General features: G+C 39.9%; 4 protein-coding genes and 3 pseudogenes across 4 annotated transcripts; 2 read left to right on the top strand and 5 right to left on the bottom strand.

Moving 5' to 3' along the window:
* Positions 1-4128: 4128 nt before the first annotated feature.
* Positions 4129-5073, bottom strand: LOC106831717 (olfactory receptor 52B4-like; annotated as a pseudogene).
* Positions 5074-19042: 13969 nt separating this feature from the next.
* Positions 19043-19987, top strand: LOC106831620 (olfactory receptor 52B4-like). The gene has a single exon (XM_014841921.3). The coding sequence runs from the start codon at positions 19043-19045 to the stop codon at positions 19985-19987; it is 945 nt and encodes a 314-aa protein (XP_014697407.3).
* A 12718-nt stretch (positions 19988-32705) lies between these two features.
* LOC106831718 (olfactory receptor 52B4-like) lies at positions 32706-33646 on the top strand (annotated as a pseudogene).
* Positions 33647-37146: 3500 nt separating this feature from the next.
* Positions 37147-38091, bottom strand: LOC106831719 (olfactory receptor 52B4-like). Its single transcript, XM_014842125.1, has one exon. The coding sequence runs from the start codon at positions 38089-38091 to the stop codon at positions 37147-37149; it is 945 nt and encodes a 314-aa protein (XP_014697611.1).
* A 5607-nt stretch (positions 38092-43698) lies between these two features.
* On the bottom strand, positions 43699-44278 carry LOC139041253 (RNA polymerase II subunit A C-terminal domain phosphatase SSU72 like protein 3-like; annotated as a pseudogene).
* A 7736-nt stretch (positions 44279-52014) lies between these two features.
* LOC106831721 (olfactory receptor 52B4-like) lies at positions 52015-53198 on the bottom strand. Its single transcript, XM_014842126.3, has 2 exons — positions 52685-53198; positions 52015-52445 (listed from the first exon to the last, which is right to left on the bottom strand). Exons 1-2 carry the CDS (start codon positions 53196-53198, stop codon positions 52015-52017), a joined length of 945 nt encoding a protein of 314 aa, XP_014697612.3.
* Positions 53199-62041: 8843 nt separating this feature from the next.
* Positions 62042-62626, bottom strand: LOC123279030 (RNA polymerase II subunit A C-terminal domain phosphatase SSU72 like protein 3-like). The gene has a single exon (XM_070491540.1). It carries the CDS (start codon positions 62624-62626, stop codon positions 62042-62044), a length of 585 nt encoding a protein of 194 aa, XP_070347641.1.
* Positions 62627-72089: the final 9463 nt, after the last annotated feature.

The raw sequence follows: 72089 nt of genomic DNA, 5'->3' as shown, positions 1-72089 counted from the left end.
TAAGGTTTAACATAAGGGCAAATAATTCCTCACACATCATTCTTCTTTTTCAAAATGTTTTAGATATTTTAGATCCTTTGCTTTTCCTTATAAATTTTAGAATAAGTGCGTCTATGTCTACAAAAATCCTTGCTGGGATTTTGATAGGAATTTCATTAAATATACAGATCAATTTTGGAAAAATTGGTATCTGACATCTTTGCTATGTTGAGTTTTCCAGTTCATGAACCTGGTATACCTCTCCATTTATTTAAGTCTCCTTTGATTTATTTCATCAGCGTTTTCTGATTTTCAGCATACAGATCCTATACATACTTTGCTAGCTTTTCACCTAAATACTTTTTTCTTTTGGGGTAATTAAAAATGGTACTTCTCATGTCTGAGCAGGCAAGCAAAACTAAAGAAAAAATGAACAAATGGGACTACATCAAACTAAAAACCTTCTGCACAGCAAAGGAAACCATCGACAAAACAAAAAGACCACCTAATAATTGGAAGAAGATATTTGCAAACCGTATATCTGATAAGGGGTTAATATCCAAAATATACAAAGAACTCATACATCTCAACCATAAAAAAACTAACAACCCAATTAAGAAATGGGCAAAAGATTGGAACAGACATTTCTCCAAAGAAGATTTGGACAAGAGGTACATGAAACGATGTTCAACATCATTAACTATCAGGGAAATGCAAATCAAAACTACAATGAGATATCACCTGACTCCCATCAGAATGGCTATAATTAACAAGACAGGAAACAATAAGTATTGGAGAGGATGTGGAGAGAAGGGAACCCTCATACACTGCTGGTGGGAATGCAAACTGGTCCAGCCAACTGTGGAGTTTCCTGAGAAAATTAAGAATAGATCTACCATATGTGATCCAGCTATTCCACTGCTGGGTGTTTATCCAAAGAATATAAAACACGAATGTGTAAAGATACATGCACCCCTGTGTTCATTGCAGCATTATTCACAATGGCCAAGACTTGGAAGCAACCTAGGTGCCCATCAAGGGACGAATGGATAAAGACGATGTGGTATATATACACAATGGAATACTATTCAGCCATAAGAAATTATGAAATCCGGCCATTTGTGACAACATGGATGGACCTTGAGGGTATTACGCTGAGTGAAATAAGTCAGAGGGAGAAAGTCAAATACCATATGATCTCATTAATAAGTAGAAGATAAAAACAATGACAAACACATAGCAACAGACATTGGATTGGTGGCTACCAGAGGAGAAGGGGGAAGGGAGGGGGGTGAAAGGGGTGATTAGGCACATGTGTGTGGTGATGGATTGTAATTAGCCTTTGAATGGTGAACATGATGTCATCTACACAGAATTGGAAATATATGACGATGTACACCTGAAATTTATATAATGTTATAAACCAATGTTACCAAAATTTAAAAATTTTTTTTAAATAAACTAAAAAAAAAACCGACTGAGAACAAAAGGGCCTTCCAGGATCTTAATTAAAATTTCTAAAGACTTCTGTTCTAGGAATAAGAGCATAAAAGACAAAGACTGAGTCTGACTGAAACCTGGCCTCGACTCAAGCTAAGTCCTCATTAGAGTGAGTGGTCCACTGCTTGCCTTATCTGTGTAACAGAAGACAGAGAAAACACTTGTGACAGAAGATAACATTATCTGCAGCCTCTATGGGTGTTTTGTTAGAATATCAAGCATAAGATTTAAAAACTACTAGACATAGAAAGAGGAAAAACTTGACAATCAGTGATCAAGGAAAAAGCTAAAAAGAAACGCAGACTGATAGATGACTCGGTAACTGGAGTTATCAGACAAGGAACTATAGAATTTTAATAAATATTTTCTTTAAGAGAGCAAAATATGGTGAAATTACTTAAGAGTATGAAGAATTTATCGAGAGAATTAGAATCTGGAAAACATTTAAATGAATATTATAGAACTGAAAAACATGCTTATCTGAGAATAAGCTTTAATGAATGAGCAGATTTTACACAGCAGAACAGGGTTAGTGAACTGGAAGATAGATTGACAGAAATAATAGAAACTGAAGTAGGAAGAAAAAAGTAATGGCAAAAATAATAATAAATGAGAATAAGACACATAATAGATACACTCAAAATTTCTAAATATATTGAGGAGAGAGAAAGTGGGGCAGATATAATCTTCAGGGAGATAATGGCTGAAAATTTTCCCAAACTGATGAAAAGTATAAACTCACATATTCAAGAAGCTCAGAAAATCCCAAGAAGGATACATGCAAAGCAAACCATACATGGTAACAAATATTCTGAAAAAAAAATAAATAAATAAAATCTTAAATGTTTCAAGAAATAAAAGCACAATACATTCAAAAGAGCAACAATAAAATTTTTAGGTGAGTTTTCAATACAAAAGGAGAAAGATGGTACTAGAAGAAAATTTTTCAAGTTCTGAAAAAAAAAAATCCCTGCCAATTAAAAATTCTATACCCATGAGTAATTCTTTTAAAATGAAGACAAAATTTAAACATCTTCAGATAAGCAAAACTTGAAATAATTCATCTCTTACATTCTTACAATAAAAGAAATATTAATCAATGGTGTTTGATAATACTTCTTTTTTGTTTTTGTTCTTTGTTGAGGAAGATTAGCCCTGAGCTAACATCTGCTGCCAATCCTCCTCTTTTTGCTGAGGAAGACTGGCCCTGAGCTAACATCCATGCCCATCCTCCTCTACTTTATATGTGGGATGGATGCCTACCACAGCATGGCTTGCCAAGCGGTGCCACGTCTGCATCCTGGATCCAAACCAGCAAACCCCAGGCTGCTGAAGCAGAACGTGCAAACTTAACCGCTGTGCCACCAGGCCAGCCCCTGATAATACTTCATTTCATGTTTGTTTCTATAGACAGAATGTTAATATTTTGTTAATATAATGGTGTGGCATATTTCAAAAGCAGTAAATAAACATTTAAAAATATTAGATCTTACAGCATTAAGTGGTAAATACAACAGAAATAGCAAATACACTTTTGTGGAGGATTATAAAATAGCAAAGTTGAACAGCCACCATATCTCTTTTTCAAAAACTTTCACTTAGCCTTTTTGGTGTAAATCATGTTCAATGAATAAATTTAGACAATTCAGACTAAAATTACTACAAAAATCACCTGTATCTTATGATTCATCTATATTCACCATTCATATGATTTTCACATAGATTGATGCATATTTGTGTAGGAAAATATACTTTAATGAATAACATTTAACTTTCTGATCTGGAACATACTTCTCTATCCTACAAACATATTTAGAGCATAGCTCAACTACCAAAGACATAGACCTACAACGTGGGTTAATTTCTCACGGCTCTATTGTATTGCACATAATGCACGTGCTGTCGTTAACTTAGGGAGTGTTACTTTTTAGAAATCGTTTCTTATACTTCACCATAATTTTTGGGTAATAATTGTTTAATATATTATTATTGTGTATATAATGCATCTTAGCCAAGCAGTGGGCTATTGTTAAATATTTATTTCCAAACAATTAACAGTAGGAATAAAAACGTCATGAACATATAATAAATTTTCACTCCATTTTGTGTTCCAGAAAACAGAAGTAAAATATATACATATAATTTATGCTAAAATTATAAGATACAGATGATTTTATTGTAATAATTTGTGTGAGAGGTAAAAATTTGAATATGCAGAGGACATTGAAAAGAATGGAAGAAGATACGTGCATAAGAGAAATAATACATGTACAGCTCTTCAAAGTTTAAAACACATCAGGAAAGGAAATTTCAGCAACTATCCAGGAAGTGCTGCTGTCTCCAGTTCATACTATTCCAATAGCCAGTCTAAGATTGTAGAGGTGCAAGTGATTTAAAGAGGTGAACTGATCTAGTTCCTAATGCTATGAACGAAAAAACTAAGCATCCAAAGACACTGAAATTAATGACTGATTAGAGGTTTTGGAAGAAACATGAACAAAATTGTCCCAATGCTGTTGCTCTAGAGACACTAATACATGGATTCATTTAACTAGTTTCTCGGCTGTACATTCCCATATCCTGATGCTAAATCTCACCTCATGCATGGAGAGAATTATCAAGAAAAGTACAATGTTTCCATCATCACATTCATTTCTGCCTTATGAAGAACATATGAACCACATGATCCCGGATCTGTTTGGTCTTGATTCCATAAATGATGGGATTCAGCATAGGTGGAACAAGAATATAGACATTGGCCAGCAGGACATGGATATGGGGTGAGATGTGATGTCCAAATCGCTGAGTGAGGACTGAGAAGATGCCAGGTGCATAAAAGAGGATGATGACACAGACATGGGAGCCACATGTGTTGAGAGCTTTGTGGCGAGCATCTCAGGAAGGGATGTGGAAGACAGCATGGAGAATGAGCACATAAGAAATAAAAATTAGTGCAACATCTATGACCAAGGTTGACATTAGAACAAAAAACCCATACCAGATGTTTACTTGTATGTCATCACAAGAAACATGGGCCAAAACAATGTGCTTACAAGCAGTGTTTGGGAGGATGTTACTTTTACAGAAAGTCAATCTTTTCAGAAGAAATACTATGGGGAAAATTGTACCGTAACTTCTCAGAAAGATAGTCACACCAATTTTACCTATAAGTGCATATGTAAGGATAGTGGTGTATCTCAGTGGGTAGCATATGGCAATGTAGCGGTCAAATGCCATCACCAGCAAGACCCCTGACTCAAAGATGAAAGTGGAAGAGAGGAAGAATACCTGAGTAATGCAGCGATCAAGGGAGATCTCCCCAGCATGGAACCAGAAGATGGCCAAAGCTTGTGGTACTGTGCACGTGGAGAGGACAACGTCTGCTCCAGCCAGCATGCAAAGGAAGAGGTACATGGGTTCGTGGAGGCTGCTTTTCATGAGGATAATGCAGATGAGCAGGCTATTCCCAAGCAGCGCGATGACATAGGAAATGAAGAAGGGGATGGAAATCCACATGTGCTGGTCCTCTAGTCCGGGGATGCCCAGCAGGTGGAAGACTGTGTGGCTAACGCCAGTATGGTTTAAGATAGTCATACCTGGCAAGACCACTTGGGACTCCACCATCTGTGAGCAGAGACAAGAAAAATATAGATTACATTCGAAGGTTTTCTTTGGTATCATCAGCACTTTTGGCACCTACCTGATCCCATTCAGTTCAGAGGATTCCAGGAGCTATGTTATATGTATTGACGAACAAGACTTAGTTTGTTCTCTAAATGATATCTTAATCACAAAACAAGATAGACATTTATATAGCTAAAGAAAATTAAATTATTACATCAATATCTTAGTTGTACAAAATAAAACCAATACAGTAACACAAGAGAAGTGATGCATTCTGTATTTGTGAAGTTTTTGAGAATGAGTACATATCCGAAGTTACCCTTACAGATAGTGTAACATGTCAATAGATGGAAGAAGTGGCAAAGAGAATTCTTCTTATGGGAGGCACAGAATAGAGCTAAGAAGCTCAGGAGTTAAGGTCTGGTCCACAGGTGAACTTGCATGTACTAGAGAGGTTGATTGTCTAACCCAAGGTCACTCTAAGAAACTTCTCAAACGCCTCATGAAGGTTTTCACAGCCTTGATCCAGATGCCTTCTGCATCCTGAAGAAGTCATCTCAATCTTTCTGCTTTGTTCTTCTAAGAGAATTACCCCTATTTGGAGCACTTCTCACCTCGTGCATGACACATCTCCCCTTAAGTTACTCTTTTGCCTGCTTCCATAAGGAGTCTAATGTCAGAGTATTTATTTCACAGATAGGAGCATATCTGACTACCTGTCAATGATCCCCCAATTGATTGTGAACTTTCCGTGGTCTGAGTAGTGCCTTTTTCCTTTGTGCATTTCCAGAACCTAGCACACTGAAGTACAGTGTAAGTCCTCAAAATGTTCAAGAAAACAACCCAATGACAAATATTAAATGAGTGTGGTAATGGGCAATGAAGTCATGAATAAATACCTTGGATGTTTAATAGTCAAGATCTGAGGCCAATATGGAACATTATCTGTAGGGACTCAGGGCTCTTTGGCACATTAAGAGCTAAAGAGCTCCTCAACCCCAGAGGTTCCTCACTCTCCCTCCATGATAGCACTTTCCACTCTACTAGGACATTCCATAATTGTAATCTGGTCCAGTGGTGTGCTGGTAAACTGGCTCATCAAAAAATATATATGTGTAGGGGCTGGCCCAGTGGCCGAGTGGTTAAGTTCGCACGCTGCGCTGCAGGCGGCCCAGTGTTTCGTCAGTTCGAATCCTGGGCACGGACATGGCACTGCTCATCAAACCACACTGAGGCAGCATCCCACATGCCACAACTAGAAGGACCCACAACGAAGAATATACCACTATGTACCGGGGGGCTTTGGGGAGAAAAAGGAAAAAAAATAAAATCTTTAAAATATATATATATATGTGTGTGTGTATATATATGCACACATATATATAAACACACACACACAAATTCAAATGAATAAAATAAAACAAAGTCTGATTTGTAGCATTTGCCAATTTCCGTGATGTATGTACTCCCACCATGGACCATTTTAAGCAACCAATATGTGTCGCAATATGCGCTATTGACTCTCATGAATCCGTGTAAATGGCTCCAGGACACAACTGCTCTATTCTCTCCAACTGGATCTATTTGACTCTAAAAGAGATCTTAACATTTTCAGCCACCTATTTTAGGTCCTATAACATATAGTCAGGAGTAGGTCTTCCCCGCTGAAATTTCCCCTCACCACAAAAAAAATTTCACTCACCAGCTTCAAACGGAGTTCTCAAGGACTAAAATGGGATTAGTTGCAATAGGATCTCAGAGTGATAGGGGCCAGGGAGCTGAGATTTTACACATCTGCCTGAAGCCCTAAGGGACAACTATGACCCCAGGCAGTGCAGACATAGAGCTGTCCTTTCAACAACACCCTTTCTGACCCATACATTTGGGTACTGTCATTATGTCCCTCCCACTCTGCCCACACCACTCCTTCCTCCACAACACCATTCCTGGATTATGTGGGCACATGTGCTTTCTTTTAATTAATTGATTCTTAGTATTACTGCACAAATATTCCTGTTTCCATTTTAGTGGGAATTAGCAAGTATTAATTCCATTTTTAGTCAGTATGAGCAATTTGAAATTAACATATAAATTACTTTTAAGCACTGATTATAACAAATATATTCCTTCAAAGTTTAGACAAACTGGAAATTAAATATATACCGTATGTTTAAAGTCATTTAAACTTTAGAATTTGTAATAATAATGTTTTAAATATTTACACAAGAATACTTTAATATCCTTTTTTAATCTATTTACACTACCCATGTTTTTCACCATCAACTACGAAAAACACTCTGTACTCTCTTTTCCTTTGCCTACCAAATAGTCTACATTTAATTTTCAGTTATCTTATTTAGCAAAGCTCCTCTTGTTGATAAAATTATCTCCTCCTTTTCATATCATGTTCACATCTTTTTATTTTTATTTAGTTTGTCCGAGTAAATATTACATACATATTTGTAAAGAAGAAACAGCTTCATGTCTAACAATCATCTTTGTGTTTGTGTATGATAAGAAATACACAGAATTCTAATTGAAATTATGTAAGAAGCTGATTCAAAAAAAAAACTACTCCTGCTTAAATTAGAAAGGAGCTCAATAAAAATTCTTACTTGTTTGTTTTTTGTTCTTGTTGATGATTATGATGAGTTGTACTTCTGCTGTATGAATATATCCATTCTCATTGGTGGAGGCTGTGATGATTAATGTTATCCACTAGTAAACTTGCCTAGGCCACAGTACCCAGACGTTTGGTCGAACACTCGTCTGGATGTTGCTGTGAAGATATTTTTAGATGAGATTAACATTTAAATCAGATTTTCAACTTGAGTAAAGCAAGATTACTCTTCATAATGTGGGTGGGCCTCATCCAATCAGTTGATGGCCTTAAGAGACAACAGAGTGAGCTCCCTCCAAAAAGTGGGAATTTTTCCTCCAGACTGTCTTTGGACTAGAGCTGCAACATTAGTTCTTCCCTGGGTCTCCATCCTGAAGCCTACCCTGCAGATTTAGGACTTGCCAGCCTCCACAAGTGTGTGAGCCAATTCCTTAAAATAAATAAACACACAAACATACACACACACACACACACACACATCCTATTGGTTCTGTTTCTCTGGAGAACCTTGACTAACACAGAGGTCAAGTGTATTTTTGTGGATATGTGTTTCAACTTCATCTGGGAAAATATCTGGGATTTGAACTGCTTGGTCATGCAGAAGATATATATCTTATTTCATAAGAAATTGCCAAAACTTCTTTCAAAGTGGGTGTACCATTTTACACTCTCACCAACATGGTATGAGAATTCTAGTTGCTACACATCCTCATCAACATTTATCTATCTTTATAATTTTAGCAATTGTGGTAGGACGCTAATGGTATTTCCTTTATGTTTTCATTCGTATTTCCTTAATGATCAATAAATATTAAGCACATTTTTTGCGCACTTGCTGTCCTTCTATATATCTTATTTAGTGAAGTGTCTTTTCTAACGTGTTGCCCAGTTTCTAACGCATTTCTTCTATTTTTATTATTGAGTTATAGGAGGTTTTATATAACCTGGATACCAGTCCTCTGTCAGATATATGTCAATGAATATATTCTCTTGGACTATAGCTTGCCTTTTCAATTATCTTTTGATGAGAGAAGCTTTTATTTTAATGAAGTCTGACTCACAAATGAGTTTTATATTTATGGTTATTGCTTTTTGTAACCTAGTAAGAAATCTTTCTCTACCCTCATGTCACAGAAATATTCTCCTGTTTCCTTCTAAAAGCTTTATGGTTTAAATCTTTACATTTAGATCTATGGTCATCTTTGGATTAATTTCTATGAACAGTATGAGGTAAGAGTAAAGATATATTTGTTTCTATATAGATATACAATTTTCCTAGAACCACTTTTTAACATGACTCTTCTTTACCCATCCAATTGTTTTGTCAACTGTGTTGAAAGATCAAATGTCCCTATAAGTAAGTTTCCATTTCTGGGATCTCTATTCTATTCCATTGACATATTTTTCTATTTCTATGCCAGTACCACAGTACTGAAGCTTTACAGTAAATATTAAAGTAGAGTAAGTTCTTCAGCTTTTTGTTCCTCTTTTCCAGATTGTTTTAGATATTCTAAGTCCTTTGCATTTCTATATGAAGTTTAGAATCAACCTGTAAGTTTCTGTTTAAAAACCTTGCTAGGAATATGATTGAGGTTCTAATGAACCTATAGATCATTTTGGGTAGAATTAAGTCAACAATATTGAGTCTTCCAATCCATGAAGATGGTATACCTCTCTCTTTTTGTTTTTTCCTGAGGAAGATTCACCCTGAGCTAACATCTGTTGTCAATCTTCCTCTTTTCGCTTGAGGAAGAGTAGCCCTGAGCTAACATCTGTGCCAGTCTTCCTCCATTTTACATGTGGGTCATCGCCACAGCATGAATGATGAGTGGTGTAGGTCCATGGCAGAGATCTAAACCCAGGAACCCAGGTCACTGAACCGGAGTCTGCCGGACTTAACCTCTATGCCACAGGGCCGGCCCAATATCTCATCTTTTATTTAGGTCTGCTTTAATTTTTCCCAGCAATATTTTTTAGTTTTCTGTGTGGAGATCCTGCATTTATTTTGTTAAACTTGTTCTTAAGTATTTACGGGGGCATTGATCCTATAGTCAATGAAATAATTCTTAATTTATTTTCTGGTTATTTGATGCTCATATATAAAAATAAATATATGTATATAATTTATTTATGTATTTTAAACTTGCATTCTATGACATTGCTAAATTCAACTACTAATCCTAGCAGTTGTTATGTCGATTCCTTAGGATTTTCACATACATATAAATCATCTGCAAATCAATACAGTTCTATTTCTTCCTTAGCAACTTGAATAACTTTTACTTATTTTTCTTCCATGATTGTAATAATGTTGAATAAAATTAGTGAGAGTGGGTATACTTGCCTTGTTCCCGATTTTAGAGAAAATTGTTTCATTTCACATTTAAATATAATGTTACTGGCTCATTTCACATGGATGCTATTTACCAAGTTTATCAAGTTGAGGATGTTTCCTTCTATTCCTAGTTGCTGAGAGTTTTTATTTTGAGTAAATCCTGAATTTTGACAAATGCTTTCTTCATATTGTGCAACTTCATAGAAAATATGGAAACCTCTGTAGCCTCATTCCTTTCATCACCCCATCTCTTTGCTATAGTTGTTATATGTATTATATATGTTCATACATTATAAACCCCACAGGATAGTGTTATAATTTTTGCTCTAAATAGTCATGTGTATTTAAAGAAATCAAGATGAAAATACATTTTTATATTTAATACAATATTTACAATTTCTGATACACTTTTCTTTCTCAGGAACCAAGTTTCCATCTGGTATCAATGGTACTATTTGTTTTCAGCCTGAAGACCTTCCTTTAGTATCTCTAGGGCTCATTGATGGATTGGACTATACTGAAAAACTGAAGAAGAGGGGGAATCAAGGACAATCTCAGATTACAGGTTCAAATAACTAAGTGGATGGACATTTATTAAAATGAGGAAGACTGGAAAAAAAAACTCCAGGAGAAAAACCAAGAGTTTCAGTAATATTCCCCTCAAGGACTTCGTAAGCACATAGGATTTAAGGTCTGGGATTTTCTTTGTGATTAGATTTTTAATAACAGATTTAATTTCTCTAAAGGAATGGACTATTCAGATTTTCTACTTCTTGTGCCAGTTTTGGTAAATTTTATATTTTAAGGAATTTTATTATCTTACCTAAACTGTCAAATACATTAGTCTAAAGTAACTGAGAATGTACTTTTACATTTTTAATATCTCCAGTGTCTGTTGTGATGTCTCTTATTCCAATCCTGATATTGGTAATTTATGTTTGTTCTTTTTTGTTGTTGTTTGATCTGTGTTGGAGTATATCAAGTGTATTAACCTTTTGAAAGTGCCAACTTCTGCCTTTGGTTATTTTCTCTAAAATATTTTAGTTTTAATTGTACTGATTTTTTATCTTTATTATTTCATTTCTTCTAGATTTTTTAAGTTGATTTGTTAATCCTTTCCCAGCTTCCTGAGGTGGAATTACAGACAATTGGTTTTCTACTTTTTACTCTCTTCTACTATACACAATTAAAGCCTATAAATTTCTCTCTAAGCACTTCTTTAGCTGCATCCTGCAGATTTTGATATTTTGTTTTCTCATTTTAATATAGTTCAAAATGTTCCTAATTTCCATGTGACTTCTTAACCCAATGTTATTTGAAGTATATTTTTATAAAGTTGTGGATTTTTAAATTATCTTTGTGTAATTGGTTTCTGTTTCAGTTTTGCTAATGGCAGACCAGATGCTCTGAGTGATTTCAATTCTTTGAAATTTGGTAAAGATTCCTTTATAACTTAACCCATGGCCAATTTTGGTAACTGTTCCATGTGCATATGAAAAGATTGTGTATTCTCTTGTTATTGAATGCAGTGTTCTATAAATATCAAATAAGTCCATTTTTTAAATTACGTTGACTACCCTCTATGTCCTATCAGTCTTATTAGTCTTTGTCTCTGTTTTCCATCAATTGGGAGATGTGTCAAAGTCTCCCACTATCATATTGGAATTGATTAATTTTCCTTTTACTACCGTCAATTTTTACTTTATGTATTTTGAAGCTATGCTACTTGACATATACAGATTTAGAATATTCATGTCTTTCTAGTGAACTTATGCCTTAATTATTATGAAATATCCCTCTATATCTCTAGTTATGATTCTTACCCTAAAGTCCACTCTCTCTCTTTTTTTGTTTTTGTATGTGTGTGTGAGAGGAAGATTGTCCCTGAGCTAACATCTGTGCCAGTCTTTCTCTATTTTGTATGTGGGACATTGCTACAGCATGGTGTGATAAGAGATGCATAGGTCCACACCTGGGATCTGAACCTGCAAACCCCAGGCCAACCAGAGCATGAGAACTTGACCACTACATGACCAGCTGCCCCCTCCACTCTCTTTTTTCTTAGTATAGCAATATGGGCTTTATTTCAGTTGGTATTTGCATGATACATGTTTTTCCATCTTTTCACTTCTAACTTTTCCATGTCTCTATACTTAAGATATTTCTTTGTAAGCAGTGTATAGGTTTTATCTGTTATCCAATCTGAATAAATACAGTTCAATTTATTTATTATTTTCTTTTATATTTTATGAGTTTTATGTCATATTTAAGAAATCTTTTGCCAAACCTGAGATTACTAAGATCTTCTCCTCTAGACGATTTCCTCTAGAATTTTTATAGTTTTAACTCCTACATGTTGGTCTATGATTCTTTGGAGTTAAATTTTTGTATATGGTGTGAGATAGGGATTAAGATCTGTTTTTGATTTTTCTGGTCATATGATGATCCAAATGTTCAAGCACCATCTGTCAAAATGAATGCTATTCCCATTGCATTGCCTTGTCACTTTTGCCAAAAATAGATCCTCTACTCAGCAAAGAGGACAGAGTAGAGGACTCCAAGGATCTGTTGTTTGGCAGAAACACCAAAAAGAATCAACAAAAACTGACAGAATCAACTTTCTGAGAACTCTGGAAAATACTCAAAAGTTTCCATCATCTAAGCAAATGTTGTCAATAAAAAGATGACTTAAACATGGTAGGAGAAGTTTGCAGTATTTTAACTTACCCTTGCTCAATCCCTCTCTCCTCAACTTAGTGGCAATCTTGAAGAAAGGAAACTAGCATTCCTTGTGTGGGTCTCTGCTTCTGGAGGGAGTAGGGTAGACCTTGTTCCCAAGGAACTCTATTTGTCTTTTTTGACCTGAGTGTTGCCTAAAAGACTGACACAAGGTGCTCTCACTTGTTTTGTCTAACTCTGAATTCTCTGGGGCATAAAAGCAGCTATATGGAGAATGTTTCTCAAAAACATTGAAAGGCAATGACCTGGGGCGTTTGCTGCCATTACCACCTGGGACAAAAGACTACAGTTGGTGCAAACAATAGATGCACCAAGAGATTGGTGAGGAAATCTGGAGAGAGATACTTTGGAGAATAAGGGCTTTGAAAAGCTCCTACTCATAATGGAGACTCTAGAAAGCCTCACTCAAGCCTAGGGCAGGATGCATGCTCAAAGAACACAAAACATACAAAAAATTGTTTGTATTTATATATGCTAGCAATAAAAATTGAAATTAAGAAAACAGTTTCATCTACAATACCGTCAAAAATTAACGCTAATGAATAAACTTAATCAAGGAGATGTTAAGACTTGTTCACTGAAAACCACAAAACATTGCTGAGAGAAATTCAAGAAGGCGAGGAAGAATCCTGTGACGTTTCATTGGAATTAGAGCCATCAGTATGAATTAATCATTCAGGGAGAGGGGAAAAAAAGCTTTTCTTCTTCCTGACTCTGATAAATGAAAGAACCTAGAAGCAATGACACCAAAATAGCAATGAACACACCTAGCACTCAAACTTGTTTTCTAAATCCTATTCACCATTAAATTATTTAAGGGATCTTAGAGACTAGTTTATTCCAAGGCTGAGGTGGAATATTATTAGATTTTTCTGGAACGTCTTGTGCTAAAATATAAGGAGGTGCTCAAAAAAATGATAGGGAAATAGCAAAGGTTGCAAGAGCCAGCTTGATGTAGCTCTCACTAGTCAAATCTTGGAGAATTTGAGTATAAAAATGAGTAATGATGGCACTAAATTATACAAATTATTGAATAAAAAAGAAACCATGAGTCCACACTAATACTGAAAAAACAAATAAACAGTAAACAGGAAGCCTATTCTTTACAGTAGAATATCAACTAGTAAATGTAACAGGAAATACCAAGTTGGAAAACCACCGTGTTGCAACCAACAAAATAAAAATTGATTCTGGCAAGAATCATCAATGAATGCTAAAACCCCTAGATGTAGGTTTTCTGGGGAACAGTGTATTTCACAGCCTCGAAGAATCGCCTCATATATTATGTATTTCATTGATTACAAGGGTGGAAGAGACATCATTTTAGTGGGGAAATCTGGTGGACCCACTTTAATTAATTGATCAATGATAACATCACCAATAATGTGACAAAAAACATAGCAGATAACTGCTGGTGTGATACAAGAAGGACACAGTATCACTTATGTAGTATTCTGGCCAAAGAAGTGTAGTCTGAGTCTTATCACGAGGAATACATTCAAATGGAGGAACATTATACAAAATATGGGACTATATTCTTCTTTAAAAGTGACATTATCATGAAAGACAATAAAAGGTTGAAGAACTGTTCCAGATTAAAGGAGAGTAAATATATGGCAACTTAATACAATATGTGGTCCTCAATTGAAAAAAATAATAATTAACTATGAAAAATAACTTTAAGACAACTGGCAAGTTTTGAATATGTACTGCATGTTGGATTATAGCATTGTACCAATGTTAAATATCATAAATTTGGTAATTGCACTGCTATATGAAAGAGATTGTCCTTGTTCATGACTTCACTCACATGTGGAAGATAAACAAAAACACACATTGATACAGAGAGGAGATTGGTGGTTACCAGAGGGGAAACGGGTGGGAAGAAGGCGAAAGGGGTAAAGAGGCACATGTGTACGACGACGGGGGGAAACTAGACTTTTGGTGGTAAACACGACGCAGTCTATACAGAAGTCAAAATACAATGATGTACACCTCAAATTTACATAATGTCATAAATCAATGTGACTTCAATGAAGTAAATTTTTTTAAAAAAAATAATAATGAGAGAGAGAGAGAATGTGGGCAAATGTTAACAATGGCTGAATCCATATGAAAGTTTTATTGGAATTTATAGTAATATTTATGTAGATTTTCTGCATGTTAATGTTACCAAAATAAGCATTTAATAGAAAAATAATATTTTATAAAGTATTTCTATAAGTTAAATAGGCATGGAGTCTTTCTGAGTAAGCTCAGTACACCATTTTAAATAGAAACCCATGAATTTATCATTATACAGGTACACACAAAGCTGTCTCTTCTTTACCAATATCTACATAACACTTACTTGGTCTAATTTAGTGACGATAAGACACAGAGAATATTTTAAAGGGTGGAGATATGTTACCAGCAAAAAGATATTAGGAAATGTGGTTACTGAGCATTAATTGCAGATTTACTGGCAGCCAAAGGAGAGAAGCATGGAGATTATTCCTTTGTCATGTACTGACTCATATAAATACATTAAAGACATTAAAATTTTCTCACTTTACCTAATAAAACATTATTTCATGTTCTAGAACATGAAGTGATATGAAAAATAGGATACAAATTTCACTTCAAGCTTGTCAAAATTACAAAGAAATCCTTACAAGAATGTGTTTTTTAAATAATCTATATATTCAATAGTCAATGTCTTTGTGCTGATTTAAAATGGGATTAATATTGTCTAATTATCATTAAAATAGAAACAGGAATATTTAGTGTAGTAACACTCACATTTTATTTATTGATTTACTTTAATTAATTTATTTAATACATGTTCACACTCAATCTAGGGATGGAGTTGAGGAGAGGGTGGCATTGGCGGGCATAGAGAGACATGATAACTCGACCCATGTGTATGCAATGGATGGGGTGTTGTTGAAAGTACATCTTTAAATCTGGGTTCCCTGGGGTAGTAGCTTACCCTAGAGTCTCCAGAAAAATGCATAAAAATCTCTGCTCCCAGGTGCCCAATGATCCGAGTCCTCCTTGATTCATCACACACTACGCTATGAAGACTGCATTTGAACAGGTAAGTTATTTACTGATGTGGGGTAAACTTCTATGGGAGGAAAAAAAGAGAGTATTCCATCAAGACTAGAGGGTTATGGGGTGTAACGTAGGTGTTTGAGAATATTCGGACATTTGTCTGACATTAAGTAAGCAGAGTGAAGGAGACCAGAGTCACAAATGGGGGTTATCCTAGTAGAATGAAAGTGGTGTTTGGGAGGGGATAATGAGAGGCTCTGGAAGCCTTCTCAGACTGGTGTGCCAAGAACCCCTGAGCCCCTCCCAAGAAAGGACTGCTTAGGCCCCAGGTCCTGCCTACTGAGAATATTCTACTGCTGTTTTTTTACTTTCATCTAATATTTCTGTGTGCTAGATTCTGGACATGCACAGATCAAAAACAAGTTTCAGAACTCAAGGAGGTCACAATAAATGAAATAAGAATTTTAATGATTAAACTCCTTGTAAAAGTAGAGGAAAGGGGTGACTTTTGGGGAGATGGGTCTCTCCAGCACATTCCTGTCATGGTGAACATTAGAAGATGGTGGGTGTCCTCTGAATAGGACCAGTTCCCTGAACAGCACAAAGCAGAGGAATGGAGGTGACTTCTCTGGATGCTAAAGATACCTGAATCTCATCAACCTTCATGAGGAAACCTTCAGAAGGCACTTGAGAAGCTTTTTTCAGATGACTCTTAGTTGGACAAGCAGCCATGCTAGTTTAGGCAATTTCTCCCATAGATCAATCCCCAATCTCCAAGCTTCCTAGTCTTGCCTATCTGCTTCCCAAAAGAAAATTCTCCTTTGTTACCCATAAAGCATTCAACATCTACCCACATCTGGAAGCTAGTTCTCTTCCAGATCCTCTTTTTATTTACTTTAGAATTATTTTGCTTTATCTTCATCTCCTTTCCCTGCTATTTCTTTTCAGGAATGTGGCGCATATAGTTGGCCTGCAGCTGCCTATGCCATTTTCATTTCTGTTTAATTTCTTCCACCTCCTCCAGGAGGATGGCTTTCCTCAGGTGAACATGTATTCTCACAGTATTCGCGTGGACATAGACTGACCTTGTGGTAAGTGATGTCAACAGCAGGCCTGATTCTCACTCTTGAGCAACTAGTCCCCATCCAATATCCTTCATCCCAACATCAGCCTCTCCTGGCTCTCCCGAATATGATTTTGTGGTCAACACAAGTTTCTGCCTTTTCTCAGAGGGACAAATAAGAATAGATGGATTTCCTCCTCCAGATATTGAAGATGAGAAAAAAGCAAAATCGAACGTGTAGGGGTGGAAACTAAAGATTAGTTGCTCTCTACGCACTAGGCCCCGAGTCAGACACTGACTAAATACATGCAGAGAGGCTGGCAGTTGTTTATGTGTGCTTCTTCATCCCTTGGATCCCCAAACTTTTCATGACCTCTGAATTTCTCACTGCCTGAGTTCTGCACCAAGCTCATCTCCTGACAACGGGAATGGGAACATCAAGTTTAACCTTAAGTCACAGAGGGTATGAGAGAGGGTAAGATCTAGAGCAGAATTTCTCAACCTTGGCACTACTGATATTTTGGGCCAGACGTGCTGTTGTAGGGGTCATCCTGTGCATTGTAGACTGTTTAGCAGCATCTCTGGCCTCTACCCACTGGATACCAGCAGCAATCACTCCCCAGTGTGACAACCAAACTGTCTTCAGTTATTGCTAAATGTCCCTCTGAGGAGCAAAGTCACCTCCATTTGAAAACCACTGACCTAAAGTTTGGCCTTGAGAATGAAAAAGCATTTATTTCATATAAAATACTACTTGTGCCTCCCTGGGAATAACAAGCCCTCTGGCTACTTAATCACCTGAGTTTCCTCTAGATTATCTAAATCTGAGTCAGTCTGACTTATTTTTGTCCACCAGATAATTGGGGTGGGTCCCCTTGCCCTTTTTCTTTGTTAGCACCTGAGCCCCTCTTTCTGTAGTACTTTGGAAAGCAGACCCTTTTCTCAATTTCTCAGCCTTCAGCCTCCCTGGGTGCACAATTCTTTTATGGTTTTACCAGAATTTTATTACTGGTGGCTAAAGGGTCATAGAAAAGGGAAGAAAATATCAAAATTGCTGGAATTTCAATTATAAATTATTTCAAAACTCTTATGGTATTAAATATACTCTACATACAGAGGTAAAAAGGATACAGCATGGCTAACTTCTCAAGGACTCTCCCCACCACCTCTTACCTCTAGCCACAAGACTTGTCAATTTTCCTCAGTTCAGAACAATCTCTTGACCTTTGAACCATTTCATAGATCAGAAGATGATGTATTCCAAAGTTAGGGAAGCACCAAATTCAAGACCTACATTTTAACAGTTGTGCCAAGTTCCACAAGCTTCAACTTCCTAGTCTGAAAAAACTGAAAATGATATCGACTTCCCTAGATTGTTACAAGTAATCAGTGAGTGACTATAAGTCAAGTTTTAACATGAGTGCCTGACATGAAGTAGGTACTTTAAAAAGCCATTTCGTTAATCCTATTTCACAGTGAAAATATTATGTCAACACATGATGTTCTTCAAATAAGGAAAAGGCTCAACTTTCCTTTTAGATGATTTCTCCCTTCCAATCCGTTATCCAGCCATTTCCAGATAAATATTCCTGAAACTCTCCAATTTAAAAACTCATGGTGGTTGACTATCTCCTCCCAGGATGGCATCCATGCTTCTTAACTTGTAATCAGAGCCAAAATATTTTTGTTTCTATCTTTTTACCATTGCACAATGTATGCAATCACACAACCACACAGGGCTGCAAACTGTTTAAATGCGCTAAATATTTGTATGACAGCAGTCTATCCTTAAACTCTCAAATGACTTCATCACATTCTCCACCTGATTCACCTCCATCCAATGGATCCTACAGCCAGATAGACTGAATTACCTATTCCACTGAGTTCCCGTAGTAGTTTTTTTGTACCACTAATATGTTTACTTAACAAATTATTTTAGTTAGCTATGTAAATATCTATCTTCTCTGTAAGATTGTTACCTCATTGAAAAGACAGGCAATATCTTATTCATTTTTTCATCCTGTGTCTTTCCTGGCACACCGACTATGGAAAAGATTCAGGTAGATGCCATAAGCTTTGAGTTCAGTCTGAAATTTTGACAATCTCTGTAAACAGGAAGTGAGGTCCCAGGCTAAGTGCTCCAAGTATGGCTACCTTAAACCACACCGGTGTTAGCCACACAGTCTTCCACCTGCTGGGCATCCCCAGACTTGAGGACCAGCACATGTGGATTTCCATCCCCTTCTTCATTTCCTATGTCATCACCCTGCTTGGGAACAGCCTGCTCATCTTCATCATCCTCACAAAGCGCAGCCTCCATGAACCCATGTACCTCTTCCTCTGCATGCTGGCTGGAGCAGACATTGTCCTCTCTGCTTGCACAGTACCTCAGGCCTTGGCCATCTTCTGGTTCCATGCTGGAGAGATCTCCCTGAATTGCTGCATCATTCAACTCTTCTTCATCCATTCCACCTTCATCTCTGAGTCAGGCATCTTGCTGGTGATGGCATTTGACCGCTACATTGCCATATGCTACCCACTAAGATACACCACTATACTTACACATGCACTGATTCGGAAAATTGGAGTGTCAATATTTCTCAAAAGTTATGGTACAATTTTCCTCGTAATATTTCTTCTGAAAAGACTGACCTTTTGCAGAAGTAACATTCTTCCACACACTGGTTGTGAGCACATTGGCTTGGCAAAATTTTCCTGTGACGACATACGAGTAAACATCTGGTATGGGTTTTTTGTCCTAATGTCAACGTTGGTCTTAGATCTTATGCTAATTTTTGTCTCATATATGCTTATTCTCTGTGCTGTCTTCCGCATGCCTTCTCGAGATGCTCGCCACAAAGCTCTCAACACATGTGGCTCCCATGTCTGCGTCATCATCCTCTTTTATGGGCCTGGGATCTTCACAACCCTTACTCAGCGGTTTGGACGCCACATTCCACCTCATGTCCACATCTTGTTGGCTAACGTCTGCATTGTGTCTCCACCTATGCTGAATCCCATCATTTATGGAATCAAGACCAAACAGATCCGGGACCAGGTGACTCATATCCTGTTTCCAAAAGAGATATGACTTTGGGAATGGAAACCAAACTATTGTTTTCTCAACATTTCTAGTCGTAGATGAGGCAGGCTCTAGTAGCCCTAGTAGGTGAAAGACTTCTGAGATTAGATAAATATCTCAATGAGTGTATGTTTCTAGAGAAAGTCCACAGAGAAGCTTGGGGTCATGATTTTTAAAGTCTTTGATCAATAATAAGAGATTGATTCCTTTATGGCCTGGTGAGCTTTCTCATTCAGTCTGAAAAATAAACCAATCTTAGTTTCTAACCCTAGATTTGTATTTGGAAAGAAATGAACTATGTATAATTGCTGGACTCTTCTTTCCTGGTTTGTTTCATTCCTTGACGTGGTAAAGTAGTTCCCTTTCCTTTCATCTACTTTGGGACATTGGTCTACATATTCTTCTTCTCTCTGTCCTTTCCATCACAAGTTTTTTTCTTCACAGGCTCACTTCTATCTGTATACATTCTGATATTTGTTCTATCTAAAGAAAGGAAGGGAGAAAGGGAAGGAGGGAAAAACCTCTGGCACCCACATTCCACTATAGCCTTTCCTCTGCCTCTCTCTCTCTTTCTTCTCCTTCTTGTTCTTTCTCTTTTTCTTCCTCTTCCTTGTCCTGCTCCTCTTCCTCATCTTCTCTTTTTCCTTATTACTTCTCTCTCCATCACTTTAAAACACCTTGAAAGCATTTTCTATACACACAGTTCAACACGTTTCTCCCTATTTTTCTTGATCTCACTCCAGTCAGCATTTTTCCTATGCCACTGCACTTCACATCACAGTGACCTCCACACTGCTGAATCCAATGGTTAACACGCAGTCTACATCTTACAAGACACATCAAGCAACATTTGATACAGTCAAGCATTCTCTCATTCTTGAGATTCTTCACTCATCCCACCTTAGACAGCATATTAGAAATCAAATCTGTAAAAAGTTGCCCACTTTGTTCAACATAAAGATATTCACTGCTACTATTTTATGGAAGACTGCTATATATTTTCTACTGTGTATGTGTGTGCACGTAAATAAATTTTTTAAATTGAACCATATTCTTCTTACTCTTCTAGAATGCACCTTTCTCACTTATCAAAGTAATATGGACATATTCCCATGCTAAAAATATATACCTTTTCAGGCATTTTTAACACCTCTCCACTATGTTCATACAAAGATGTGCCATATATAATTTAACCAGCATGCTCTTTTTAAAAAAGCATTTCTCACATGTCCTTGTAATTATTTATTTACTGTTCATTTTCCAATTGAGAGGAGCCTCAGCAATCTACATTTTACTTCCCTGGTGCTCATTATATCATCTGACAGAGTAGGCTCTTACTAAATCAAGATGTTTAAAATACCTTGCTTTGTAAATTGTAAAACTATGAAATTATCACTTTAAAATAATTGGAGATAATGAAATACATAAAGAAGTTACATTTAGGGGGTTGGTGTCAAGATAATGGCATAGGCAGACTCTAAACTCACCTCTTCCCATGAACACAACCAAGTTACAACTATTCTTGGAACAGTTACCCCCGAGAGAGAACTGAAATCTGGATAAAAGGAACCCCTGCAACAAGGGACATTCCTGACTGAGGCGAAAGAGGCATAAATTCCTTTCTGGAGAGAAAAAAGCCACCTTCAGTGCCACCGCAGTTCACAGCTGGCCAGGAGCAATCCTAAGGTACACAGCCTTCCCTGCAGGAGTGAGTGACCTGAGCAGGGGAATGTTACCATTATATGCATCCTTCACACTCAGCACAACTGAGACAAGTATCATACTATCTGACTTTGCTGGCTATTAACTACAACAGGGAATACCCCTAGAAAACCTATCAGGCATAAGTGGAAAAAGCCAGCTTTTAAAGGACCCATACACAAATTCACCCATTTTGGAAAGCAATGTAAAATCACCAGAAAAAAAAAGTGCACAGTCCTTTGTTGAAAAGAGATTCACCTGATAGGCTCTGGGTGCATCTTGGTGAGAGGTGAGAACTCTCCAGGGACTGAGAGATTACTGGCAGCCACTAGGTCACACTTATGACCTAGTAAAGGTGTGCTGACACAGAAGCTGGCAGATGTCATTGGAGTTCTTTCCCTGGCCTGTTAGCCCAGAGTCTGGCCCACCCACTAGAGCACCAATTTAATCCAGTTCAGCTGGGGCAATCAGCCCACCATAGAGACTGGCCACACCATGGCTAGCCCTTAGGCAACTTTTAGCCTGCATAGACTGGGTGCCTGGATCCTCTGCAGGCAGGCAAGTGGGTCCACCTCTGTGGGGCAGGGCATGCTTGAGGAGAAGGTGTAGTGTGTGGGGCATTGGTGGAGTCTGTGGGGGACTCTGCAATGGGGTGACTGGGTATGCTCCAGGGAGTCAGAATGTGTGCATGAGTCAGGACTGTGTTGATGGTGTGTGTGGACCTGTGGGCCATGGGGCTTATCAGTGGCAGAAGACCTGTGCTTCACAAACAGTGACACAGGGGATCAGCCCTGCCTTCCAAAGCCTGAAACAATTGGGTGCTCCCATGCCTGGGGCCAGCCCCACTCAGTTGCAATCCTGAGAGAGCTGACAACAGCCTTACAGGCCAAGGCCTATAGCAATTGTAATCCTCTGAGCCTAGCAACCATCCATGCTGGGGGTCTACTTACTTAACAGAAAAACTGCACCAGGAATGTGCTATTAGACCTTGCAGCCAACTGTACTAGGGCTCCCCAAACCCAATACAATGACTGAAGGGTCCATAGCAGCCACAGGCAGCTGAGCATTACAACCAGTCAGCTAGGGGGTCAGCCTAGACTCCCTGGGCACCTGCAGCAAGAGCAACTCTGCCACAACAGAAGGACACATGTACAACACACAGGGGTCATTCCTGGAACATTTGGAACTGGTGACAAGAGAGAAGCATACTCCTGGGCCTCAAAAGTTGTCTCTTACATAAGGCCACTTCTCCAAGCTCAAGAGACAAGTGCTGACCCACATAATACATAGATATAAGCACAGAGAAAGAGGTAAAATGAGCAGGCAAAGGAATGTGTTCCAAACAAGGGAGCAGGACAAGACCCCAGAAAAAGAACTAAATGAAACACAAATAAACAATCTACCTAACAAAGAGTTCAAACAAAAAAGTCATAAGGACACTCACTGATCTTGGAAGAAGAATGGATGAACACAGTGAGAATGTCAAAAAAGAACTGGAAGATATAAAAAAATAACAAATCAGAAATGAAGAATATAATACTGGAAGTGAACAATTCAACAGCAGAGTAGATGATATGGAAGAACAGAGCAATGAGCCATATGAAAGGCTAGAGGAAATTACCCAAGCTGAACAGATAAAAGAAAAAAAGAATTTAAAAGAATGAGAACAGTCTAAGGGAACTCTGGGACAACATCAAGCACACTAACATTCGTATTATATGTGTCCTAGAAGGAGAAGAGAAAGACAAAGGGCAGAGAATCTATTTGAAGAAATAATAGCTGAAAAATTCCCTAGCATAAAGAAAGAAACAGACATCCAAGTACAAGAAGCACAGAGAGCACCAAACAAGATAAACCCAAAGAGGTCCACACTAAGACACATTATTATTAAAATGTCCAAAATTAAAGATAAAGAGAGAATCCTAAAAGCTGCAAGAGAAAGGTAACAAGTGGCATACAAAGGAAACCCGACAAGGCTATCAGCTGACTTCTCAGCAAAAACTTTACAGGCTAGAAGTGGGTAGCACAATATGTTTAAAGTGCTGAAAGGAAAACACCGACAGCCAGGAATACTCTGCCTGGAAAGGTTATCATTCAGGATGGGAGGCAAGATAAGGAGTTTCCCAGACAAGCAAAAATTAAAAGAGTTTATCACCAACAAACAAGTTCTAAAAGAAATGCTAAAGGGGCTTATTTAAGTGGAAAAGAGAAGATCACAAATAGGAAAAACAGACCTGTAGATCAGTGGAACAGAATATAGAGAGCCCAGGAATAAACCCAATAAAATATGTGGTCAAGGAATTTATGAAAAAGGAGCCAAGAATACAGAAAGGAGAAAGGATAGTCTCTTCAACAAACGGTGTTGGGAAAACTGGACAACCACATTCAAAAGAATGAAACTGGACCACTATCTTATACCGTACACAAAAATCAACTCAAAATGCATTAAAAAGTTGAATGTAAGACCTGAAATCATAAAACTCCTAAAAGAAAACATAGGGGGTATATTCCTTGATATCTGTCTTCACAAAGATTTTGTGGATTTGATACCAAAAGCAAAAATAAACAAACAAGATTTCATCAAACGAAAAAGCTTCTGCACAGAAAAGGAAACCATCAACAAAATGAAAAGGGAACCTACAGAATGGGAGAAAATATTTGCAAATCATGTATCTGTTAAGAGGTTAATATCCAAAATATATAAAGAATTCATATAACTTAATGGCAAAAAATTATCAGTGAAAAAATGGGCAGAGGACGGGGCTGGCCCTGTGGCCTAGTGATTAAGCTTTGTGCCCTTCGCTTTGGTGGCCATGCTGTGGTGTAGGTTCACTTCAGTGAAGGTTCCCGAGCATGACCCCACACCACTTGGCAGCCATGCTGTGGTGGTGACCCACATACAAAATAGAGGAAGGCTGGCATTGATGTTAGGTCAGGGTGAATCTTCATCAAGTAAAAAGAGGAAGATTGGCAACAGATGTTAGCTCAGAGCAAATCTTCCTGAGCAAAAAAAAAACGGGGGGGGGGAGGGGACAGAGGAATCAAATAGACATTTTCCAAAGAAGACATACAAATGGCCAACAGGTACACGAAAAGATGCTCAACATCACTTATCATCAGGGAAATATAAATTAAAACCACAAGGAGATATCATCTCTCACTTGTTAAAATGGCTATCATCAAAAAAGACAAGAGATAACAAGTGTTGACAAGGATGTGGAGAAAAGGGAAACTTGTGCACTGTTGGTGGGAATGCACAGCCACTACAGAAAACAGTATGGAGTTTCCTCAAAAAATTAAAAATAGAACTACCATGTGATTCAGCAATTCCACTTCTGTGTATATATCCAAAGTAAACAATCACCATCTCAAAGGGATATCTGTACCCTTATGTTCATTACAACATTATGTACAATAGCCAAGACATTGAAATAGCCTAAGTGACCATCGATTGATGAATGGATAAAGAAAATGTGAGATATACATATAATGGAATACTATTCAGCCATAAAAAAGAAAGAAATTGCCATTCAGGACAAGATGAATGGACATTATGAGGATCAATGGACTTGAAGGCATTATACTAAGTGGAATAAGTCAGAGAAAGGCAAATACTGTATGATCGCAATTATGTGTGGAGTCAAAAAAAAACCAAACTCATAGAAATAGAGAAGAGATTGATGATTGCCATAGGCAGGTGGTGGTGGGTAGGGGAAACGGGTGAAGGTGGTCAAAAGGTACAAACTTCCAGTCATAAGATAAACAAGTTGTAGGATATAATGTGCGGCATGGTGACTATAGTTAACAATACTATATTGCATATTTGAAAGCTGCTAAGAGAATAAATCTTAAAAGTTCTCATCACCAGAAAAAAAAAAGTTGTAATTGTGAGGTGGTGAATATTAAGTGAACTTACTGTGGTAATATCTCACAATAAATACATATAAAAAATCATTATGTTGTACATCTTAAACTAACTCAATATTATATGTCAATTATATCTCAACAAAACTGGAAAAAAGATTCAGTCAGCTTGCTGTAAATTTCTTAATGTTTATAATTGTGAGCACTTTTCATGGTAAATTAGTAAATCTGAATGGGAAATGAAATTTTATTCATTTTGGATTTTTTCATTAAAAAAATCTTCAACATTGGACTTTTATCATATGAGTTAACCCTTTGTTCCTCTTCACTCAACTTTTTTTAATACTATGCCTTTAATATTAATAAAAATCTTTGTAAGTATACATTTTTTAAAAGATAGGAATACACCATTTTTCAAGCATCATAATAATAGGTGATTCAGGCAAGAATAATGAATGAATTTCAAAACCTCTGGGTTAAAATCCATTGTAGAACAGTGTATTTCAACAGTCTCAAAAAGAAAGTTATCCTAATGTGGAGAAATATAGCAGAACTACTGTAATAGATCAAGTTGATATCACTATAAAGGGACAAAAACTGATAGCAGATGCCTCCTGATGCGACGCACTGAGGATGACACAATAGCAATTATGTTGTCTTCCAGGCAAAATTTCATAGCTGCAATCAGTCATGAAATTGAGAGAAATTACCCCCATAAAGGGGCCTATACTACTTGAGAATGACAGTGTCATGAAAGACAACCAAAGCCCGAGGAATTGTTCCACTTTAAAGAAGAATAAAGGGACATGACAAAAGATACAAGACAACTAAATGCCACCTGTAATGTTGGATTGGATTAAACATTGGAAAAAAATTGTTGCTGTAAGTGATTAAACTGTGACAATCATAATTATGAATATGGACGGAATATTAGATAATAGTATTACATCAATGTTAAATGTCCTGAATTGTATACTTGATCTATGGTTATGTGAGAGGTTCTACTTGTTTCTTACTCAATACACGCTGAATATTTGAAGTTGATGGGGTTCAGGGCAGGCCTCCCCAAGATGTGCCACTCTGGTATGTGGATTATTTCAAGCTGAAGACAATAAAGGCTCGGAAGACTCCAGAAGAACATTTGGCCTTCCTCGAAATTGCCCAAAAGAATTTACGAAAGAATGCCTGATCCAGAAAGGAGCTAATAGAATGAGATAACTATAGTATAATATTAAATATGTGTGATAAGAAAGGCACCAACGAAGCTATTTTATTAAAATTCTGTCTCTGGGGCCACATTCTCTATAGGCGGCCCAGCAAACGTTATCTAACAAACATTTGCTTTTCCATCTCCATGTGAGTTGCCTTCCACCCCTTTGAAGTCCCAAACCACTACCCCCAATTTCCTCCCTTGTCTTTAGTTTAAGGTGGCAACTTTGGCCATTGTGGCAAGTTGCTCAGTTTTCCTGAGTTTCTCCCATGCATACGTGTTATTAAACTTTGTTTTATTTTCTCCCACTAACCTGCCATTTTAATTATTTGACCAGCCATAAGAACCAAAGGGAAAGGGGCGGGGATAATTCTCCCTGTTCCCCTACAAAGTGAAGGGTCATGATATCTTCAGTTTATTTCAAATGGCACACAGAGAGAAAATTTTAATAATAATAATATATAACAAGGATAATGAGAGAGAAAGAGAGTGATAAAGCAAATTTAGCTAAGTGATAATAATGGGAAATTTGATGAAGGCTATATGGCTATATTCTTACAACTTTTTGGTACATTCTAAATTTTTTTTAAGTAAATATTAGTAAAAAGTTTTACCAAGCTCCTCTCTAGGTGAAAGTAGAATTCTTCTGTGTCAGCTCCTTACATCATTTAGACTAGAATTCTGTGATTTTACCATCATACACAGACAAAAAGATATTTCTTAGACATAAAACTTTTTCTCTTTTACAAATATTTATATATATACTTACTTGGACTAATTAAATAAAAATAAAAAGATATTAAAATAACATAAAAAGGAGGAGATAAGTTTATCAACAAGAGGAACTTCACTGAATAAGATGACAGACCATGAAATGTAGACTATTTGGTAGCCAAGGAAAAGGAGGGAACAGAACATTTTTCATAGCTGACATTGATTCACATAAGGAATGCAACTAGATTTTTCAAAAGATATTCAAGTAGTCTCACGTAAATATTTAAAACATTATTACAAATTCCAAAGTTCGAACGACTTGACAAATACAGTATAAATTTAATTCTACTGTCTAAATTACGAAGGAAAACTTTGTTATAATGTGTTTTAAAAATAATTAATATGCTGATTTTCAAATTGTGCTGATTGAAAAAAGGATTAATATTTACCCAATTGGCATTTAAATGGAAACAGGAATCTTTGGTTTAGTAACACTAACAATTTATTTATTAGAAAGTAGTACACTAGCACGTCTAATCAAGGATGTATAGAGTAAACATTGACAGGATTGAAGAGCCATGATGACTTGGCCCACACATGTGGGATAAAGGAGAGCTTGTTGAAAAGATAGCTCTAAATCTGGGCTAACTGGGGTAACAGCTGCTCCTGAGGCATTCAGGCAAATACGTAAAATCTCCGTTCCTCTGGCGCCAATCACTCTGACAGCCCAATTGTGACTCATTACATTCTAGCCCATAGAACTCCATTTAAAACAGGTGAGGGAATTTTTTTATTGCCGTGTGGTGAAGTTTCAGACAAGAAGGCTAAAGAGGTTCTGGGACCCAATTTCCAATGTGTATTTAGGGGGTGACAGGGGAGTCCCACAACAACAAAGCAATTCTTAGGTGTCCTGCAATTCAACTCAATTCTGATACTATCTACCCAGACATGGTATCAGATTCTGGAAGTTAAAGGTTCAGTCCTATAAGATTCCCCCTTTCTCTGCCCCCACAACCTCCTCCTTGGACTTCAGAGGCCAGTTCACAAGCCCAGGTTGTTATCTACAGTTCTGACTGACTGGCTATAAATGTGAGGTTCCCAAGATCCCCTCCTCAGGTTCAATTAATTTGCTAGAATGACTCACAGAACTCAGAGAAACATTTTGCTTACTAAATTATCAGTTGATTATAAAAGGATATAACTCAGGAATAGCCAGATGGAAGAGATGCACAGGGCAAGGCATGGAGAAATGGCACGGAGCCTCCATGTTCTCTCCAGGCACACCACTCTCCCCAAATCTCCACGTGTTCACCAACCCAAAAACTCTCCAAACCCTGTTCTTTTTGGGTTTTTATGGAGACTTCATCACGTAGGCATGATTGATTAAATCGTCGGCATTGTCGATTAATTCAACCTCCAGGCCCTTTCCCCTCCCTGGAGGTCAGGAGGTGGGACTGAAAGTTCCAAGCCTCTAATCACCTATGTGGTTCTCCTGGAAACCAGCCCCATCCTTAGGCGGGGTCCAAAAGTTACCTCACTGACATACCAAAAGACACCTTTGTTACTCTCATCACTTAGGAAATTCAAAGTGTTTTAGGAGCTCTGTGCCAGAAATGAGGATGAAGACCAAAGATACATTTCTTACTATAAATCACAATATCACAAAGGTCGTATCCAGACCAGCTGTTATGGAACTTAAAATAGATGGTTGAAAATATTAGGACTGTTATCTAGAGTCAAGAAAACAAAGTTGGAGACCCAAAAGCAGTTGAGTGCTGGAGCCACTTGCACCTGCTCGCCTGTGCCCATTCCTTGCAAACTCCACAGTGTGGGACATCATGTCGGTTCCTTGAGATAGACCATGGTTGGAGTATATACACTGCAGAAGTTGGGAAACATTACAAATCACAACTTTGTATGTGTGTATGTACTTAACGTATGTGCATTTGAGCTGGGTTACCAGCACACCACTGAACCACAATCATAAATATGGGCTACCCCAGTAGAATAGAAGCTGCTGTCTGGGAGAGGACAAGGGGAAGACTCTGGGCATGAGGACCCTTTTCCATTCTCAGTGTGCCAAGGATCCCTAAGCCCTGCCAGAGAAGGTTCTCCATTGGTCCCAGATCATGACTACTGTAAATATCCAAGGCACTGAAGAGGTTTATTCATGGCTACCCTGTGCTGATCCTTCAGCACACCCAGCCAATATTTGTCATTTAGTTCTTTTGTTAAACATTTTGAGCCATTACACTGTGCCTTGGTGTGCTGAGATCTGGAACTGCACAAAGGAAAAAAGACGATACTCCGACCTCAGAAAGTTTAAAATCAATAGAGGGAACATGGCCAGGTAATCAAATATGCTTCTATCCTTGAGATAGGTGTCCTCAATCAGATGGATGATTAGAATCCTTGTGAAATCAGAGGGAAAGAAGAGACTTATGGGGAGAAGATTCTCACAGGTCCATTGCTGACATAGTAGGCAGATGCTGAAAAGTACCCTGAATAGGGGTAATTCTCTCAGGAACACAGCAGGGAAATGTGAGTAAATCCTCCAGGATGCTGAAGATATCTGGGTGAAGACTGGGGAAACATTCATAAAGCATTTGAGAAGTTGTTTTAGATTTGATTAAGTAGACAAGCAACTATTCAAGTATTCACGATTTCACCCTTAGACCAGACCCCAAACACTGAGCTCCTTAGCATCTTCCCTCTGCCTCCCAGAAGAAAAACCCTCCTTACTCCCCAAAGTATCCAGTGTCCACCCTCATCTGTAAGCTAGTCCTCTCCAGGCTCCTTTTTCAGTCACTTAACCTTTATGTTGCTTCGTTTTCATCACCTTTTCCTCTTATAACTTTGTCAGCTATGGCACACACACCTAACCAGTATCCCCCAATGGCATTTTCACATCTACTTTGATTTCTTCCATCTCCTTCAGGAGGATGGCTCTCCCTGGAGCACTATATATTCTCATAGTGGTTGTGTGGCCATAGACCAACCTGGTGGTAGCTGCTGTCCACAGCAGGCACATCTTCACAAGCTCTACTGGGCTCCCATGATTTTATTTTTAGGACGATTTTAGCCATTGCTTAGAGGATAATATAGAATGAAAATAGGAGCAGATTTTCCTACTCTGAAAATTAAATCTAGAGGTGAGGAGAACCAAACCTGGAAGAGCAGAGAACAAATGATTATGTGGCTTACTATGTGCTAGATCTTCAGGCGTGCCCTGAAAAAACGCAGGGATCTTGAAAGTTGTTAATCTGTATCTTCATCATTTCAGGGATCCTTGAACTTCTCACGACCTGAGTTTTGCACCAAGCTTCTCTCCTGAGAATGGACATGGGGATCAAGTTCAACACATAGTCAGAGAGGGCGTGAAAGAGGTAAGCCCAAGAGTTTGGCCTTGACAGTACAAAATTATTGCACTTACAAATACCAGTACTGGCTGATTCAGGGGAATAATGAGTCCTCTTGCCACTAAACCACCTGTGTTTCTACTAGAATCGGAAACTGTTTAACTTTTTTTTGTCTTCTCCATCAGTTCTTAGAATTTGGGACCACTGGCCCTCCTTCCATGTTACCACCCAGCACCTCTTCTTCGGTAGCATGATGGATGACAGAACTATTTATGAACTTCTCAGCCTTCAGCTGCCTGGATACATGGAGCACGAGCGTTTTAGTTTTTTACCAGAACTTTACCACTGTTGCCTAAAGAGACATTGACAAGGGAATATGTCTAATATTGGTGGGATTTCAAACATAAATAATTTCAAAACCCGTGTTGTATCACCCCTACTCTTCATTCTGTAGCAAAAAGGATAGGACATCACTACCTGCTCAGGAAATGCCTTCGTTCTGCTCCTCCCCTGATCCCCTACCAGTAGTCACAGGACCTTCTCAATTTCATTCAGTTCAGAAAGGTCTTTTGCCCCTTAATCCATTCACAGAAGATGAAATTATGTGTAGTAACTTTTTAAAAATCTTCAAATCCCGGCTATATTCCTTAAAGCTGTGACAAAGTGCTTGAGCCTCAAAATCCTATTTTGGAAAATTGGTGATGACAATGTCTACTTCCCAGTGTTCTTAGAAGCCATTAGGGCTGCCATAGGCAGCATTTTTACATCAGTGCCTATCATTGAACTAAAAACAATTGCTTTACTGATCCTATCTATTTCCCTGAGATAGTAATCCTTTGACACATCAGTTTGTATTACTGGAATAAACACTTCAGTGTCCTGGTATTCCAGTCTTTACTGCCTTCCTCCCTTCCAATCCATTCTCCACTAGCTGCCAGCTTAATATATCCAAATGTTTGCCAGTTTCTTAAATCATCATGGCTGACTGTTTACTCACAGATTAAGTCCAGGATCCCTAATTTGTATTCTAAGCAAATCTGCTTTGGCTTCCATCTTTTCTCCAGTTACTCAGACTTACAATGCCACAACCACACAGAGCTGAAAGTGGTTTTAAACACACCTGGTATTTGCATGTCAAACATTTCTCCTTGAATTCCCGAAGTACCTCATTCCATTCTCTACTTGGTATTCCTGCCAATTACTGACATTCTAAACACCTTCAAAGGTAAATTTGGGTTTTTTTAAAGATTGGCACCTGAGCTAACAACTGTTGCCAATCTTCCTTTTTTTTTCTGATTTTTCTCCCCAAATCTCCACACCTCCCCCCCAGTATATAGTTGTATATTTTAGTAGTGGGTCCTTCTGGTTGTGGCATGTGGGATGCCGCTTCAGCATGGCTTGATGAGCGATGCCATGTCCGTGCCCAGTATCCGGACCAGCGAAACCCTGGGCCGCCAAAGCAGAGCACGAGAACTTAACCACTCAGCCCTGGGGCCGGCCCCTCAAAGGTAAGTTTAAAAATAACTCATTCTTAAAACCAACACAAATACAGAGTGAATTACTCCTTCCATTGTGTTCCTGAATTAGTTTAATATTGTACCACAAAGATGTTAATCATTAACTTAATCATTTAATTTTCCGTACTTGTTTAGGATTCTACTTTATGAGCTTCAGACTTCATTCAGGAAACAAATCATATCTTATTTATCTTTATATGCATCATATTCCTGACATCCTCTGAATGGAAAGGTGATGGTAGAATGGAATGGAATGGTAGGTACCAAAAGCCCCTGGTAATATCAAAGAAATCTGTGAGTGTAATCTGAATTTTCCTCTGTCTCTGTGAATAGGCGGTGAGGTCCTGAAACATCTCCCCATTATGACTACCCTAAACTAGACTGGTGTTAGCCTCACTGTCTTCTACTTGCTGGGCATCCTGGCCTTGAGGACCAGCACTTGAGGATTTCCATCCACTTCTTCATTTCTTATGTCATCGCCCTCCTTAGAAACAGCCTGCTCATCTTTATTATCCTCACGAAGTGCAGTCTCCATGAACCATGTACCTCTTCCTCTGCATTCTGCCCAGAGCAGACATTGTCCTCTCCACATACACAGTACTTCAGGCCTGGGCCATCTTCTGGTTCCATGCTGGGGAGATCTACCTGGATCACTGCATTGCTCAGGTAGTCTTCCTCTCTTCCACCTTCATATCTGAGTCAGGGATCTCGCTAGTGATGGCGTTTGACTACTACATTGTTATATGCTACCCACTGATATACAACGCTATTCTTACACAGACGCTGATTGGGGAAATTGATGTGATAATCTTTCTGAAAATTGTTGTACAGTTTTTCCTGTTATATTTCTTCTGAAAAGACTGACTTTCTGCAAAAGTAACATCCTGCCAAACACTTCTTGTCATCATATTGTCTTGGCCAAAATTCCCTATAATGATATCTGAGTAAACATCTGGTATGGGTTTTTCGTCCTAATGTCAAACTTGATCTTACATATTGCGCTAATTTTTGTTTCATATGTACTTATTCTCCATGCTCTATTCCACATCTTGTATCAAGATGCCCACCACAAAGCTCTTAACACATGTGACTCCCATGTCTGTGTCATCATCCTCTTTTACGGGCCCGGGATCTTCTCAGTTCTTACTCAGTGGTTTAGACAACAAATTGCACTCCACATCTATGTTCTGCTAGCCAGCATCTATATTTCCATTCCACCTATGTTAAATCCTGTCATTACAGAATCAAGATCAAGCAGATTCAGGACCTGGCAGTTCATTTGTTGTTTCTAAAGCAGAAATGACGGTAATAATGGAAACTAACCTTGTACTTTTCTCAGTAATTCTTGCCATGCTTGAGGTTAGCTTCTGTCTCATGATGTGGAAGGGTAGAGTGGAGATACTAGTCAAATGATCCCATGTCTTGCTGTCTTAGAGCAATTGTATCAGGAATGTGTTGGTGAGCATTTCTTCCAAATCCTTTAATAAGTGATTAGATATCAGAATCTTCAGGTTCTCCGTTAGCTTCCTCATTCATAGAATTCAGAACTAGATTAGTTCACCTCTCTTCTCATAGACTGGAGGTTAGACTGCAATGAACTGGAGACAGTGGTCTTTCTTGGATAATTGCTGAACTATTCCTAGCTGCAGTATTCTATGCTTTGAATGGATGCACTTGTTTTGTTTCTCTCATTACAACATTTCTCCAGCCATTCACTCCTATGTTATATCTATCTTCAATTTTTTGCTTCTTAGGCAGGTTATTTAAGATTCATCTATATCTTGTAATTGATACCTTCACCATTAATATAATGAAGCATAAATTGATGTTTACATGTAAATATATTTTTCTTCTCTCTTTTAAATCACAAAACATAGCAAAAGTTTATTAGTGTTTATGTTGATGATATTTTTATCTACATTGTCAATTGTTTGGAGGAAAATATTCAACGTGAGACCAAATACTGTACATGCACGAGTATACTAAGCAAGTATTAAATTAAAAACATGCTGATATACAAAAAATCTAAACAGCATCTTTAGTTAAATTAATTACAGCACATCTATAATTTGCAACATAAAAGAGCAGCGAGAAATAATAATGTGAGTTTTTGTCTTTGGTGATAGAACTATACTCACAATATATTTGTAAATGAGAGAAGCTCCAGATCAGTCAGTCACATAATATGATGGGATTTTTAAGTAATATATTTATCTAAAGATCACATCAATCTATGCTAAAATCATATAAATGTTGAATATATTTGAATCATGATAGGTGATTTGTGTGTGTGTGTGTGTGTGTGAGGAAGATTGGCCCTGAGCTAACATTTGTACCAATCTTCCTCTTTTTGCTTGAGGAGGATGTTGCTGAGCTAACATCTCTGCCAATCATCCTCTGTTTTATGTGGGATACTGCCACAGTGTGGTTTGACAAGCGGTGCTAGGTCCGCACCTGGGATCCGAACCTGCAAACCCCAGGCCACTGAAGCGGAGCACGTGAACTTAACCACTATGCAACCAGGCTGGCCCCTTCATTTTTAAAAGGCTAATTTCACGGGTATACAATTTCAAGTTGGCAGGGTTTTTTCAGCACTTTAAAATTTTCCATCTGGTGCTTTTTTCTTCTATCTTTCATATTAAGATTTGAGTTTTACTGTTGCTCCTTTGAATGTAACGTACCTTTTATATCTGGCTTCTTTTAAGATTATCTTTTGTCTTTCTGTTTTTTCAGGACATTTATTATGTATCTCTCTGTGGTTTGTGTGCATCTTCTGGGGATTTTTCTGACCTCCTTGGATATTGCAATTTATACCTTTCATCAATTTTGGAAATTTTTCATCCATTATCTCCTTTAATATTGTTTCTGCCCCTGTTTGTCTCCTCTCTTTTTGGCATTACAATTATTCTTATATATATTTTGAATGTGTCTATCATGTATCGTGTGACTATGGCCCTGATGCTGGAGTGACACTGAGGCACTTTGACCAGAAAATTAAGAAGAATCTCTTTCTATTTTGATACTGTCACTCACTCTGAAATAGTAGGGTGATTTTTGGATGATAATATTGATCTGGAATTAGATAGTGGTAATGGTTGCACAACATTGTGATATATTTAAAACCACTGAATTATATACTCTCAAAGGGTGAATTTTATGATATGTGAATTATATCTCAATATAGCTGTTAAAATAAAATAATAGTATGAAAAAATGTAGTGTGGGTATATGTGGAGGTGTAAAGGTAGAAAGAGGAAGCCCAGTAGGAAGAGATTGAGTAATGTAGTTTACAAGAGAAAAATAAGAACTGAGGATGTCTGAACAATTGGAAGAATAAAATTGTATTTAAATAATGAGAGAAAGGCTGCTGGAAGAAGAGGTTTGGTGGTAAGAAACAGAGTTTTGTTTTGGACATACTACGTTTGAGATGCCTATTAGACATACAAGTAGATTCATTGAGCAGAAAATTAGAAGTATAAACCTGTAGAACAAATTAGAGGCTGGGGATATAAATTTGGAAATTCTTAGCACATTGATGCATCTAAAGCCAAGAGAATGGATGAGATTAGAGAGTGATTGCAGATAGAGAAGAACAGGAGTTCAAGGACTAAGCTTTAGGAATTCTAGTATTAAGAAGTCAAGGAGGGGCCGGCCCTGTGGCCGAGTGGTTAAGTTCGCACACCCTGCTTCATCGACCCAGGGTTTTGCCAGTTCGGATCCTGGGCACGGACATGGGACAGCTCATCAGACCACACTGAGGCAGTGTCCCACATAGCACAACCAGGGGCACTCACAACTAGAATATACAACTATGGACTGGAGAGTTTAGGGGAGAAGAATTTTTTAAAAAATAAGAAGAAGATTGGCAGCAGTTGTTAGCTCAGGTGCCAATCTTTAAAAAAAAAAGTCAAGGAGATGAGGAAAACCCATCAAAGGAGCAGCCAGGAAAATCACAGAAATACAAGGAGTGTGAGATGAGGAAAGATTTTGAAGGAAGTGAGAATAGTTGAAAGTATCAAAATGCTGCCATTACATTGAGTAAGAGGAGGTCAGATTTTGCCTGTTGATGTAGAAGTGTGGAGATCATTATGACCCTGACAAGTGCAGTTTAGGTGAGATGGTGTGGGTGAAAGTCAAAGTAGAGTGGGGCCAAGAGAAAAAGGAGGAGATTCGAGCCTGCAAGTGGACAAACTATTCTAGGACCTTTCCTTTATCATGAAGAAGAGAAATAAAGTAGTAATTAAGGTGAATATAGATTCAGCAATTATTTTTCAAGTTTATTTTTGTTTTGCTATGTTTTTACATTGGAGAAAAAATGAAGTAAAAAGATGGAAATGATCCAGTAAAGAACAAAAAGGTGAAGATACAGAGGACATAGAGGAGAATGACTGGAGAAACGTCCTAAGTTTGATGAGAGTCAAGTTGTTCAAAGCGTAAAACACCCCAGGAAAGAATAGTTCACCAAAATGCCAGGAAAAATCACTATCAAACATTTATCTCATGGAATTCTCCAGTCCAGTGTCATAAAGATAAGTGAGACTTAGAGAGGTGGCCTGATCTAATTCTCAATTCTACGGATGAAAAAAATAACAAAGGCCCCAAAGGCACTGATATTTAAGGGAAGATTAGAGGCTTTGGAAGAAACATGATGTACCAAAACCTCACTGATGCAATTTCACTAGAAACAGCAACACTTGGAATCATTTGTCTATTATCTCACCTGCTGCCTTATACTGGTGCTAAAGTTCATTTCATGCACAGATAGACTTGCTAAAAAAGGAATGTCAGCTTCCAACATCAAAGTTATTTCTGCTTTGTAAACAACATCTCAACCACCTGGTCCCGGATCTGTTTGGTCTTGATTCCATAAATGATGGGATTCAGCATAGGTGGAACCAGAATGCAGACATTAGCCAACAAGATATGGATATGAGGTGGAATGTGACGTCCAAACCGCTGAATAAGACTTGTGAAGATCCCAGGCCCATAAAAGAGGATGATGATGCAGACATGAGAGCCACACGTGTTGAGAGCTTTGTGGCGAGCATCTTGGGAAGGTATGTGGAAGACAGCATGGAGAATCAGTACATAGGAAATAAAAATTAACAGGACATCTAAGACCACTGTTGACACTATGACAAAAAGTCCATACCAGATGTTTACTTGAATGTCATCACAAGCATATTTGGCCAACCCAATGTGCTCACAAAAGGTGTGTGGAATAATATTATTTTGGCAGAAAGTCAATCTTTTCAAAAGAAATATTATGGGGAAAATTGTACCATAACTTCTCAGAAAGATGGTTACGCTCATTCTCCCAATCAGTGCATGTGTAAGAATAGTGCCATATCTCAGTGGGTAGCATATGGCAATGTAGCGGTCAAATGCCATCACCAGCAAGATCCCTGACTCAGAGATGAAGGTGGAAGAGTAGAAAAATACCTGAGTGATGCAGCAATCCAGGGAGATCTCCCCAGCATGGAACCAGAAGATGGCCAAGGCCTGAGGTACTGTGCACGCAGAGAGGACAATGTCTGCTCCAGCCAGCATGCAGAGGAAGAGGTACATGGGTTCATGGAGGCTGCGCTTTGTGAGAATAATGAAGATGAGTAGGCTGTTCCCAAGCAGGGCAATGACATAGGAAATGAAGAAAGGGATGGAAATCCACATGTGCTGGTCCTCAAGTCCAGGGATGCCCAGCAAGCGGAAGACTGTGTGGCTAATACCAGTGTGGTTTGTGGTAGTCATGTCTGGGAGACCACCAGAGACATCACTTCTTAGTCACAGAGACAGAGGAAAACAGATTTTTATATAATATTCTTTGTGAAGACACCACGAGATTTTGGCATAATCCACCCTCTCCATCTTCTTTGAACATGCAGATAATAAGACACACACAATGATGAGTAAGATATGTTCTCTACCTCAATGAGTGACACTCAAGTTATAAGATACATACATATGTTTCCAATTAATCAAAGAAAAGATATTGTAGTATGTTCTTCTCCTACAAACAGATGGTTATGAATGCGGAGAGGAAATGATCATGTGTGTCTGGAAGGACAGTACCATATGGTACTTGACTTGAGCTGAGTAGTTTATCAAAAGGTCAAGAATTAAAATGGGGAATCAACATAAGAAATGTCTGCTTTCTCGAAACTTTTTCAGCCCAGGGTGGCTAATGCATAAGAAATAGTGGAGAGGGCAGAGGAAGGGTGGTACAAGCAGATTCTTCCTGATTGTGAAGGGCCTTGATCACAACTTTACACTTAGACTCCATCCTTTTCCCAGGGGCCAGCCATCTGGTGTCTAGAAGCCAGTAGTTCAGAACAATGATTCTACTCTAGAAAAATTACCTGTGGAGGTTTATTGGAATAGTAGTTAACTGAAGAGACAGGATTCTAAAGAGCCAGTGGTATTCCAGGAATAGAATGGATCTGAACATAATACAGTCACAGAGGAATTAATCTAATATTTATTCCACATCTCCTTTATGCCAGAGACTGTAGTAAATACTTTGTATGTAGCGCTTTATAATTTTTGCATTTAGATGTTGAAAGTCCACTCCAGGAACAGAATATTTTTCCCATTTCATACTAAAGAAAAGTGAGACTCAGTGAATGTGAATCATTTGCCAAGTGGCACAAACTATTAAGAGAGAGAAATGAGATTTCAGTTTCTGAATTTATCACATACAGTTTGCTTACTTGTGAAGAAGTTCAAGAGACCTTTAAGAGGTAACAACGACAAGGTGTGTGTGCCTGAAGTGAGGCACTCTTTGTGCTCACACCTTAGGGAACTAAGTTTAAAAATGACTGAAGTTAGGGGCCATCTTGGTGGTGTAGTGGTTAAATTCGTGTGCTCCACTTCAGTGGCCCAGGGTTCACAGGTTCGGATCCCAAGCACAGACCTACACACTGCTCATCAAGCCATGCTGTGGCAGTGTCCCACATGCTAAATAGAGGAAGATGGTACAGATGTTAGCTCAGCAACAATCTTCCTCAAGCTAAAAGAGGAAGATTGGCAACAGATGTTAGCTCAGGGACAATCTTCCTCACTGAAAAAAAAAAAAGACTAAAATCAGAAAAAGAAAGCCTGGGCGTGTAACAGCATGATAGTTAGAAGATTTACTAGTGTACTTTCATTCATTCATTAACTCAGTCATTCAGCAAGTGTATTTTGAGCTTTAGCTATCTTTCAAGCACCATATTACAAACTGAGAATATAGGAAAATAATGGGAATCTTCAGAGTCCTAGGGGCTCACAGCTTGAGAGTGAAGCAAATTTGTAAGCAGGTAGTTTTAAAGAATTGGAGACAAATGTTAATTCTCTCTGATGAAGGGGTATCTCAAAATCCTAGCAGGACATTTGGTCCTGTCCAAAACATCCATGAGCATATTTGGTCTATGCCAAATGGTTTTGCATAGGACCAAACATGACCAGAAATCAATAATCTCTTGGCAAGGACCCAATGTCTCCATAGACATTTTGGACAGGACCAAATATGACCAGATATCAAGGACCTTTTGGCATGGACCAAATGTCTTGTGGACATTTTGGACAGAATCAAATGGTCCTGCAGACGTCAAGGATCTTTTGGCATTAATCTAATGTGTCCAGGGACTTGTTGGACAGGACAAAATATGACCAGATATCAAAGACCTTTTGGCAGGGACCAAATGTCTGATGGATGTTTTTGACAGGACCAAATGACCCTGCAGATATCAAGGATCTTTTAACTTGGACCCAATGTGTCCATGGATGTTTTGGACAGGAGCAAATACAACCAGATATCAAGGACCTTTGGTGTGGACCAAACGTCTTATGGACTTTTTGGACAGGACCAAACGGTCCTGCAGATATCAAGGACCTTTCGGCGTGGACCCAGTGACTACACAGACATTTTGGACAAGACCAAATATGACCAGATATCAAGGATCTTTTTGCGTGGACCAAATGTCTGATGAACCAAATGTTTTATAGACGTTTTCGGCAGAACCAAATGTCTGCCTATCCTCAAAATATCTAGCTTAGTACTAAGTTATTTACTATGCTTAACGTTATTTCTTCCACCCCAAGTGCCCCCTGTTGGTGCCTCTTTTTTTCTTCCTGGGGGAGAAAATCAGCTCCTATTACCATCCTTCAAGTGATGGGAGAAATTGTTCTACCATTAGAGTTACTGGTCAAGGGAGTCTAGTCACTGGCCTTGAGACAGGGAACTGTCTCTACAGAGCACATGGTTGTTCTGAGAGAAAGAGGCCAGCGAAGACATAATTCAACAAATCAGGGGCTTGAGATGAGGGGAGATTATAGAAGCTGATGATGCCACATGATTGGGGAAAGGGAGTAACACGGAAGTTTTTATTAATTTAAGCCAGAAAGAGAAGCCAGGGAGCTCAGGGGTTGGGGATTTGCCTGTTTGATTGGTCTCCTGATAGAGTGACTTTGGTCTAAAACATGTTCATTCTAGAAATCCCTCTCACATGCCTCCTCCCCAATATTTTCTTCTCACATGTGCTTGAGATGGCCTGGCTGTCTTCTTAAAGCCCCTGCTCACACCCTGATATGGGAAGCCTGGCACAAATCCCAGTCATTTTCAGGGCTCTTCTCATATTTGCCAAAATAAGTCTGCAGTCTAAGTCAGTGTCTTTCTGTTTCTCATGCCCAGTCTAATTATTAGGGCATCTGTTGTTTTTTGGATGGTATTTCTTTATTTTCTAACTTTCAGTAACATGAGCTAGCCCATATACTCTCACCTCCCTTACCAGACTTCACTCTCCACATGTGCTGTAAACAACTAGATTTGTGTCTCTGGTATTTACCATTCTTTGTCCACATGTATCAAAAACCTCCTACAGACTTCTCACCTCTGGCCTGCCTGGGACAAAATACAAGCCCAATCCTCACCTTGATCCAAGAACCACTCCACCTGCAGATGTCTAATTCACTCACCAGCCCTACACTGAGTCTTCAGGAACAAACATGAGATTGATGATGAAAGTCAGTTGTTGCAGGCCAGAAGTTGGGCTATTTATCCTCTGTCATGAGAGCCCTTGGGGGAAGCACTTACACCTGGGCTCCAGGGACAGCGCTCTTTCTACCAGCCTCCTCCTCTTCCCAAATGGGCTGGGTCTCTAAGACCACTTCCCACCCCCCTCACTTCTTCCTGCTCCTTTTCTCTTTTGCTTCTCTCCCGATGATCTCATATAAAAACCATCTACCACCTAAGCTAGCCTTGCTACAGGTGTATTTTAATGCAATGGGAACATAAGTGCTTACAGTTAAGATGGACTTACGTTTTCTAAAGTTTTATTCTTCATGAGAAGGATTATGTTGAAGTTATATGCATCACCGGGGCTCACATGAATTTCAAATTCCAGAGTCATGAATCATGACGTTTAGCTCTCTTATCTAAGGGTATATAAATGTACATGCTTAACAGTTAGTAGAAGACGAGTGAACCTGGATTCTCTTAGCCACATTTCTATTTCATTTGCCTGACTCCTTTGGTTGCATTCAAAATTTTTCACTTAATCTTAATTTTCAGTTTGATTTTGATGGGCCTAGGCAATACTTTCCTTGTTTTTATCCTCCTGAAAGTCCACTGAGATTTTTGAATCAGTAAATTTATTGTTTTTACCTCATTTGGATATATACAGCAGTATTTCTTAGAAAACATTTTTCTGTCCCCTTCTCTCATTTCATTTTGAAACCCCAACAACATATATGTTAGACATTTTGTTGTCATTGCACCAGTACCTAAGAGGCTTTTATTTTGTTCCATTCTTTTTCTCTCTTCTCCAGTGAGATAATTCTATTGATAGATATCACGGTCAATCTCTAGAAGTAGGATCACTTTGGTCAAAAGTTAAATTCATTTGCAGTTTTGTTATCTATTGAAAGACTCCCTTCATAGAGTCTATACCATTTTTCATTCCTGCCAGCAATGTATGGAAGTCCTTTTTCCTCACAAACTTGCCAGCACAGTATTTGTCAAGCTTTTGAATATTTGGCAATCTGACAGTCTGTCAAGTGTGGTTGACCATCTGCAAAAACGGTTGCCAGTAATTCTTCCCCCCCATATTCACGAGGGAGTTCCCCCATCAAGAGTACAACCTATTACCTATCCCCTTGCATCTATGTGGCCTCATGACTTGCTTTGACCAATAGAATGATGTTGAAGTATTATATCCTCTGCCCGGTGGATCTAGAGTGGAGTGAAAGCAGGAACAACAGTCAGAAAGTGATTATACAATCAAGAGGCTACATCAGGTAGATTGGGCATGAGAAATGAGGACTAGGAAACAAAATAATTACAACTAAAGCCATTGACATATTTATAATGTTAGGTCACTGCCTCTCATTTTGGGCATTTTTTTAAATTTGTTATTTTAAAAAAAAAGAAAGAAACACAATTACAGAAAACAAAACAAAACAAATAAATGACAATGAGTTACTATAAGACCAACATCACTCAGGTCAAGAAATAAAAATTTGTCAGACACACCTGTAGTGATGTCGCAGTCACAGTGCTCTTTTTTGGCATAAGTAACTTTTGTGGTTACATTTCTACTCAAGTCTTTCAGCAATTTGCCACCACCAGATGCTGTTTTTTTTATCATCACCAATCTTGTGAACATTCCATTTGCCTCTTAACTGAAACCACGGCTGTCTACTCAAGATACCACTATGTGTCCAATACAGCATATCTCAATCTAAATCTAAATTTCCCACTCATAGTACATGGGTGAGCTAGTAATTGAACAGATAACTCCTAGATGTTAGAAATAATATTCAGCCTGTTATCTACTTTAGGTTTTTACTGAAGTTGGCTTTAGTAAAAGAGATATAATCTAAAAGTAAGATGTTTTTAAATTCAAAATGCAATATAATCCTTTCTCATTAAAGAAAAAAGTTCCTAATTAATATACCAACCAAATGAGCAAAAGGAAATTGTTTTAAACTGATGGACTGGACAATGTTATTTTCTTGCTAAATATCCTAAAAGAAATCATTTGTCCAGCACTCCATTATAAACTTTGGTTTGCTCATCTGCAAAAAGGAGTCCTTGGTGGTAACTTCCTTGCAAAGCAATGTGATCACTGAATTATTTCCTCCGTGCAAAGTGCTAGAACAATGTTCCCCACGTTTGGAGTGTTTTCACGACTATTAGAAGTCCTTGTCCTTAAAATGCTTTTCTTGTTCGTAACTCATCCTCAGTGGCACACTTAAAAATCATACAAATAGCATCTACTGGAAAAGGATTTAAAGATACTTATCCCCGAAAACATGGACTAGTCAAAAACTCCACCCACAAGTTCTTACTGATTGAAGAGCCAAAACCAGTCATGATCTTCAGTAGAAGCAGACTGTGTGAAGAAAGCTCCATCCTCTTTCCTCTTTTCTCCTCCACTTTAGCCAGACTGTCTTCCATGTCATCCGCGTGCTGGAGGCACTGGCAGAGCTCACAGATGAGCAGAGCTCCAAGGGTGGCGTCCTCCAGGGTGTCTTGGATGTCCACGTTGATCACGTGCACAGGCTGGAAGGTCTCCTGCTCTCTGGCGCATAGATCTTCCACCACTCGGTCATAGATGCTCTCCCCACAGGTAAAGATGACATCAAAGGCCTCACGGCACTCTTGAAATCTTTCTGGCCGGGACTTGATTCTCTCATTTCTTCCCAGGATGTGTAAGATTCCGTTCCTGGTATAGCGTTGTCTGTCTTTCCTGAGAAGGTCATTGTACATCTGTTTATATGTGGTTGAGAAATTGTAAACCATGGGAAGATTGGGTACCTCTCCTGGGAGCCTCACCCAAAATCCAGCTCCAAAAGACCAGACACTGAAGGCTTTTTTCCTGAGGATGCTGTGGGCTTCCATGTTCCTGTTTATGTTACTCCTACATATCACAGCCACCTTGAGTGGGGACGAGGGCATGATGGCCACTTGGGACTTCAGATACGTGTGGGCTTTACTGGCTTCTGGAACTCTGAAGGCAGGGGGATGACCACCTGGCTAGAGCTCTTCCAAGTAGCAAAGTGCGAAAGGACAGAATCACCTCCTCAGAGTGGGAGGAGACTTCCAGGACGTCTTGATTGATTGGATTATGATCAGGTGAAATGTAATCTGATCAGGTGAGCGGTGAGGGTGATTGAATCAACGGAATCACTAAATCTCAGTAAGTGTGGCCAACAAACAGGAGTGTTTGGAGATCTGGAGTTGGCCCCATTGATTCACATGGTGACTGAGGGCTGAGACTGATAACGACCAAGATAACTATGTTACCTGTAAGCGTGAAACTTGCTCTGCAACGAACTGTTAACGAATTTGGCTGGAAAATCTGATTAAAAATGTTAAACTTACATCCAATTTAAGTATACATATGATTACAAGTGTTGTACTTTAACATACATTTGGATTTTCTTGTGCAATTGTGTAAATTATAGAAAGATAGCACATAGTTTTGCCCAAAAATTCATAAAATCGTTCACCAATACAAACAAATCACATTCAGGACAGCATCTTTGCTGAGAGTATATGAGGAGTTACAACAAAACGGCATTTTCTGCATTTGATACTCTTAAAATCGTGATTCTCAAGGGAATCCAGAAATCGATGCAAGCTTCTGCCTACTTTTTGTGCCTTCAAGTGCAGCTTTGAGCATTTCCATACTGAAATACAATATGTTTAAACTGATTCTAATTTTCTTATGTATCATAATTAAGTGAATGTTATGGACTTTAAAATTATGAAGAGAATATCAAACAAAAAGGATTGATAAACATATGATTTTATAATTATCAGGGACGAATCTATCTATGAGGCAACAGAATGTATTTTTCATGCTTCTCTTATAAGAGGTGACTGTTAATTGCAAATTTTCCTAAGTCATTATACACTCTAAGGCAGGGCTTCCCAAAGTGTGATCCCCAGAGAAGTAGCATGAGCATCAACTGGGAACTTGATAAACATGCAAACTTGGACCCCAGCCCTGCTGAGTAGACACTCTGGGGATGGAGCCCAGAGATCTGTGTTTTAAAAAGCCCTCCAGATGACTCCAATGCTCACCAAAGTTTGAGAAAACTACCAAAAGGCAGAGGTCTCTGAAAATGTAAAGTTCCTCTTTAAACTTGACTGTACATTAGAAGTTCCTGGGGAATTGTTAAAAATCATTAGATTCAGGGGAAAAAAATGTGACAGGGGCTGGCCTGGTTGCCTAGTGGTTAAGTTCATGCACTCCTCTTCAGTGGCCCGGGGTTCACAGGTTTGGATCCCAGGTGCAGACCTACGTACCACTCATCAAGCCATGCTGTGGTGGCATCCCATGTACCAAATAGAGGAAGATTGGCAACAGATGTTAGCTAGGGGCCAATCTTCCTCACCCAAAAATAAATAAATAAATAAATAAATAAATAAATGTATGTCTGTTACAGTTGAATCCAGGTCTCTGGTGGTGGGAACTAGATAGGAATAGATCCTCAAACTATCTGGGTGTTTCTAATGTGCAACCGAATTTGAGAATCTTTGCCCTACAGCAGTGCTGCTCAAAACACCTGCATTCAGATGACCTGAGGAGCTTCTTAGCATACAAATTCTGATTCATTAATCCAGACTGGGATCCAAGATTGACCATTTCCAACAAGCTCCCAGATGATGTTATCAAACCAGGTTCATTTTTGCCCACCACCCAGAAAGCCAAACACCAGGACAACAAGATTGCAGCAGAGAGAGGGTTTACTCACAAAGCAGCCACGTGGGGAAGCGAGAGCATGAACCTCAAATTCGCTTCCCCAAAAATAGGGACTCAGGGATATTCATGGGATGGGAAAGGTGGTCTGAAATGTGGAGAGAGGTGATTGAAGGTGAGGAGAGGTGAGGGAATTGATGATCTGCGCAAGCGTAGTCAGACTCCATACCTCTTCATAGGACCCATGTTCACAAAATGGCGGTGTTAGCATAATGTGAGGGTGGAGTTTTTAGCCTCTTGACATCAAAAGGTCACCTATCGGACATGTGCACGGGCCTTGTTGATGAGCTGGTGGTCTCAACCGGCCTGGAGTGGACAAGGAGTTCTAACTCCTGAAAAACAGCTCACACACCCATTACCATGGTGACCCAGGTTCCAGGGAGATATCATCTGTAGGAGCCTAGTGGGAGTCAGATAGCATATTGCCTAAACAGCACAGTTAACAATGGGTGGCTTAAACAGCTAAAAGATATAATCAGTAATTGAAAAAAAAATTTAGTACCTAGATACTTAATCATCAATGGCTGTTTGCTGGTTTCAATGATGCCAAAGCAGCTAGGCTGAGAACCACATTTGGAGCAGTAAAGCCCTAGAAGCTGTATGAAAAATAGCTGACACCAGGACAATTCAGGTCCAAGGTTAAGTGTGCTTGAGAAGTAGATTATCTTACAGGAAATATCTTCCATCCCTCACTTTGCAAGCCTGAGATTCCCTCAAGTCTCTCTGCTCCCGCTCTGCCCCATTACAGCCTAGGTCTCAGAGCAGATGGAGGTGTCCTTGGAAAACACAAATCTGATCAGGAGCGGCCCTTGCTGAAAGACTGCAATGGCTTCCCTTGTTTAAAGAAAAATGAGACAGGTCCTAACCTGGCCTGTCAGAAAGACACTCTGGGATCTTTTGGTCCTCTTTAGCTCTTTTAAGTTTCCATTCTCCATCTAGCCTCAATGTCTTTGCACAGGCTGTGTGCTCTCCCTTCAAAGTTCTCCGCCTCAACTCCATCCACAAACACATTGTAAATGGTCTACTCAGCCATCAGATGGCAGCCTAAGGTCGCTTCCCTCAAGGAAGACTATGCTCACCCCCAGGCTCCAACAGCTTTTCCTTTGAAATCCCAAAGCGTTCATGAAAGCCCATTCAGTTGTGTGATAATTTAATTATCTTTCTTTCTCACCTGATTGAATGATCCTGAGGTATTTTTGCTTATCATGTAACCTACTACCTGGTATAGTGTCCAGCCCACAGTAGTCGTCCAATAAATATTTGTGGAACTAATTAATTAAAGACAAGGACTTTAAGAGTTTTTAAAAATCCTAACTAGTTGAAGTAACACATATGTTCTTTTTAACAAATATCTGGAATAAATTGTGTAATAAAACTCCTGTACTTGAGTATCCCTATTGTTAAAAGAAAGGAAGAACAGGACCAAAATGGTCCCCGTGACAGCAAGCTGATGAATAAATGGCAAGAAATAGGATATATTGGAAGCCATGTGGCTTAAAACTAATTTGGCCTGACTTTGTTTTTCCAAAAGGGCCTAATGTGGCCTGTTGAGCATGCATTGTACATCTGCTTTAAACATTTACAGTGTTCCAAAGACAAGAATGATGCCCTTAAAGATAAGGATGTAGTTTTCCCCCATATCGGCATTTCCTTAAGGATAAGCATCTCTTCCTAGAAACTAAGGACTAATTACCAACCTTCTGTGCTCACCTTGTGACTACTGACCTGCTGGCCACTGGCCTACTGTGTTCACTGAGCTGCTGTGCCAGCAAAGCAATCTTGTGACTATTGTAAAAGGGACATTCCTATTGTTACCAAACATAGTCACAGGTTCGTTTACCCATCCCACAGGAGGGCCAAAAAGAAAAAAAAAAACTGAAACATCAGCCTTGCAGCAAGAAAAGAGGTTTACTATCAAAAGGCAGCCAGACAAGGATGTGGGAGTTAAAAGTCAGATCCACCTCACTGAAGGGAAGAAGGTAGGGGGTTTTACCTGGGGCTGTAGGTAGGGGAGAGAGAGCATGTGCCGGCATTTTCGGTAGAGGAGCGGGGGCATGTGGCCTTGCTGGTTGGCGTCTTCCCACCAGCCTGCATTTTGGCCTTGAAGACTGAATTTCTTTTTCCTTGACTGGAACTTTTCTGGTTCGTTTTCGTCTTCAGTCTGCGTTTGGCCTTGTGAGACTGAATCTTAACGTCTGGACCTTGGCTTCCTGGAAAAGACAGCTCCCTCCTATACTAAAGAGGGACAGAAAGACCTGGTTAGTTTTGAACAACAGTTGCTTATGTTGAATACGCACAGCTGCAGTTAGCAAAGCTTATCCTAAAGTTTCTGCTCTAGGGGAGATTTCTAACTCCTTAGTTCTCAGTTTCACTAGCATATGTGATGTATGCTCTTTGTTCCAATATGCTATGTAGCCACCCTGTACACCCCACTTTGGAGCACTTCCTTCCTTCGTGAAGGTTCTCTCCCAGGATATAGCGTCCTTAGGGTTACCTCATGATAAACTCACCCCAATTTTGATTTGTAGATTATCGATTTCTTTGCATCAACAAAACCAAGACAATTACAATTTCAGTCTCTCAGGAAGGTGATCTTTAAACAATCTGAAATTTCCCGAGCTGCAATAGTGAAGTAATCTACATGATAAAACCCCTGCCCTTTCTTTCCCCAAAAAATAAGATAACGTGCCTGAAATAATCCTTTATTTTCTTTTGTTAATAACTCCCTTGCCCCAGGCCCCTCTTTATAAAAACCTTCCGTTTTGGACGGCCCCTTGGAGCACGCTGCTGCTTCCTAGATGGGCTGCTGCCTGAGTCGTGAATCGCCTGATAAAACCAATTAGATCTTCCAATTTACTCAGTTGAATTTTGGTTTTTTACAGTATTTACAATGGCAAATGTGGCAGCAGGAATTGATCAAATGACTTCCATTAATAATTTGACACATAGATGATGCTGCCAGTTTCCAAAATTTGAGTCTAATTCATTTGTCTGAGTTCATATACCAAAATCCTAATGGTGAAAATCAGCATAATTTACCTTCTAAATCCAAAATCGGATCATGACTTTCTACTTAACACTCTCAAACAGCCACCTGTGAACTTCAGGTTAAAGTCTAAATTTCCAGTGTGGAATCTGGAGGGAAGGATAAATTCTCCTCTACTCTGTTAGGGTCTCTGACTGGAACCAAAAGTTAAACTGACATGAAAACAGATTAAGCAGACAAAAAAGCAAGATATATTAAATTTTTACATATACATGGTATATTAAATATATGTATTTATATATAAATATAATATGTATATTTACGTATATATAATATATTAAAATTTTACATGTACATTTAAAATTTTACATACACATTAAGAAGAGAATGAAGACGTGAACAAGTGACAAGAGAAAAAAGGTTTTATACCTTTTAGACAAAGAAATGATAAATTTGTAAAGAAATGATAAGACAAAAGCGTTTGGGCTAAGGACAGTAAATTGTAGGGAAGTGACTAGGAGATATATGGGGGGAGGGAGGCGGGAACTCGTGGAAGATAAGGGTTATTTTAGTAAGTTTGTTTGTACAGATCCATCGGACTTGATTCCCAGTCTCTGGAGATAAGGATGTTCTTCTCTTTCCAGCACAGGGAGCACACCTTTTCAAAGGAAATCGTGTGGCCAGTTTTTAAGTAGAAAAGGGTAGGTCAGAGAGCCCTTCTTGCATGGGCTGTTTTTCAAGCACCTTCAGCTCAAAACAATCAATATTCCAAAGTGGCATATTTTGGGATGGCATGTCCTGAAGTCCTTCATATCTAAGGCCTTTCCTCATTCTCCCCCTGCCTATCTCATAAGGACCATCTCTTGCCACTCCTCTTCCACACACTGCTTTCCTCACTTTGCCCTTCTCAGATTGGCCACTTCCTCTCCCAAGCCCTCGACCTGGCTCACTCTTCCTGCTTGTCAATATTCAGTGCCGGAATCAGCTCCTGTAGGAGGAGTTCTCTCACTCCCAGCTGGGTGAAGTGCCTGTCCTTCATTGTTCTACATAATTTATCACAATGCATTTTAATTGCTTAATTTTTGTCTACTCTAGTTTATGGCCTCTCTAAGAGAAGGGACTATGATATTTATGTCTGTCTCCCCAGGCCTTAGCTTAGTCCTGGTAATTTATAACAAGTATACACTAATATTGACTGAGTCACTCTTTTTGTTGACAAACTTTTAGTTTTGTTTGTTAGGGTGTGTTTATTGAAAAATATGTGCTTAATATGTTTTAATCCTGAAAGTGTTCCTAAAAATGTCTTAAACCCATTTACACAAGTGACTCATTCAATACTCTGTGGCGGTGGTGGATGGCGTTCCTTCTAAGCAAGTTGGGGAGGGAGGGAGGTGGGATGACATTTAGGTTTTGTGGCTCTATTAAGGCTGCTATATGGAGTCAAAGACCCAGAGTAGGTGAAGGGGGAATAAACAAGTGGGACAGCTTCTTAAAGCAAACTTGTACTCGCTGTTACTCAGGATGGCAACCTCACCGTGGGCTCACATCCATTTCTACGCTTGTCCTGCATTTGTGTTTCATACAAAGGCCTTCGGGGAGTTGTTTTGACTCCATCTCTATGGAATGTCTTTCCTGGGCACAATTATGTCAGTCATCTCGAAGGTAATGGTCTTGCCTTGGGTTCATGCAACAGTTCCTGGTCACACTCCCTGTGTCTAATGCAGACCCTATTCTAACTTCCACTGTAACATCCTGCTATAAAAGGAACTTGGAAAAATGCATGTCGTGGTTCCACCATTCAGGAGTTGGCTACAATATGGTAGCTGCCTCGAGCATTGTGAATTCCCCTTTCCCCTGCCGGAGTCAATGTCACACCAGAGGGATTATCCTTGGGCAAGAAGAGGAACGCCACTTCCACTATCCACAACCAGCGTTCTCCAAACCATCCCCCTTCTCTTTTCAGGGATTAACACTGACCCGTCAGGCCCTCTCACAACTTGCTGATGTAAGTCACGGACAAGTCAGGTGACGGCACACGGCAATCTGCCATAACGAAGATCATTCCACTTCTTCTAAATGCACAACTGTGTATGTGTCTGTCCAGATTTATGAATATGTTCATATATATATTATTTTATGCAAATGCATAAATATACATAAAGATATGGAAGAATACACACCAAATTATTAACCCATCTAATGGTTATATTTTAGGTGAATTCTCATTTTTTCCTCCTTTATTGAGATATAATTGACAAAAAGTATATATATTTAAGATGTACAATGTGATGTTTTGGTATATGAATACATTGTGAAATGATTATCACAATCAAGCTAATTAGCATATTCATCACCTTTCATAGTTGCAATTTGTGTATCTGTGTGGTGAGAACACTTCAGATCAAATCTCTTAGCAAATTTCAAATTTATAATACAAATACAAATTTACAATACAGCATACTAATACAGTATATAGCTACAATGCTATCCATTAGATCTCCAGAAGTTACTCATCCTGCATAACTGACACATTGCGTCCTTTGTGTGTGATTGTGCATGGATGTCACAAGGTGTCTCAGAGAATGAGAAACTCAGTGAGGAATAGTTGAACAAATTCCAAGACCAGAGCACTGTTCTCATTCCATCTATTACTAAAGATCAGGCTAGTGAAATGAAGGCTACATGATCGAAATTCATATGTCCAACCACAGGCTCTGTGTAGGAGGTGACTTGCTCAATCAAACGTGGCACTGCTCTCTCTGTTGCTTTGACAATAGAAGATGTAAGTCCTGCAGCATTCCTGGTGAACTTACTCCAGAAACAGAATTCATTGAGCTATTTCCTAATGTTTCAGCTTACTACTAATGTTTCCGCCCACCACTCCCATCGACTACATCATGGATAGTCAGAGATGCTGAAAACTCTGTTCCTCTTCCAAAGTTATTTCTGCTTTGGAAACAACATGTGAGCCACCTGCTCTCGGATTTGCTTGGTCTTGATACCATAAATGATGGGATTCAGCATAGGTGGAGCCACAATGCAGACATTAGCCAGCGAGATGTGGATATGAGGTGGAACGTGGCGTCCAAACCGCTGAGTAAGTGTTGTGAAGATCCCAGGCCCATAAAAGAGGATGATGACACAGACATGGGAGCCACACGTGTTGAGAGCTTTGTGGCGAGCATCTTGGGAAGGCATGCGGAAGACAGCACGGAGAATCAGCACATAGGAAACAAAAATTAACAGGACATCTAAGACCACTGTTGACACTATGACAAAAAGTCCATACCAGATGTTCACCTGAATGTCATTACAAGCATATTTGGCCAAGCCAATGTGTTCACAAAAGGTATGTGGAATGACATTATTTTTTTTTAAAGATTTTATTTTTTCCTTTTTCTCCCCAAAGCCACCCCCGGTACATAGTTGTATATTCTTCGTTGTGGGTCCTTCTAGTTGTGGTATGTGGGACGCCACCTCAGCGTGGTTTGATGAGCAGTGTCATGTCCGCGCCCAGGATTCGAACCAACGAAACACTGGGCCGCCTGCAGCGGAGCGCGCGAACTTAACCACTCGGCCACGGGGCCAGCCCCTGGAATGACATTATTTTGCCAGAAAGTTAATCTTTTCAAAAGAAATATTATGGGGAAAATTGTACAGTAACTTCTCAGAAAGATTGCAACACCAATTTTCCCAATCAGTGCGTGTGTAAGAATAGTGCTGTATCTCAGGGGGTAGCATATGGCGATGTAGCGGTCAAATGCCATCACCAACAAGATTCCTGACTCAGACATGAAAATGCAGTGTGTGACAAAGAACTGAGTAATGCAGCGATCTAGGGAGATCTCCCCAGCATGGAACCAGAAGATGGCCAAGGCCTGAGGTACTGTGCACGCAGAGAGGACAACATCTGCTCCAGCCAGCATGCAGAGGAAGAGGTACATGGGTTCGTGGAGGCTGCTCTTTGTAAGTATAATGAAGATGAGCAGGCTGTTCCCAAGTAGGGCGACAACATAGCAAATGAAGAAGGGGATGGAAATCCACATGTGCTGGTCCTCAAGTCCAGGGATGCCCAGCAAGCGGAAGACTGTGTGGCTAACACCAGTGTGGTTTAAGGTAGTCATGCCTGGGGAGACCACCAGAGCCATCACCTCTTATTCATGGAGACACAGGAAAACACACATTTTTTGTAATATTCTTTGTGAAGAAACCAGGATATTTTGGCAAATTCCGCTCTCTCCATCTTCTTTGAACATGTAAATAATAAGACGTACAAAGATGAATAGGATATGTTTTCTGCCCCAAGGAGTGACACTCTGATTAAAAGATATACATTTCCAACTAATCAAAGTAAAAGATATTGTTGTATGTTCTTCTCCTACAAACAGTTGGTCCTGAATATAGAGAGGAAACCATGTGTGTGTCTGGGAAGGCAGCAACAGATGGTACTTGACTTGAGTTGAGTAGTTTATCACATGATGAAGAATGAAAATGGGGAATCACCATGAGAAATGTTTGCATTCTCGAAATTTCCTCAGCCCAGGGTGGCTGAGGCATAGGAAATACAGGAGAAGGTAGGGGAGGGGTTGCACAGACAGATTTTTCCTGATTGTGAAGGGCCTGGATCACAACCTCACACTTAGACTCCATCCTTTTCACAGGGGGCGGCCATCAGATGTCTTGAAGCCAGTAGTTTAGAATAATTACTCTTCTCTAGAAAGATCACCTGTGGAGGTTTGTTGGAACAGTAGTTGAATGAAGAGACAGGATTCTAAATGGCCAGTGGTGTTCCGGGGATAGAAGGGATCTGAACATCATCCAGTCCAGTCACAGAGGAACTAATCTAATATTTATCACACATCGGCTTCATGCTGGAGACTGTAGTGAGCACTTTGCATGTGGCCCTTGATATGTTTTTGCATTTATGTGTTGACTATGCACTCCAGGAACTGAATATGTTTCACATTTCACACTAAAGGAAATTGAGACTCAATGAATGTGAATCATTTGCCAAATATCACAAACCAATAACTGACAGAAACGAGATTTAAAATTTCTGAATTTATCTCTTACAGTTTGCACACTTGTGAAGAAGGTCAAGAGACCTTAAGAGGTAACATTGACAAAGTTTCTGTGCCTGAAGTGGGGCACTCCTTGTGCTGACACCTTACAGAGCTAAGTTTAGAAATGACTGAAATTGGAAAAAGAAATGCATTATTGCCAGGAGCATGGGGAGGGCTGCCTGACATTTGGAGGACATTTTGCATGTAGAAATTTAACATTTATTTCTTAGTTGTACTTTGGTTCATTAATTAACTCAGTCATGCAGCAAGTGTATTTTGAGCAATAACTATTTTACAGACACTATATCACAAACTGGGGATATAGAAAAAAAATGGGAACTTTTAGGACCCTATAGACTTGTGGACTAAAGAGAAGGAAATTTGTAAGCAGATAGGTTTGAAGAATTGGAGACAAATATTAATTCCCTCTAGTGAAGGGGTAGTTAAAAATATTTAGCTCATTGGCTAAGTTATATCTTATGCTCATTAACATTATATTTTCCACTCCAGTTATCCTCTTGATGCCCCTAGTTTTCCTTCCTGGGAAGGAAAATCTACTTCTTTGACCACGCTCCAAGTGCTGGGAGATAGTGTTCTTTCATCAGAGGCACCCATCAAAGGAGTCCAGTCAGCTGGCCTTCGGTTTGGAATCGTCTCCTATTGAGCATATTGCTGCTCTGTGAGAAGGCTCTCTCCAGTGAGGGTGGCCTTCCTCTTGGAAAAAGTGGAAAAATAGAAGACAAAAGGGAGAGCACCAGAGGGAAATGAGGGTTGTTGTGTGCCCCACCGACCTGACAGAAAATGAAAGTAGATAAAAGCAAGAAAGAAGAGGCCAGGGAAGACGCAAGTCTACAAAGGCAGGGCTGGAGAGGAAGGCATTACAGAAGGTCATGAAAACCATGTGTTTAGGCAAAGGAACAGCAGGGAAAATTTTTAAATCGGAGCCACAGAAAGAGGCCAGGAAGCTAGGGATACAGAATTTGCCTGTGGAATTGGTGTTCTGATAGAGTGACTTTGGTCTGACACTGGTTCATCCTAAATGCCCCACTCAGTACCTCCTCTCCATGGTTCTCTCCTCACATCTGCCCAGGTCGCCCTGGTGGCTCCCCAAATCCGCTTCCCACCTCGCGCTTGGGGTGCCACAGCAAAGATGCCTGTCATTTTCAGGATCTTTCTCATATTTTGCCAGGACGGGTCTACAGTAAGTCCATCTGTTTTCTGTTTCTCACATCTAGTCTAATTATTACAGCAGCTGTTGTTTTTGGATGGTATCTCCTTATTTACTAATTTTCAGTAACTTCAGCAAATCCATATATTCTCAACCTCCTTTCCCAGACCTCACCCTCCTCCTCTGCTCTAACCAACCAGATTCGTGCCTCTGGTCTTTACCATTCTTTGTCCACATGTGCCAATAGCTTCCAAGAGTCCTGTCCCGTCTGGCCTACCTGGGACCTGACACCAGCCCAGTCCTCACCTTGATCCTGGAACCGCCCCACCTGCAGATGTCTAATTCACTCACCAGCCTTTCCTGAGTCTTCAGGAAGCAATGTGAGTTTGGAGATGAAATTCAGCTTGTTGCAGGCCAGGCAGTTGGGCGATTTATTCTCTTTCATGAGAGCCCTTGAGGGAAGAACTTACATCCGAGCCTCAGGGACACAGCTGTCTCCACCAGCCTCGCCCTCTTCCCAGATGACCTGAATCCCAGACCCCTAAGTCCTTTTCCCCACCTCCCTGGCCTTCTCCTGACTCCTGCTCCTCCCCACATGCTCTGATCTCTATCCCACACCGAGTGTTCACATTTATGATGTTTCACTACAAAAACCCTCTCCCAGCTAATCCGGCCTTGCCACAGGCCTGTTTGAATACCTACGCTGGCATTAAATATTGAATTAAATCACTGAGTATTAAAGTTATTTTCAATCTGCAATATCAGTGCATGGAATTAATATGCAAAGATGATTTTCAAATTTTTGTTCTTTATGTAAAGGATGGTGTTGCAGTTATAGTCCTCCCTGGAGTGTCATAAGATTCATATTTTGGGGTCATAAGGAATGAGTTTTAACTCCTTCATAAAGGTACATAAATGACCATGCACAATTTGTAGAACACATGATTCTTGATATTTGTGGCACATTTTCACCTCATTTGCCAGCCTAGTGGATCGTTCAGTTTAGTGCTTAGCCACCAAAAATCCATATTTATGGTTGCTGGAAAAAAATTCTCCTGCTGTCTTTATATTCTCTTATAAGTAATTTTATTTAGATTTTTCTCATCCTGAATGTATATTGCGAACTTTTTTCAACTTGGCAATAACTTTATATTCTAACTGATTATAAAAGTAATCTTGGGGCCAACCCTGTGGCCAAGTGGTTAAGTCCATGTGCTCCACTTCGGTGGCCCAGGGTTTCGCTGGTTCACATACTGGGGATGGACATGGCACCGCTCATCAGGCCATGCTGAGACGGCATCCCACACAGCACAACCAGAAGACCACAACTACAATATACAACTATGTGCTGGGGGACTTTGGGGAGAAGAAGAAAAAAAAAAAGAAGATTGGCAACAGATGTTAGCTCAGGTGCCAATCTTTAAAAAAGTAATCTTGTACATTATTTTTTAAAATCAGATAGTAAAGACAGTTAAAAAGAAGAAAGTAATCTCACCGTCAGAAAAAAAATTTGTGTTTTGATATAAAAACACACAGGTGTATCATCCTAGCTAGTCCTCCATACATTATGCTTTTCTGAAAATCCTACTAGTTTTTCATTAATTAATTAAATTATATGAAATTAATGCATTTTACTTATTCGTACATCTTTGTCATAGAATTAGCCTATTCATCATTTCAGACTCGAGGCTTAGGGAGCCCGATGAGCGACTGTCAGGACAGGAGCAGGTGCAGACTCCAGAAGGGATCAGATCCGTGAGGACCTATTGTGGTGACAGACTCAAGATAGAATCCTGGTTTTGTGCACTGCATTTCATTCACAATAGGTGGTATTTTTAAGTTTTATCTTTTCTGTAAACTCTAAAATCTATTTTTAATATTTTCAAAAAGACCCATAAATGCCCAGAAATGCATTGCACCTACTTGTAAAGATAAGCCCACCTCTCTCTTCTCCATGTCAACAGGTGTAAACGAACAGCCATAATTGTATGTGACCAGTGGACTCTTGATGACTCCTTGGCTGAAGCTAATATGTGAAAACCTTGTGCACCAAACAGTGGAGAAAAGGCTCTAAGCATTTAACATGACTATATGGATGAGGCTTCTCCACACCCAGAGGGGCACCAAATATCATACATGTAAAAGCTAACCAACTGGTGTAAAATGTCAGTGATATTTGATGAATTAGATATAGACATCTGCCGTACACATTGTGGCTAAAAGTAACAACAAACACTGTATTGTACATTTAAAAATCTTTTAAGAGGGTAGGTCTCATGGCGAGTGTTTTACCACAATAAAATGAACTTGAAAAAAAAAATCACATAAAAGAATTCCAAGCCAATGACAGCGTGGCAGAAGGACCTGAAATAGAGTGGGGCTGGAGAAGCCTCATGGTCAGAACAAGGATGTTGCAGTGTCAGGTCAGAGACCCACAATGGGAGAACTAGAATGGACAAGGTCTATTTCACAGATATCAGCAAGCATCGATGCTGATGGTCAGAAGCCACCCTGAACGCCACCACCATGCAGATGTCCGTGTCATGAATGACTTCCTCCCCACATGTGCCCTGGCCCCATACAAGGCCCTGGAGCTAGAGTCAGCCGTGGAGAGAAAGGAGGAGGGGATGCACCCTGAACTGACTGAGAAAATTCTGAATTGACAGGATTACATTACTCAAAAATGACTAGTTTCAGTTTTTGACATTAGGTAGGAAAAGGCCTGGATATAAAAACTATATATAACATGAACTATGTTCAGCCTAGTGTCTAAGCAAGCAGTTTCTGAGGTCAACTGCCCAAGTTCACATCCAGCCTCCAAATGACCAACCACAGAGCTACATTATGTAATCCCTCTATGCTTCAGTTTCCCAAGACGGAATCTGGGATAACAGAACCTACAGTAGTCCCCCCTTATCTGCAGTTTCTCTTTCTGCAGTTTCAGTTACCTGCAGTTAACTGATGTCCAGATATTAAATGGAAAATTCCAGAAATAAAGAATTTATAAGTTTTAAACTCCCTGCTGTTCTGAGCAGTGTGATGAAATGTGGAGCCATCCCCCTCCCTCCCGCCCAGGATGTGAATCATCCCTTTGTCCAGCTATCCACACTGCACATGCTACCCGCCGGTTAGCCCATTCTTTAGGAAAAGGAACAGTATGTATAGGATCCGGTACTATCTGCTGTGTCAGGCATCCACTGGGTGTCTTGGGACATATTCCCCACAGATAAGCGGGGGCTACTGTACTGCTGAAGATTGTTGTTAGGGTTAAAAGTTAATACCTACAAAGTAATACATGCATACAGGTTAACCTATAAAAATCAGGCAATAAATGTTAGCTATGTATATGGGTTCTGGAAAATAAAAATACTTTTTTCACCCCAGGATTTTGATGTCTAAAAATACCATACCTGTTAAGATGAGACCATAGTCCATAATTCTAAAAACCTGCGGTGCATTCTGCACCATAAAAATTTGTTGGCCAGAATTTTATCATGTTTCTAAGGTAAAAGTATGTGCAAAGTAGAAATAAACTCAGCAGAAAGGCCTCCTCCTTACCCTGTTCTCAATGCACTGATCTGGGCACAGGGAGAAAGACTCTGGTTGGCAAGAGGACACCAGGCTCCGTAGAAGGATAGACAATGAGCTCTGTTAGGCCCCCAGGAGAGCTGCTTAGAAACTGGGGAGTCCAATCATCTTGTTTTGGGCTTGCAGGAAAACCCAGCTGCCCATGGTAGACCTTTATGTGGAAGCTAAGGCAGACTTGGGAGTTATGGGGATACCTGCGGGCGACAACTTGTCCTTCAAGAACACGGGTTCAGTCACACCCATATCCCTGGGGCCAAAGAGCTGCAATGTCTTTCCAGGAGGGCAGGGGTTAGCCTGCTCTGTTCCCTGCTGCACCTCCAGTGCAGAGAACAGTGCCCACCACGTGGTGGGAGCTTAATAAACATTTGCTGAATGAATGCATGTATCCAGGTTGTGGATTTGAGGATCAATACATTAGAGGAAAGAAACAGGTTGTGATGGGTATTAACTACCTTTGAGAAGAGTTTTTGGAATTTATCCTAAAGGTAAGAGCTGGAGATTTTTTTTCTGAGGAAGATTGGCCCTGAGCTAACATCTGTTGCCAATCTTCCTCTTTTATTTTTTCCTCCCCAATCCCAGTACATAGTTGTATATCCTACTTGTAAATCGTTCTAGTTCTTCTATGTGGGATGCCATGATAGCATGGCCTGACCAGTAGTGTGTAGGTCCACACCCAGGATCCCAACCAACAAACCCCACGCCACTGAAGCCAAGCACGCAAACTCAACCACTCCACCCCAGGGCTAGCCTCATAGGAATTGAAGATTTTGAAGCAGTACATAATATGATCACATCTTTATTTCAAAATACAGTTTTAACAGCCATGTGAAAAAAAGTACTGAAGGAGGGGAAATGGGAAGTGGAGAGAAAAAAATATAACAAAGGCATTGATCTATGAGGTTAGTTCATAAATTGCGTTTATCACTTCTTGCTTTAAAAAAAGGTTCTGAGGTACGATAGCGTTCCTTAAGGGTCATTATGTGATAGAATCTATAAAGTTAAAAGCAGCTGTGAAGAAATATTTTATTTATAGGCACAAGAGCCTAAATTAGGATTCAGAGTCTGAATACATCTGCTGGACATAGGAGTCAGTGCTCCCCCTAATCTCACGAAATGTTGGTGTATATTTTTCAAGAGTTGATAAGCCCAGGGGAAGGGAGATTGTTGAAGTTTAAGTATGAGCACCTGGAGCATAAAATAGAGAAAGAGGATGGGAAAGGACTAAGGGGCATCTGATCCACAACCCAATTCCAAGGAAACAAAGAGAAGTGAAAGCAGAAGATGATTTTAACACTCAGCTTGGTAAGATTTGGCAGCATTAACCTTAACGATGTGGGGCTACAGACACAGCATTTGGAAGAAGGGACTCCCCTCCCCTGCACCATGCTGAACACCACCTGGCAGCCCAGTGAATGCAGTGTCATTTGGCACCTTGAGATCGCGTGGGGAGCAACCTGAGAAGTGCACTGGAGTACTCATGGAAGTCTCCTTTTTTGAAATTACGACCCCACAGATCAGGAGAGGGGACAGAGGAGGAAAGGAGCATGGTGGAGAGCCAATACAGATGTGTTAGCCAGCTGGCAAAGGTGACTAGGGGGTCTAGAAGTCCAATCTGCAAAACTGGCCCTTGAGAAACCATACAAATCCTGTCTCAGTGCCATCCTTTGATTGAAAGAAAAGACGAAGAAATTTGTTCTCTGGCTGAGGTTCCCCAGCGGGTGTCAACTCTTGTAATTCTGAATGTCTGTGCATTGGCATGGCCCCAGAAGGACATCTGTGGCAGCATCAACAGAAAAAACACTAAAGTGGCAGGTGTGATCCCTCTGGAAAGGATAACCAAGAGGAAATTCATTTTGTGTCATATGGACACGCCTTGATTTATTCCCAAGTAATCCAATTAGGTAAACTAATGAACATCTTAAGTATAAGAACTATTGTAGAAAGAATTATTTATTAAGTTTAATTGATAAAGCTTAAAGTAATGTGGCTTAAGAGTTTGACGATCAGTCCCCAAACAGGAAAAACACACTTGTCATCAAAATTAAATCATTTCTTTTAATTTGGGGATGTTTCTCCTTATTTACACTTCCAAGTTCTTAGCAATAATATAAATTCATTTTCTTACTGAGGTTTTGAAATCAGCATTAGAAAAGTAGATACAATCAATAAGTAAAGCCATCTATGAGTAAAAACGCAATATACCACTTTTTCGTTAGAAAACACCCTTATAATTAATATACCTCTCAAAATGAGCAAAAGGAAATTGTTTTAAAAAGCGACAGCCTATTCTTCTAATTTCAACACACCACTTTATTGTGTGATTAATGAAATCCAAGGAGCTCCCAAAAATTTAAGCCAATGAAGAGTCATCCATGCTTACTTTCCTAGAGATTTTTAATTGTTTCATTCTATTATATTTCCAGAGGCAACACCCTCAGATATTGCAAGCAGTACACTTTAAATTAAAGTGTGCAGGTGGCATTAAGTTTCCTAGTCCACCGACCTTAAAATAGGGAGATCAACCTGAATCAATATCTGGGTGGGCCCAATGCAATTACAAAGGTCCTTAAATATGGAGAAGGGAGGCAGAAGAGGAGATCAGAACGATGTAATGGAGAAGGACTCAATCCGCCATGACTGACTTTGAAGATGGAAGGATGGGGCCATGAGCCAAGGAATGTGAGTGATTTCTAGAAGCTAGAAAAAAGCAAGGAAACTAATTCTCTGCTAGAGTCTTCAGAAAGAAGGCTGAAAAAAAAATCGATGGCCTTTACTCGCTTAATATCCTTCAACAAATCACTTGTCTAGTACTCCATTATACGGTTTGGTTTACTTATCCACAAAATGTAGTCATGAGGGAAACTTCTTTACAGGACTATGTGAGCACTGAATTAGTTCCTCCGTATAAAGTACCTAGAACAACGTCCCCCACATTTGGAGTCTTTTCATGACTATTAGAAGTCCTTGTCCTCATTTCCTTAAAATGTTCTTCTTGTTCATAGCTCTTCCCAGGTGGCACACCTAAAAATTAAAAAAATAGCATTTAGTGGAAAAGGCTTTAAATACACTTTTCACGGAAAATACAGGCTAGTCAAAAACTCCACGCACAAGTTTTTATGGACCAAGGAGCCAAAAGCAGCACAGCTCTTCAGTAGAAGCAGACCGTGTGAAGAAAGCTCTTTCCTCTTTTCTCCTCCACCATGAGCAGCAGCTTATCCACACTGTCTTCCATGTCGTCTGCGTGCTGGAGGTGCTGGCAGAGCTCACAGATGAGCAGAGCTCCAAGGGTGGCATCCTCCAGGGTGTCTTGGATGTCCACGTTGATCACGTGCACAGGCTGGAAGGTCTCCTGCTCTCTGGCACACAGATCTTCCACCACTCGGTCATAGATGCTCTCCCCACAGGTAAAGATGACATCGAAAGCCTCGTGGCACTCTTGAAATCTTTCTGGCCGGGGCTTGATTCTCTCATTTCTTTCCAGGATGTGTAAGATTCCATTCCTGGTATAGTGCTGTCTGTCTCTCCTGAGAAGGTCGTTGTACATCTCTTTATATGTGGTTGTGAAATTGTAAACCACAGGAAGATTGTGTGCCGTTCCAGGGAGCCTCACGAGAGATCCAGTTCCAAAAGACCGGACGCTGAAGCCTTTTTTCCTGAGGATGCTGTGGGCTTCCATGCTCCTGTTCATGTTACTCTTGCACACCACAGCCACCTTGAGCGGGGATGAGGGCATGATGGTAGCCACTTGGGACTTGAGTGAGACGTGTGGGCTTCAGTGGCTGGAGGGACTCTGAAGCCAGGGATATGACCACCCGGCTACAGCTCTTCCAACTAGCAAAGTGTGAAAGAACAGGAACCAGGTTTATATAGAGTCATCTCAAAGTGGGAGGAGACTTCAGGAACGTCTTGATTGATTGGATTGTGATCATGGACTCCAGCCGGAGAACCTAATCTAATCAAGAGAACTGTCCGTGATTGAATCACCTAAACCTCCAATTCTCCACCAAGGCGTTGCCACCCTGTGGTAGCATTTCAAAATCTGGAGTTAGTTCCATAGGTTCACCTCTCTATGGGGATAGTTATTGATATTAGCCAACATAACTAGGCTACTTGTGAGCTTGTCACCGGCCTCTCCAATGACCTCAGGACATGCTTGTGAAAAATGTGTTTAAATTTCCCAAGCTTACACCTCATTCAATTAGACATATAATTACAAGTATGGTTGCATGTTTTTTAATATGCTATTGATGTTCTGGAAATGTAAAGGTATAAATCACAGGAAGATGTACATTATATTGCCCATTAATTAATAAAATTACTCCCCAATGCAAGAAATCAACTGCTGGAAAACATCCCTGCTGATAATATTTGAGGAGTTACAAAACACAGCATTTTCTGCATTTGATTTTCTTGAATTCATGATTCTCAAGGGAATCCAGAAACAGAGGGAAGCCTCCTTCTGCTTTATTATTTCTTCAAATACAGTTGTGTTTTCCATTCTGAAAATACAGTATATTTTAAATTATTTTTCTTTTATTTTCATAATTATCAAGCAAATAATATAGACAAAAAATTATGAATGGGGCACCAAACAGTAAGAATAGATAATCATGTCACTTGATAATGGTGCAGTAGAGAACTCTATTTATAAAGCCACAGATTGTATTTGCCTATGCCTCTGTTAATTAAAGTGATTCTCACATTGCAAATATTCTAAATCAGTAAACACCCTAAAGCTACTCAAAGTGTGATCCCAAGACCAGCTGCCTCAACATCAACTGGGAACTTGTAAAAATGCACATTTGGACCCTGAACACTGAATCAGAAACTCTGGGAGTAGAGCACACTTGATTGATCTGTGTTTGAAAAAGCCCTCCAGATGATTTTGATGTACACCAGTTTCAGAGCAACTGCTTTCAAGCTGAGATTCTGAAACTTGATGGCACATCAGATGTTCCCGGGAAGCTGTCAAAAGCACTGCTTCAGGAATCAAAGAGGAGCAGAAGTTTCTTAAGACAAAAGTCGTAATGGCAAAAAGGCCTGGTATAAATGAAAAGGCAGTCAGATCTTAACTGTACCGTAAAATGTATTATTAGAGTCAGTGACTCGTGCCAAAGGGATTCTCAGAAATGGAGAGAAGGCAGGTCTCAGAGCCCAGACCATAATCATTACCCAAGAGGAGGACCATGTTACAAAAGAATTTGAGAAACACTTTCTTAAACCAACCCTTGAAGACTAGTACACACAGTGGTTCCATATAAGTTGGATAGAAACGAAGGGCTGAAACTGGGAGGATTAGTGCAAAATAGTAAATGTATTACACAGGTGAGTTTCAACTCAGAACAGTTATTAGCGGCGGTGTTACCGGTATTGCCTGTGTCCTCAGGGAGGATGTCAAGAAGTTTATGCTGTTTCTAAGTGACGGCATAGTCAAAATGAGACAAACCAGGAGACCCAAGGGAACAGCAGGGAGATGTTGGATGAGGTGTTGATGTGATGGGAGAGTGCCAACCCAGGGAGGCACAACTTATTTGGACACTAGCTGCTTTCCAGGGAACTGGAATTTCTCAGCTTCGTATTTCTAACTATGGGGAAACACAAACAAGACAAAACCTGGAGAAGTATATTCGAAAAAAAAATGCCTGACCCTGAAAGGAAAGGTCTAGGCAAAGGAGAGTAAACACAAACACAGCAAAAAGTGCTAACTTTATACCTAAGACGAAAAGAAAGCAATCAGTTTAAGAATTAGATTAAGATTTTTTTTTTTAACTCAGCTGATCTGCCTGAAAATAGGAGAGGAGCAACAAAGAAATGGAAGAGCTGAGGCGAGTCTACCACTACAAAACATCGTGGGGCAGACAAAATGTTTCCACTGCCATTGAGATGCACAAGTCATTTAGAATCTGAAAAACAATTGAATCTGAAGAAAAGAAAGATTTGGGGAGGTATTAGGTCTCCTAGGCACCTCTGGACACAGGCATCATTAGCAGCTCCAGTTCAGGAAGCTGGTCAGAGCGACTTTGTAGCGAAGTGGCTGTCAACTGTGGCTGCACATTTCGATCCCCTTCCTACCAAATGTTTCTAATCATCAGGGAAATGCAAACCAAACCACAGTGAGATATCACCTCACACCTGTTAGGATGGCTACTATCAAAACTTAAAATTTGGGGGAAAAATTTAAAATTTGGGGGAAAAAAGACAATACGTCTTGGTAAGGATTTGGAGAAAAGGGAGCCCTTGTGTGCTGTTGGTGGAAATATAAATTGGTGCAGCCACTATGGAGAAAAACATAAATGTTCCTCAAAAAATTAAAAATAGAACTACCATGTAATATAGCCCCCAACTCCTGGGCGTATATTCAAAAGAATTGATATGAGGATCTTGAAGAGAGATCTGCACTCCCATGCTCATTGCAGCATTATTCACAATAGCCAAGACCTGGAAACAACTTACATGTCCATCAACAGATGAATGGATAAAGAAAATGTGTATGCCTACAGTGGAATATTATTCCACCTTAAAAAAGAAGGAAATCCTGCCATTTGTGACAACATGGATGAACCTGGAGGACATTATGCTAAATGAAGTGAGCCAGACAAAGAAGGGCAAATACTATATGATACTAATTAGATGAGGAATCCAAAATAGTCAAACTCATAGAAGCAGAGAGTAGAATGGTGGTCTTCAGGGGCTAGGAGAAGGAAAATGGGGAGGTATTAGTCAAAGAGTACAAAGATGAATAAGTCCTAGAAATCTACTGTATAGCATAGTGACTACAGTTAATATATTGTATACTTAAAAATTGCTAAGAGGCTAGATCTTACCTTAAGTGCTCTTATCACAAAAAAATAAATAAGAAGGAGGAAGAGGAGGGGAAGGAGAGGGAGAAGAATAAAAGGGAGAGAGGAAAGGAGAGAGAGAGACAAAGACAGTAAGACAAGAAGGAAGGGAAAAAACTTTTGGAGGTGGAGATGGATGTGTTCATGGCATAGATTTTGGTGATGGTCTCACAGATGTACACTTATCTCTAACTCACCAAGTTGTATACATTAAATATGCACAGCTCCTTTTTTTTTTTTTTTTTTGGTGAGGAAGATTGGCCCTGAGCTAACATCTCTTGCCAATCTTCCTCTATTTTGTACATGAGATGCCACCACAGCTTGCTTGCTGAGGGGTGTATAGGTCTGTGCCAGGGATTCAAGCCCACAAACCCCGGGCCACAGAAGAGGAATGCACGACCTTAACCACTATGCCACCATGCTAGCCCCATGCACGGTTTTTTGTATGTCTATCATACCTCAATAAAGTGATTTTTTTAAGAAAAGAAATCTTACTATAGCTATAAATGTCACCTAAGTGTGTTGTATTGCAATGGCTTTTTGAATTAGTACAAGCTGGCTAGTCAACTAAAGACATCTCAAAGAACTTACCAACATAGACCAAAACCATCAAAAAGGCCAATTTTATCAAACCGTTTTATCGCTTAAAGCCTGGAATTCATATAAAAACAAAACACAGAAGCAGAGAGTAGAATGGTGGTTACCAGGGGCCGAGTATAGGGGAAACGTAGAGTTGCTATTCAACAGATAGAAGGTTTCAGGAATGCAAGATGGTTAAGTTCTAGAGATATTCTGTAGACCATCATGCCACAGTTAACAATAATGTATTGTCCACATAGAAATTTGTTAAGAGGGTAAAAAAGAAAAAAAAAGATGTTGACACCTGGGGCCCATCTCAGATCAATTGAATCAGAATCTCTGGGCACGGCATGTCTCGTCATCCTGATTTCATTTGCTTATTCCTGTTGTCTGTTTGCCCACGCACCCTTTACTGTTAAAAATTTACTTAGTACTGGAATTTAGTCCATACACATTTGGTGTAATGCCTGTTATACTTCATTCCTTGCATTTTATTTATTTTACATTGTTTTTTCTGCCTTTGATTTTCATTTTAGAAAATTTTATCAAGTTGTTGTATATTCCATTTTGTTCTTTTGACTTAGAAAGTTCTACTTTGATCTTCAGTTCTGTCAAAGTGTTACCTGCACTTTCCCGCCTTCCTAATCAGAGCACATTTGCATACTATCTTTTGAAAAGTTTTGGAAATGTCTTCACTCTCCTTTTCAGTGCCCCTATTCCTAACTTCCAGGTTTCGCTGAGATATTTTGTTAATTTTAGTTCAACAGTCTTAATCTAATTTATCTTGGAGATGGGCCCTTTCATTTCTGAATCTTATTCATAACTTAGAATGGACCGTGCCTGAGGTCTCACCTTCTTTTTCCATTAGACTTCATAATAAATTATTTAAATATTTAGTCCGAGCTTCAGTGCTTGCCTCTGTTTCCTTTCTTTTCTTCACATTCCTCCTGAATTCTTGTTTTGGTTCACATAAGTGATAACGTTTGGAAAGTCTGCTCTCGCGTATTTTGCTCAGTGAGCACGTGAGAGATAGACTCTCTGAATTGCTGTGTATCTTTCTGTCACCCTACCAGATGAGCCACATCTTGGCTGGGGTGTAGGCTGGGTGTCAGTAGTCTTTAATTGCCATTCCACTGTCTTAGTTTCAGCCTTAGAGATGAAAAATATAATTCCAGCTTGCTTCTTCTTTGCTACATAAAATGTTGTTTTTAGCTGGATGTTTGTAAGATTCTTCTCTTTCTCCTTAGAGTTCAAAATTTTTACCAGCATACACCTTAGTGTTTCTCTTTTCTCATCAGTCTAGTCCAGTGTTTCTCAATCTTTTATTCATTATCATCTACCTAAGGAGCCTTTTTAAACTTTTTCCTAATTGCCCCCATGAAATTTTAATAAGCACAGATAAAGTGCCTATCAGTTTATGTACTGTATCTGTGGCTTATACATTAAAGAGTAAGACTTTTTGCCACCTCCCTCTGCTATCTTGGGTAGGGGTGGAGCCATCAGATGCAGTGACAGCGCCCATAGCATCTCCACCTGGTGAGGAAACCAGGGAGTATGGCTTTGCGTCTAACAGGGCCGAGCCCGGGCAAGGTGGCACCGCCCACAAGGACGTATCCCCACGAGGGACTTCTGGTTCTCCCCTTGTCCCCTCCCAGGCAGAGGAGGGGCGAGGCTGGAGGCAGCTGACCGCTTGTCACATTGCCTCCCAGGTGGCTGCTGGCGCCGCGGACGTTCGGGGCCTGAGGGAGGCCCTGGGTTCGCCGAGGCCCCGCCCTGGCCCGCCAGCTCCTCCTTAGCAGACCCAAAGGGGAATGATAGTTGACGTGAGGCAGGTGAGGCTGGTGGGGCCGAGGGAGGCAGCACCCTGTGGTCACGGGGACTGAGTGGCAAGGGAGAGGAGGAGAAATAGAAGGTTAAAAGGAGAGCCAAGAAAAACAAGTGTTTCAATTTAGGAGGTCAATTGAGACCAGAGAGTTGAAAGAGAAGTTCTCAGCTAAGATTTCACAGGATATACAGTTGGAATTACTGCAGTGAGTTGAAGTACAAGGAAACCAACATTTTCATGCAATAAAAACATTTCCCAACTTGTCTGAGACCCAAATGAAGCGTTTGTGAAACACACAGTGGATGCACAATGGATATTTTTTTCTGTGCTTCCTCTCCAGCTTCCTGAGCTCTGGCTGCTCTTATTCCCCAGGAAGATCCATGAGACACTCCTCAGGTGGGTTCTATTCCGTAGTTCCGATTTTAGCCTCAGAAATAGGTCCAGGCCCGACTGGATAGTCCTGGAGTAGAGGAGTAAGTAAGAGGAGTAAGCTCTGTATGTTACTTTTCAGGCTCCCTCTGTTCTGTCTGATGAATGGCCGCATCCTGAAACGATCACATCCTGGGCATGAGGAGGCTTAGGTTTCCCCTGCCTGAAGCTAGAGTCCCCCTAACTGGGCTCCTCCCACCATTCTTGGATTTCTGTGATGTCACATCTTAGTTTAGTGGAAATCACCATCCCCTGGGAGCCAGAGGCCTGAGTTATTGCTTGAACCCTATTTTTTTCTTTTTTTGCAGTTTGTCCAGTCACTTCCCCTCTCTGAGCATCAGTGTGCTCTACTAGGCAGCTAGGGTGACCAGTTGGCCCAGTTGGCCCAGTACTGAGAGGTTGAGAGGTTTCCCAGGATGCAGACTTCCAATGGTTACACCAGGAAAGTCCCAGGCAAACTGGGACAAGTGGCCCGCCTATTACAGCTGGGTTTGTAGTCTATGGACTAGTCATGTATAGAGTTCTTTCCTGTCCTCACCATTTCGGAAATTCTGGTTGTTGACAATAAATGTGGTAGGATATATGAGAGAACAGCTCTTGTAATTAAGCGACTGCTTCAAATATGCCACTCTCTCCCGGAGACAGGGAATATCCAGAGCAGGAATACTCTCAGACCTCATCTCACCCAGACATCCAGGATTTCCTGTCGTCAGATAGTAAACAGTACTGTACTGGAAAAGCCAGTATTTCTAGGGCCATGGTCTTGTCTGTTTCTCTTCATTTCTCTCTCTGGGCCTCGGGGAGAGCCAGAGTGTGCCAGCACTGTGACAGCTGACAGATGGGGCGCTGAGAGCTAGAGGAAGTGGGAGCACGTTGCTCCGTGGCCTTCCTGATGCCTGCGGTGCTTGTGGGGAGAACTTCCAGGCGAGTACACCTTAAATTCACTGCCGGATCTGACCGCTGTTCAACTCCTCACTGTCTCTGATTGTTTTCTTTTTAGCTAACCTTGAATGTGCTTAATTTTAGTTTTTATTAAGGTGGTTTTTCCTTATAGTCAGTCTTTTTTCTAATGTTATGAACATCTCTTTCATTATTACTACCTTTTTTTCCATTTCTTAAAGTCTATCCTGGAAAAAAAATCTGTTGCCCTCAAAGTTATCTTACGTCTTTCTGTAATTCCCTCGATGAGAAGGTCCATCTTCTCTAAGCACCTTTTCATCTGAAATCAGTAGACGTTTGATCTTGTATTTCTGTGACTGAACATCTGAGTTTGTTTATTTCACCGAAATTACTTCAAAAACCCAGGCAACAGTTTATACCTAGTATACTTTAGGACATCAGTGAACTGGACTTTTTAACCTACATTTGTTCCCATGACTTCTTTGAGGTTCTTACAGAAAGCATGGCAGTGCCACTGCTGGTCCTTTTTAACATCAACAGTGGCCTAAGATAAGGGTCCAAGTTCCTTCTTCTGCATGTGAATATCCAGTTTTCCCAAAACCGTTTATTGAAGAGACTGTCCTTTCCCCGCTGTGTTCTTGGCATCCTTGTCAAAGAGTTCATGGGGACTAAAGATAATTTTTATGTGCTAGGCCCTTTTCAAAGAGACGCTGAAACTTCAGGACTAAGTGAGACATTTTCCCCTTGGTGGTTCTCTCAACAGCCCGAAGGATTGTCATCTCACTGCTGCCTATTTTGGAGAATCTCCTCTGTCTCAAGAACACTCAACACCTGAGATTTGGACCTGGGTCATATCCCCCAAGCAGCAATGGTGAGAAACTGCTGTGTGAGGCCTGGAACACATCCTGTAGCCAGCAGATTCTCAGGTGAGGTGTGGAGAGGCCTTGACAATGCGGAATCTGAGACAGCTGCCTGTAATGTTGGAGGGAATGTGGAAACTGAATATCTGTGTTGGTCTCGGGGGAGAGGCTCCCACTCACACGGCCTTCCCGGAGGTTCTGGAACGTGGGCTTCTGTGTTGCCCTCTGTGTCGTCCTGGAGCTGGGAAGTGGGGCCGCTCAGCTGGATCCTGTTAGTCTTCTGACCACCTGGTAAGGCCTCCTTGCCCCTCACTGGAGCCGTCCCAGGGGCTGAGATCTCTCCCCTCCCACCCTCATTGTGACACATATTTTGGTAATTGAGACAGAGCCTGTGGCATAGGCAGGGCCATCATATTTGGGAGGAAAGGAAAGTTTTGAGAAATTTGGAAAGGCTCTGCCTCCTTGAGGAAGTGGGGTTTTCCTCTCTGCTGTCCCCTTGACCACAAGATTGTGCTGCTCGGAGCTCCTGGGTGAGAGACACTTTCTTCCTCTCAGCTCTGCTGCCTCTGTGTCAGCTGCTGTCCTGCTCTCTGTGTCTCTTGTCTGTCCCTCTGTCTCTTTACTGTGTAAATTGTGTCCTTGTCCATTTCTCATAGGACACCTTCTCAGCCTCATTTTCTAGCTACAGTTTTCAGATTCTCTGGAACTATTTCCCGTTCCTCACTGTGTTTGATGATAGACACTCCTTCTTTCCCTCTTCTTCCTGCAGCCATTTTTCATTGCACTGTCCCCGGATGGCATAAACACAGGAGGCCCCCTTCCTGACCTGTGGACCTCTATGTGAGGGTTGGGGCAGCAGGAGAGGACAACAATGATAAGGCCCCCTCAGGCTCCCTCTTCTCACAAACGGGCCCCTCTCCCTCTCCCAGGGCACAGCATCAACCCCTCTCCAAAAGGCAGCATCTGAGGAGTCCAGCAGAACATATAAAAAGGAAAGTTCACCTTCACCAGTAACCCCAGAATTTCTAATTAAAACAAAAATATGACACCATTTGTCACCTGCTGAATCACCTCCTGATCCAGCAAGGATGAAAATCATGCTAATTCCCAGTGCCGGCATGGGTGTGAGCAGGCTGACACATGGATATGCTGTACTTGGGATCATAAACCAATAAAACCTCATGGATGACAGTTCAGTGTTACAGATTTAAAAGAAAAAGCCTTTAACACATATGCTTACATTTCAATCCAATCCAAATCCCATCAACCCAAACCCATCAGCTTACTCTCCAGAAGTAACCAGACAAGTTGGAAAATGTACATGGAAAGATAATGATTATATCATTGTACATAATATGAAAAAATTGGAAGGAGCACATAAACATATATTTTTAAAACTGGTTAAGTTAGTTTTGGTGCATCCATCTAATGGACTGCTTGCATGCATTCACAGTATATTAAAGGAATGTGTAATGACATAGAAGCCTCTACTTCCTGTCCTGGAGCAGGCAGTGTAAGCCTAATGGCCAATTAGTGGTGTCCTAGTGACACAGGCTGTATTGAAACATAAAGTATCATTTTAGCACAAGAGGAGTGAGTCAAATTTTTGTCCCTCAATATGGGCCATTTTCCTGAGTAGAGTTAAGCAGTCCTGAGAAACAGGCTCGAGTGTCCCTGAAGGGAACAAACTCACTGTTGTAGCAAGGATGGCCCAAAGTTAGTGCCCCCTCCTGTTGGCTGGGTTGTGCCAAGAGGATTGTAATG

The sequence above is a fragment of the Equus asinus genome, chromosome 20 (assembly GCF_041296235.1).
Source record: "Equus asinus isolate D_3611 breed Donkey chromosome 20, EquAss-T2T_v2, whole genome shotgun sequence".
Lineage (NCBI taxonomy): Eukaryota > Metazoa > Chordata > Mammalia > Perissodactyla > Equidae > Equus > Equus asinus.
The sequence above is the reverse complement of the archived record's forward strand: the minus strand, read 5'-3'. Positions and strand labels throughout refer to the sequence as shown.

Excerpts from the sequence above, each read along its gene's own strand:
- LOC106831721 (XM_014842126.3), bottom strand. The coding sequence starts at position 53,198 with ATGACTACCTTAAACCACACTGGTGTTAGCCACACAGTCTTCCGCTTG. Across the intron at positions 52,446-52,684 it reads GAAAAGATTAACTTTCTGGC|AAAATAATGTCATTCCACAT; the intron begins AAAATAATGTCA and ends AATCTTTAAAAA.
- LOC106831620 (XM_014841921.3), top strand. The coding sequence starts at position 19,043 with ATGGCTACCTTAAACCACACCGGTGTTAGCCACACAGTCTTCCACCTG.
- LOC123279030 (XM_070491540.1), bottom strand. The coding sequence starts at position 62,626 with ATGCCCTCATCCCCGCTCAAGGTGGCTGTGGTGTGCAAGAGTAACATG.
- LOC106831719 (XM_014842125.1), bottom strand. The coding sequence starts at position 38,091 with ATGACTACCACAAACCACACTGGTATTAGCCACACAGTCTTCCGCTTG.